Consider the following 72,089-nt stretch of genomic DNA (forward strand, 5'->3'; position numbering starts at 1 on the left):
TTTTTATACTTCTACCTATTCCATACTATAGTTGTTTGTAAAAGATTGCCCCAAGTGATAATACCGCTCATTGTATTTTTTTCTCTATTATTATGAAACTATATAAATGTATCCTAGCGTGTACAATAAAGAATATTAAATGAATAAATAAATAAAATCATTTTGTAGGCTATTTTAATGTGATAAAAACGTTCTATTTTTACCATTTTTACTCATGTTTTATTGTAAAATTAAAAATAAATTGGCACCATAGTACAAGACGTGTTTAAGTCTTTCGAGTGTCGAGTGAGTGAAACACATTAAATGATTCATTTTTAATGCTTTAATGTTTTATATATTGTAAATTAACATAAACATTTTAGAAGAACAACATGTAATTGTTATTTAAAAGTACAGTATACTGTAAAGGTGGGTTAATTACATTTAACAAAAATTATATCCATTTCTAGGCTAGCGCTGCTGTACCATCGGGAGCGTATCCGATAGATTAGTACGCCTCAGGGAAAGGGGATTAATTCTATTGTGAACAAGTTCTGTGGTGTCTTAGAAATATTTCGCTTCTCATGTAACAATCAAGTAGGTTTTTCTTTTCCAAAATATTTCGCAACCAAAAGGGCAGTTTTCATTTGTAACAATACGCATTTTACGGGCCGACGATTCTTTTTTAGCAACAGATAATCCCAAACCAACTTGCCAACCCATCTAATATAATATCCAAAGGCACAAAAGACACTGTCTACGAGAATAGATATACCTTATAGTAAAAAGGTTGACCAATCCTTTATAGACGAATTCCAATAACGTACGAATGTATAGAACCCAGTTCCATAGAGGTCCGGGGCCTATTCATGCCATTGTTGGTACACTCGGTACGATAATGCCTACGTTACGTTTCATCGGAGGTTTTTCATTAAATTTATTTAAGTCGGGTCCTGGACGTATCGAGCGACTCAAATATCCACAATGACGCATATGTGTAAGTTTTATTCGGTTACTTTATTATATTACATTGTTTTTATTAAACTAGTGAAAGTATTAAATTTTCTTACCAGCTGTATACAACAAAGCTACTTTTTGGTTTCTATGTCATCATCTTTATCATCATTTCAACAAATTTTTTTTAAGGCCTCCGTTTTAGGGACCTCTCGTTCCACCTCTATTTATGTGGAAACATGGATTTTATTTCCTATCAAATTTTTCACATTCTTTTACTGTACTGTACTGTTTCTGTTGAAGTGTTTGCTGTTAACCTTGCGGCTTTTACAGCTTCATCGATATGAGTTCACGGAACGGAAGGGTCCGTGAACTTTAAAACTTTACAAGTTTGGGTGTCGTGACTCGTATCAGGGACGGTGGTGAGACATATGGAGAGCGACGAAGATGATGCTCAGGAACACAGGAACAACCTAGGAACAACCTGGTCGGCCCCTCGAAGACACAGTCGGTCGCGGTGCATTCTTTTATTATTTTTATTCTCTTCGTCCATTCCTCAGAATATCTATCTTTCTGTCTCTTTCATTCCATAATTCATTCTATTTTTTTTTCTCTTCCGCTCTTTAAACCTTTCATTTATTCTCAATCATGCAGTTAGGTCTAATTACTATTTATAATATCACAGATTAAATTTTGATTTCCCTCTTATATATATATATATATATATACATATATATATATATATATATATATATCTCACAGTTCTTTAATTTATCGCTTACCATTTCAACCATTGGACATCCCACAGCTGGACAAGCCTTCCACATAAATTTCATAAAAAAAATTTATCCTCCTTGCCTTGATATCGTAGAGCATATAGTACAGTAGCAGTGTAGGTGTACCCACAATATAGGCGTATGACCATACTAATGTTGTCTGAAAACGTTGAATGCTGCTAACCGTCTTATTGGATATCTATGGAAAGTCTTATGTCCAGCCGTGGACATCCGACATCTGACATAACGATGATAGTGGAATTGTAATAGATTTTGTAATATTTAGTATATTTGATTAACAAATTCATGCACAACTGTTCAGACTGACAAGTACAGCGGAATGGTGTAGTGACGCGTGCACTGAAATCTCTTTTAGCAAGAGTGGGGGCCTTTGCGTTGCAGTGGCACGTAAACGAACTGTGCTGTATCGAGCTCCAATTTCAAAGATGCGCTCGCAGATAGGTAAATCCATTCCTCTGTATAACCCTCCCTTTATTGCGATTTGCAACTTTATACTTGCAGTATCCTGTGTACAGGTTGCATGAAAATTAGTTTAAAAACTTTATAGGAATGAATGTACAGATCATTTGCCGTGTCTTATTAATGTATGGTACATCCTATTTAAAATCAATTGTGTCTTTTTCTCTTTCTATATATAAGTATATTCTATATATAAGACCTCGCATTGTACTGTTTTATAACTATATCTTTTTATTTCTTCTACGTGTACAATAAAGTGCATTAATTGAAATCAAACCTTTTAGCACAACACACCACCAATCTTTCCCAAGAAGAATCTTAATTGTAAAAATACTTGTCAACCTCACAGTGAATTTTCGGAGCCTCAGTACAAGGATCATTCAAAAAGTCTTCAAAGTGAATTTGGATCAGTGTTTCTGTTTACATGCTGATTAGAAATAGGTGTAAAGCTTTAGTGGAATGAATGTATAGCAAAAAAAAAAACTTTAAAATTTGATATCAATTTTCAATCAACCTGTTTAAATTTATCACTTTGAAAAATTGAATTTCAATTATTTTTTTTTTTATAACAATGCGACTAGCCAATAAATTTTAGCAATACAAAATATGCTCTGAAAATAGTAAATAGTAAAATAATTATAATTTATTATTTGTTTATGTTTAGGTTTTATCTTTACGTTATTTGGTACTACCAACCTTACACACTAGAGTTACCCTTGAAGACGTACTAAGCATTTAGATTCTACGCTCCTAATCCGGGCAGCCCGAGTAGAAAAAATGTAACAATCTGCCGGCATCATTATTTCCAGAGAAATATAACCCAGGTCTTTTCAAGGTCAGAGTGAAGAGGTACTTACCGAGTCTGCGTTCTTCGACTTTGACCACAGTCTCTTTCCAACAGGCGAGTTAGAGGTCAAAGGCGGGTCTATTACGCAATAAAAAAAAATCTGTAACCATTAATTATTTTATGCAATGTGATATACATTTACGACTTAAAAGCTTAAAAGCAATTATCCTAAATACTTTGTCCAAATACAATTTTTAATTGTACAATACAAGGCAAGCTTATAAAGCATGTTTTACAATTACAAAAATATACAAAAAAAAAAAACAATTCAAAAATGTAAGTGAATAATTTGCTCGGATTTGGAATATATTCTGTCTAACAACCGCAAATTCGCAATCTGCCACGCGCAATACGTCATGGAGATTGACGTGGGATGTAAGAAAGCCTTTATTTGATAACCTTTATTTGGTTTCAGTCACAAAACGTCACAAGCACAAGTCACTGCTCCAATCAAGCCAAGAGCTTCGTGATCCGTATATTTTTATGCATAAATCACTGTCCTACAAAAGATTTCGGCACACGTTTAAAATTACCAAAGGTATATTGATTTCTACTCTCCCCTCTGCTGCAGTCTACGAGGGTCAGTACCGAGGGTTGCAATATGCTTCCCTATTAAGGGTGAGTTATATTGTTTGCTCGCTTATACCAGCGTCGCAATGGTGATCACTGCTTTATCTGATGAAGTCTTTGATGTGTACAAATTTATTTTCCGCTCGAAGGAACAGATACTTGTTTATATAAAAAAGTAAGGGTGTACACGTCTAATGAGGTTTAGGTTACGTGTTTTTATATACAATTTGTTTTGATAAGTCTTACACTTTTTTGCACAAGTTTGACTACAATTTTTCAAGCATCGGCAAGCAAATTTTATAACATAATATTAAATGTACTTCCAAGATAAATATATATAAATATATACTTTATAATTATAGAAACAGATAATATTGATCTCTTCTTAGTTTCAAGAAAAACTTTAATATGAGATCTGAAAATTATAAAACTAATATAATATTTTTTATTTTTTGCATTATTTCTATACATCAAATTTTTCACATAATTTTCGTAATAACATTTAAAATGGTTTTATTCACTTCATCAAGACAGAAAATATCATTTTTTAACTTCCAGACTGTCTTAAGATATTATTCGTAAATCCACACTATAAAATAATTTTTTTACAATTAGCTTAATTATAAGACATTTAATATACATGTAGAGATAGGCTAAAGAGCCTAGGTCACCGGCTTAACTCCAAGAATTGCTCGTCTGAAATAGCAGCGCCCAAAGGCGCAGTACAGGCAGGACACTCGTGCAACCAATGTCCGTTAGGGCCGTAAAGCTCTCGAGAGTTGATCATGAGACGGTAGACTCGGTGTGGTCTTTACACCACCACCACCAGGTGTAACGATGACATAGTTAATGTTTCGGGAAGTCGCCGTACCGTGGCAATCTTTATTGGAGGTTGGATTAATAAACTTCTCAAATTTACTACGTGATATTTTAAATATTACATTAAATCTTATTGTAATATCCTGTACAATTGAAAACAAAAGAGTTCACAAATAATTGCGTGAGATAATGATAATGTTATTGTAAATTATTAAAATGATAGATTCATATTCATCAAGTGCGAATCCTAAATATAAACATTCCATGATATAAAAATAAATACAATAGATAAATTCAATTCTTAAAATACACTTGTCCCAAACGCCCCCGGCCTAGCTCGGTTACGACTATTCTATTTGGAGGTATATTTTTGAATCAATTTCTCGGGCGACTTGGCGCGTTTGGTTCATGGAGTTTGCACTCGTGCGTGTGGCATCACAGCGCCGCAACAGGCCTCTTTTTGTAGCGGAAACAATTGATTTTATTAATTTGTTACTAGATATTTCGCTACGATAGTTTTATACTTTCCTATTCATGTATCTATTTAATCTGTATATATATATATATGTGTGTGTGAGTGTGTGTGTACATGTGTATATTTATATATATAAATATATTAATTACCGTTGTAAACTCTTTAAAGATGGGAATGTATAGCTTACTTGATATGCTTTAAACCTCTTAAATCTATATCCTATCATCTTTGTATAAAGTTAAACGAATACAGAGTGTTTATATGTAGGTGTAAAAGCTTCAGAGAAGTGAATATTTAGATCATTTATTAGCAAAGAGCTTGTTTTTTACCTATATCTAATCATTCTTTATAAAATGATCACACTAAAATATGTTAAATTATTTTTTTTTAAATGTGTGAATGGCCAATAACTTTTAGCAGTACAAAGTTTGCAAGGAGAGCCAGTAAGCAACGAATAAAATTTATTATGTAATGACCAGAATCGCGACAACGTTTTTTTTTTACAAGAAAAACGATATGAATTAAAATTAATATTTAAATTTAAATTAAAATAAAATTCATTATTTAATGATCCAAATTTACAACAATGTTTTTCTCACAAGAATTTGTATTATATTAATGATATTTGTACAGTAATATTATGATTACGTTATTCATTATACCTGAAATCATTAATTTTTGGAACGGATGCACCTTACATTAAAAGACAGTAAAAGAGCGAATTATTCTTTAAAAATTGATTTTACTGCTCCTTTGCCATGTGTTACAATATAAATAAAAAAAAATAACTCTTATTAGGTTTATAGAAATATTTGGTTTAGTTTTAAAAAATCTTTATGATAATAACAATTAATTTACATTTTCTTAGATTCGTGTAGTTTTTAATGAATTTTTACCACATTATTTAAAAACTGAACCCGTTTAAGATATATACATATCTGTTTTTTTTTTACCTAAATAAAAATAGTTTTTCCACGTATGTGTCGAGCTTGGTCTCCAGTCCAAAACCTTAAGGCACCAACAGCCATTTATTCTTCTATGTATCCTACACATTGCCTCTTTAATTATAATTAAGTTCAGTCATTCATGTCAACCGATAAATGTCTACTGCAAGGCATTGGGCCTTCCCCAAAGATCGCATCGATGATCGGTCGTGACTACGTCGTCGGTCTATGTAGTAGGTGGCCTACTCAAGCCGCGTCTAGTGGTCACATTTCGAGAATCTGACATGGTACAACATGAGAACTAAGATCCGTCTGAAGTGGCTGTGGACGCGGCATATCGCTTGCGCCACCGTATGCCATCAGGACCAAAACGTTCTCGAGTGCAAACAAAATTATCATGTGTAAATTAAAATGTATACATTACGCGTAAAAAAATTCTGAAATACAATATACCATATTCATTCTGGTCTCAGATGACTCCGCAATGATTAATAAAAAAGTTCATTATTTAATAACAATAGGGCCCACCCTCCAAACAAGCCATCAATTTCAATAAAAAGAAGATTGAAGACAAAAACGCAATCAATCATGCGAGTTGTCACTTTGACGGGCCTTTGGGGTGACCGCTTTGGTTGGTTGGTTGGTACTTTAAATTTATATTTTTTTAATATGTTGTTGACAATAACCCGATAATGACTTGTATTGAATGGTTCAAAAGCGGATGGACGCTTGATTTCTTATATGAGGTAAAAATACGCTACTGGATTTTATACTTGTAATAGATTTTCTGACTTTTCAGCCCATAAACGCCCGTTTTAAGTCAGACCTTCTCGAAATATAATTATAAATTTTAGATACTATACCACAATTGCCTCGTGTAGCAGGCGGACTGGCGATCATTTTTGACGATACAAACTTAAAATAATAATAAGACCTTTTATAGTTACATTTTTATTTAATTTATCTAATAACAAACTGTTTATCTTTTTTTTATGAAATTAAATATCAATTCACTGTTTATATCAACTTTTACTTTCAAAAGTTTCTGTTCATTTTTTCCATGAGAAACTTTTGTAATCTTTCTCAAGTTATAGCGTGATCAAAATTTAACGTGATTAAAATTACTGTTGTTCTCTTTACTGGTATTACCTCCCAGATTATTTCTTTTAGCGGAAAATGGAGTTGATGTGCAACCATACGAACTGGATGGATGTGACGTTTGCCCTGAAGAGGAACGTGCACTGGTATGTGAGGGCATATATTCGTCCGAGGAGATGGAGCACTCCCTTAGTAGGCGTCCTTACCCTGTGGAGGATATCTTGAAACACAGAAATGCCTGATAACTGGCAAATACCCTGGGCGATAAACAACATCTCGTTAGCCAAAGCTACGGTACAGATACAGGTTCAAAGACCCTTCCATTCCACGAGGCTCAGGAGCTAATGACCGATACAGTCATCATTGCTCGATCAACAGACTCTAAGATGTATAACATTATTCATCATACAAGCAATATTCGTCACACGAACTGAGACACCAAGTCCGTGAGCAAAGAATGTACGGAAAGAATAACTGTTATTGTAAAACAAAGGCATGCTGTCTATAGATTCAATAAGTTAAAAATTTAAATAATTGCATTAAAATTTGTAATTCCAATTGACCGCAAGCCTTTTTATCCCAAAGGGGCGGCTTGTATCACGGGATATTACAAGGGACGACTTAATTGACGTTTCCTCGAATTCGGCTGTAATTGGGTTACATAGACAAAACCACTTCCTGGAATTAAACTTAGCCCAAATGTTCTGCTCGAATTATGTTAGCAGTGATCTCTAATTTTAATATAAGAAAAGAGAAAGAGTACGTAGGTAAATTGCAAGATTACTCTATCTGAAGTCGTTGGAAGACGATGTGTGCAGGCCCGCCTTCAATTATTCCTATTTAAAAATTATAAGGGAGGTCTAGTGACTAGCCAATAGTAGAAATCAGTAGGATTTTACCTATGATTAAATTTTCAAAAGTTCATCAACGAAGACATTTCGTCATAATAGTTATTTGACTGTTTAATTGATAGCAACGACTTCAAATTTAAATTCGGTTAAGAAAATTAGTTATAATTTTAAATTAAAAAATACAACATTAATCTGTACATATAAAAATTAACGTGTGCCTGCCTGTCTGAACTCGATCAATTCCAACACCATACATCCAATCGCAGTGGATATTTGATAAAAATTTTAGGTATTTTCCTGAAAAGGATTTATATTTTTTTTAGGTTCTTTTTTCAGTTTATGTTTGCGTGAAAACTGCCTTCTTGTTCAGATATTTAATTACATGCCTAATACAGCAAAGCGTGACCGGGAGCTTAATATAAGCCTTATCCATCAGGAAGGCTGGTGGAAAATTATTATATTTTTCAATATACATATATTAATATATATATATATATATATATGTAAGTATGTATGTATGTATATTTAGCACCAATACGTAAAGGAAAAGTTTAAAATTACATATGTTAACTGGAAGAAAAAGAGAGCGAGAACAGACAAAAAGAGAGAAGCCGGGAGCATCTACAGAGGAGTGTTGTTATTGATATTCGAACCTCGAAACCCCGAAATTCGTTTTAATAGTTGTAGTAGTAATTGATTCTTCAAGAACTTAACAAAACCTTCATACTGAGTGTAAATACTCGTATATACAAAATGCCACATGTAAAAGAAAGTTACACAATATATTTTATACTTACTATTTTTACTTTTAAATCTAATATTAATTTGTATACTACCTGTGCCCCGCGACATTGTTTGCGTGGAATTCAACATAAATAATGTCATTAATTTTTTTTCTTTCCACTATTTACGTGAATTCTCATGTCACCCACAACTCGAAACGTCATTCGTTCGCTGTTTTCGTTTCAATTCAAATCAATATTATCAACTGTCACAGCAATACATGAAATTCATTACAACGACAGTTGCGCCATCTGTCGAAATTTGATCATACCAACTTAGAAATCTTCATGAGTTCATGCAAAACATCTTTGCTAAAGATTATCACATGATCAAATGCATTGTGTACAATTCTGTAAAGGACATACCGACAAACATTTAAGAGGGAGCAATAGAGAGGGCTATGCACGAAGTTTCATACTTCGAAATTGAAATGAAAATATATATATATATATACGGATCGAAAATACATTGCCAATACAATAATACTTCAACTTCTACTTGAAACTGAACATAATTCATCATAAAATAAATATTCAAGCAGCAATTTACAAACAAACAATAAAAGAAAATTTTCCAAGCCTTTACAATAATTACTCGACAGCATAGTTGGAAATAACTTTATAGTTAATACTGGTTACCCGTTACATCGAGTGTGCTCTGGTTGCCATGGCAACGCACTTGTAAGCACTCAGTCCGTCCTGACGCTCCGCGGCCGTCGTACGGCTTCCGCGAGTCACTAATGAATCCACCGACCTCAACTTTCAGCGAGATAAATTGCATACTACATTTATGTTATTACATAACTGTATTTAATATGCGTTGATATATTTATAATAACATAAAGTAAGAAAAGGACCGCCAGCCTGCTGATAGAGTCTGCATTTGGCACTAATCGGTGTAACATAACTCCTGAAGATGCCCCGTGGAGGGGTGAAACACGTGTTGAGTAATTTGGCGGTGACGGTTGTGCGATTCGCATTGTTTGCCGCATACGCATTTATCAGCAGGCTGGCGGGCGGTGCATTTCATTGCACGACTACCACTGCATATGCGGAAGTGGCTAAATATTGGTCCTTTTCTTACTTAAGATGGACTTCCGCGAGGTAACGCCTGATTCCATTTTATAATATAATAACATGTTAACAAAAACAGCAATTTTACAGTTTAAAAAGTATTTATGAAGACATTGGATTAACCAGAAGAACGAAAGTCACCGATGTAGCTCAAAAAATTGCTGGCATGGAGTTGCAGTGGGCGGGGCACATCAGTCGTGAAGTCAAGTCGCAGGAAATTGCTGGATGCCGGTAGAACAAGATCAGTCATTGTGGAAGGCCTGTGCACTGCAGTGGGCATCTATCTACTAACTTAAGTGAACTATATGTATATGTGCTCTACATTTATATTCTGTATAATCTTAATTATCCTTCTTAACTGATTCGCCACTTCTCTACTTTTATTTATGGCTAAAGAGGGAGGATTTTTAAAATGGCAATATTTTCGTAGTTGAACTCTTAACAAAGTTATGTAAGAAAAAGAGATTTTCGACGATCAAGGTACATTAAAAAAAAAACATTTATTGTTTACCACAAATCAATTGTTAAACTTTTTGCCGATTGCGTGTCAGCAATATTTGTTTAAAGATGGCAAATATAGATATTAATATTATTCGCCTTGCACAAATATGTTAACATTGCATTTAAAACTACAACCAACTAAGACAAAATTAGTGTAAAAATTGGTAGGTAAATTTTTTTAACGTATCTAATAGTGGCTTTGGGCAAGCCATAAAACTAGCTGAAGAGATAGCTGCTGGGGCGTTAAAATTCTGAAGAGTAAAACCACGGATCAATGAGGCGTTCACCCACAAGGTTGAATGTAGACCCCAAGTGCCATAGTAAGTCTGTGGGAGAAAGCTATATCTAGCAGTGGACTTCCTAGAACTGATTTACGATAAAGATGCCTACTGTCGGCAACTTTTGTTCGTCAACGGATCATCTTAATCCTGATTCGATCACGTAGATTGATCCTAAGCATAGCTTCTGCCTTTAAATGGTTCGTTTAACGATTTCGAGCTTACAATGAGGTTTGAAGTGAGAGACGACGTTACAGTACAATAACTTATCATTAATCGTACACAACCAATACGACATTTCAATTACGGATACTTAATGAATATAAATGAAAAAAGAAGGAAATAAATCTAAAAGTTGTGCGAAATTGTGCTACACGGGATTTGTACCAGAACTGAAAATATTATAAAGAATATTATAAACGTAAGATTCAGAACAAACTATGCGACAACATTACGCGGGGAGAAGAAAAAATATTAAAACGCATTTCAACATTTCCCCGTGAATAGTCGCGCTACGAGGCCACTTTGGTGCGGTAGAGTACAAACCGTAGTGCACCACTGCGACACCGCAATTTGAAACTGTAAACGAAATTCCAGATGCAGCACTCATTTTTTAGTCGTTTCAGTTTTGTTCAACTATACCTTTAGTTTTATTTTTCTGCACCATACCTACCTATACGGGCAAGCCGCTCAGAAGGTAAACCCGACGACCTTATAAAGGCTATAGGAAGACTTTGAATGCTGCTTCCAACTGATCCTGTTCAAAACCTCTAGGACAGTCCATCACTGGACATCCTATGACTAAAACGATAATGGTGATATCTATCTACATATATGAGATTTCTCACTTATCGTGATATCTTTAAACCAGATATATCTTATAACCAGCCTCTAAGACATTTGAAATTTGGCAAGAATATTTATTTTGTAGAAAGAAATCAGCTAAGAATAAGTTCTTTGAAATTCCATTTCCAAGAGGAGTTCACAAATTTTTTATACAGAGTGGGAGATAGCTAGTTTTACTTAAAATGACAACATGAATGGTGAGTTTCTGTACCCATTCAGCTGATAGAGATCCTCTGCAAGGTATAGGCTTAAGATTAAAAAAGAGCCAAAGATCGCTTTGACTGGTCTTGCGTTGCCTACAACCAGCGTCTTTGCGTGAACTTAATTATAGTGTCGTTCCAACTAGTGGAAGGCCTACCCACGTCGCGTGCGTTTACTTGATAATAGATGTTACTTCTATACAACAATACGACACTACCCTATCGTGCAAATAAAATCAATTAACAAAATAGGAGATAAACCGGTTTTAACATTAATGATCATACTACTCACCATTATCAAAGCATTTAATTCAACTACAAATATACAGAATGATTGGTTATGGTTATAAAAGATTTATAGGGGTAAATTTATAGCTCATTTTTCAGCTAAAAGCTTCACAAAGAATTTTTTAAATTGTTTATTTTTTATTTTATTTCAATATGACCCTCACGTGAAAACGTAAAGACATTTTAGTTAGCATGTTCGGAGGCCCAGAGCAGCTATTGTCCATCGACGATTTACTCTGCAGCATGGGACTCCCCTTTGTTTAAAGTATCACAAAAAATAGTTACATTTTTTTCCTATTGGAACGCGACAGGTCAATGACTTGACAGTACAAAGTCTGCAGAGACAGATAATGAATAATAATTAATTGTAATAATGACTTTTAAAAACGTAACTGATTTAATTAAAAATCCCTGAAACTACTGATTTTTGTATACGAGTATATACCCCTTTTAAACCTTGTACTTCTGCAACCAATCACCATGCATTTCAAGATCCTTTTAATTTCATTTTAGCGTGAATAAATCGTCAAGTATAGTTAAGTTAATGGAGTAAGAATCGCTATTTCAGGTGTAACAAAAACCAAATTACGGTGACCTATACGCGACAGTTTCTCGGAAACAGCCTGGGGGCTGCAATAAAATTCCAGCTTGCACTTGCACTCCCCGGGGGTCGCTAGTAACAATCAATCCCGGGTGGGGGCGTAATTTACTTTTCCCGCCTGGTAAATAACGATCAAACATAGAGGCCGGATCGGGTAACCCCCGGGGATGAAGCGAAATGAACAACTACAAGTCAAGGGTTCCCCGACTTGCATTTTAAGAAACTGCAAAAGTTGCATTCGCTGAACTTAACCGATTACCCATTTCAACTCGATTTAAAGTTTTAGAAATGTTTCGTAGTGTAAGAATGTTTTATATGTATGTTTTACATAACAATAGTATAACTTCTTTAACACACACTATATGTATATATATATATATATATATATATACATATAGTGTGTGTGTTTAGACAAAATTAGACTGATGAAAACACATATTGTTATTAGACTGCCGCGATTCGTAAGTAATTATTTTGTTAAAATCATCGGAAGACCCTTGATGTACCCGCTTATACGCACATATCTGTTCAATAGAACAGGCTGGACCTGTTCTATTGAACAGATACGTGAAGACATATCCAACAGCAAACGTTTTATGTCTGAATTGATGACGATGTTTATAATCATCATTGTGAAATAATCAAATCACAATACTGATTAATTTTGATAAACGTCATATGTTAGACGGCTCAGGACACATGCTTTAACTTTTAATATGTGGCTTATAATAAAATAAATCGTTTTCTAGAAAAACCTTTCACGTGCCATAATGAAAGTATTTAAAAAATATCCAAATCGAAAGAGTCTCGACCTTATAGCGTTACATGATATGTTATTAGAAGAACAATGTGTTTTCAATTTTCGAACGTATACACATTTTATTTCCCGCGTCCTAGAACTGACTGTCATTTCTTCATCGAAAAATTTGTCGTCTTTATTTCAATATATTATAATAATACCTCCTTATTGTGCCAAATCAACACTGTGAATAAAAAAAACACACACATAAATTTTTGAGATTCAATTAAATTTTAATTATATAATAATCTGTTTAGATCAACAACTTTCTTTTCATGTTATTCCTAAATTAGAACAGTATATATACGTATACGTTAGTTTTTGTTGTGACTAGCAACGTATTGTGTTTGCTATAAACTATAAAATAAAAAGGATACAGGTTATCGACCCCGAAGTCACTGCGAAACCTCCGGACCCGGAAAGTTTTTATCCAGCAGAGATGTTACTTTAAAGGCTTCGTTGCGCAGTAAAAAGGTTCCGAAGAAATTTCTCCCCGAGGGGCGCGACTAAAGTTCGAACCTATTTCTACCGGAGAAACCGAGCCAGTGTCGGTAATGACGCCCTTACTCTACGTCGAATGAAATGAAGATTAATTCGCTTCCTATAGCTTGTAGCGAGTATGCTTTTATTTGTCATTAAAGGATACATTTATATTTTATAATCAGCTGTCCCCTCTTCACGTGGTAAACTCGTCCTTTTTGGGTTTAAGATTCATTCTTGGTAATTTTTTACATTCCAAAAAATTCTTTGCTAACGTTTTTTAATCAAAAGAGCTATTGTTTTAAATTCGAATCGCATTTTTAAATGAATGCCTTCTCAACTACCCTAGTCGATTAAATTTAGTTAAAAATGTTCTTATGTACAAAACAAAAATTCTAAAATAAAGAAATATTTCTACCGAATTTAATGTCCCTATACCTCATGGTTCCAGAGATATCATGATGAGTCAGTACAAAGGCAGGAACCTCTTAAATATATCCTTTCTTTTTGTATTGAACAATTGTAGTGGACTTATATTGCATGTGAACTTTTGAACTATATTTTTACTGTACATATAGGCGGTCCAGTGTAATCGAAGAACAACAGAAGCTTAATTGTTAAAAAAAATGAACTATAATCAAAGATTACTAGTTCGATCTTATCATCACCATATTCTGTATGAATTATTTATATCACATCCTCACTCCTCTCAAATTGGTGAAGAAAAACATCGCAAGGATATCGGATACATATTAATTTTATTGCAGCCATTCATTTATTAGTTTGCATGTAAGTATATGAAATAAAAACAATTTATGACATTAATTGTATTTTAGGTCAAACAATGAAATTATTCTTTATTTACTTTTATATACAGGGTGTTTAACTAAGTTTACAAAATCTCTCAACACTCGCAGATAAACTCATCTCAGACATCTTTGAAATTAAAAAAGTAAGACAATTAACGGACGTTAATACAACTCGACTCGTATATTTTAGTTATTTTGATAACGTTCTTTTTTAGGGTATTTTATAAAGGGCCAGTGTTGCCGATATTAAGTATATATTTATTTTACAGAAAAAAACTTGTACTGGGCTATTTATAACTTAAAAGCCCAAAATTCGTTAAGATGCATTTTTTAAATAAATTGATTCTATGTAATAGTTGCTTCGCTATAGATTTTTAAAATTTGTTTATGCGCCATCATATGATAAATATAATAAATAAAAACAAACTCGTAATGCCTTAATTTCCTCTTCAAAAAGTTAATAAATCTTTCATCGGTCTGGGCATATGCATATGTAACAAAGTTCCATAAAATATCTTAGACCTTCCTATTCTTAGTTTAAAATATAAAAATAAAAATGCATTATTAAACAATACTTTTTGTGAATGTAAAATGTTTCATTTACATGATTGAAATTATAATGTATTAATTTAAATAAGTAACTGTTGAGTTTCTGGCCGGTTCTTCTCAACAGCTCAACATCCCGAGCCGATGGTAGCTTACAACTTATAATGTTAAAATAATCGACGAAACAAAAGCTCTTGTAAATGCCTACTTGAATAAAAATAACGGAAAAAATATCTATGACGTTTCTTTACTAATCTAAACTAAACTAAAATAACTAAAGTGTATTCAATGTATGTAAATATTTTACACAGTTAATATAGTTGTTGCGTGTAATAGTCCAAGTTATAAGTATATTAATAAACTCTGCCTTCCTAGTATACAAAGAGTACAAAATTCTAATGACTGCCCTGTAATGTAATGACTAAGCAATTACAAAATAAATAGCAGTAAATTGCGTCCCACTTCACTCCAATATACATTCTCGTAAAGCCAAAAAACTTGATAAAAATAATCCAAACTTGTACCCGCTCGGAACTTTCTGCTCCGCGTAAGTGAAAAGTTAGCAGCAAAATTGTGTTCCGTCAAAAAATACACGTTATATTTCGCCTTTGTTCGTGTTAAGAATAAAAGAGGCTTAAAATAACGATATCAGATTTTCGGCAAATGCGCCGAGAGTTTGCGGGGACCCCGCCCGGGAACTTTTTTCATTCGCGGCGATAGGAAAATAAAACTGTACGCGCCTTTCTGATACCGTTGCCTGTTTGAAGCGCACACAGCTGGGCTCAAGTTTTTTAAAACTTTATTTAAATACGAATAGTATTTGCATGTTCCTGTATTTTACATACAATATCTGGATTTGCCCGGAAAAGACCGGAGGCTTTCGAAGCATTAACATATTTTGTCGAACGAGTGAAATTATTTACATTTCCTTTATATTCAAACTAAATATTCGAAATGTTTTTGTACATGTATGTATTGTCTATTTACCATTCCATTAAGTAATCTTTGATAATATCGTTACATTACAAAAAATCTGTAATTACTAAATTAATAATCTTTTACTTCGTACCTCATTGTCAAATCCTCAGTATCAAGGTGGCCGTGGAGTTCTACGTTCAAATTTATGTATGAGATCGAATTAAGTAATCAATTAACCTACATTGATTTGCGAATTGACATAATTGAAATAAATCATTAATCCGCTGAGCATCATCAACATCAATCAAATCACGGCAAGGTAGGACATTCAACCACAAGGACAGATGTCTTTGGAAGACGCTTAAAGCAGGCCGCTTTTAACCGGTCCTAAAAATTTATTAAGCTGAATTACGCTGTATTGTATTTTTTTGAGAGATGTTTGTGCTTAAGGTGCCTTAAGGCTTTTACAGGTTCATCGGTCAAGAGTTCACGGAGCAAAAGGGTCCGTGAACTATACTAAAAAACTATCATGTGACAAACCTACTTGTGACACTTTAATATAAGTCAAAGCGGTGAAACCGAAGCTTACCTGATCGTGTCAATGTTAATTATAGCGAGTGTGGAGCGCGGATTGGAGGGCAACGAAGACCACTCAGTGGACCACTTGGCTATACTTATCCTACCTCGGATCGCCCACGCTGTTCATGGTGACGTACGTTGTTGATTTATAAGCTTTATTTAAAACAAATTGCAACAAGCGTAGTCACCAAAGGTCCCCTCAATATAATTTCCAGTTTATATTAATCTAGGTAAAGACTTTATTAATGTCCTATATGAGGTCACCACATGGGGCTCCATGCTCTCCTCAGGACTACTGATTTGACTGCTAATTCATTTTTACCTATTAGTTATCTATTTTAAAACACCTATGATTTACAATAAGTAATGTCCGCAAAAATACTTGAACGACTGTAATTCCGTAATTCCTTTTTTTCATTAATTTAATATTAGTATATAGCACAAAAAACTATCTGGAATTACAATTGTGCCTTAAGACTCGACATGGAATAAAAAAGATTAAATAAAATAATTAAAATTGAAGTTAATGGATATGTGTAAAGAGGAATCAGCGATTTAACACATTTTATTACATAAAAGACACCATACATGTGTATATTTATTCTGTAATACACCGAAAGATTACTAAAGTAATTTTGTCGCTGTAAACAAGACTACAATGCGTTGTATTACAAATTAATAACAATAATTGTTCGTCCGTAACAATTCAAGGATAATATTGAATTTATTTATAAACATACTTCACCGCATGCATACAAAAACAAAGTTATCTTTTGTTCTGATTGCGTATATTTACTATACTTATTTCTAGATACAAGCAATAACATCAGATGGTGAGTATTGGAGTAATTTTGTCGATACAAACGAGGCTGCATTGTGTTGTGTTACAAATTTATATAAATGATCCGTTCATCTATAACAAATTGTAGTGTCTTGTTTCAAACAACTCTCGGACTCCGTTTTAAGTAGGGTGACTATGCTAAAAAAGTTTTCAGGATAATATTTTCTTCAAACTATTTAATACTGTGAAATCAAAAGCGAAGTACTCTTTACTGTGTTTCCGTACACAGTACTTTTTGTTGACTACATAGCTGGTATAATAATTTTTTTTTTGTGATAACTAGGCATTTAAAAAATAAAACCAAAAACCATTTTTATGTATAATACATGGAATATTAATATTATTTTCCTCCGACAAGAGCCTTTGATTCTAAAACAGGAAATATTTTAAAAGTTATATATTATGCTCAAACATCATATATTCAAGTTTGAAAAATCACTTGACATTATCAGACTTGGTGCAGCTGTTTTCGGATATTGCATATTTTACAAACTTAATTCTCCATTAAACTGACAGACTTAAAGGTACATTAATTTAAATACTAACTCGTATTAATTTAGGGTTAGAATTTTGAGCCTACGGTCTTATTGAGCGTCAACTTAAAATCAGTATGGCCAAATTGACCAACTTCAAGACACTTAGACTTGTTAAGAGAGAAACGTATTTGCCTATTTTATAGTTAAGAAAATATTATTATTAAATGTCTTGTTAATACTGATCCAGTAGCTCACTATAATTTTTAACTCTTTTTAGCTCAACTAAAATTACACAATCTAGACTGCACTGAACTTATGTTTACGTATACATACGAGTTATTTAATGAGAAATTGTAATTATTCATGAAATTATATATTCCTTTAAAGACAACGATTATATTGTGTATATCTACAGTTCAGATATTTCTAGTATTATACAGCACCCATTTTCAAGGCTGAAATGGGGCATTAATATGTTAGTTACAAAAATTCTGAGGCTGAGACACCTTCAGACTGTTGTTGCAGATCCAACCTTGGCAAAATCAGCCTATCTTGAGGTCTTGCACTGTTATTATTAGTTTTAGTTCTCAAGTTGATGAGGGCACACTGCAGTAAATAGAGATCAAAAGAGAATGAATATGTGTTTTTTTAATTCTAGTAATCATGATAGCGATCTTTAGTAGTAATATATATTTTTCATAAATATTTCAGGTTTACTAAGTATAATGTAGAACAAAGTTCGAGCATACAAATTATTTTTAAACAGTCTCTTTAACACAATTTGGTATGGACACCCTAGCGCATAGGGACTTTGGTGTTCAATATTTAGAGGCGAAACTTTGGTAGGAGGAAATCGACAAAGTTCCGTCTCGTCCGCTTGGCGCGGCTGTCACAATGAGAGGATATTGCCGAAGTAGGATAAGCAACTTGCTTATAACCGGTCCTCTTGTTAAAAATGTATGAGAATTATCAAAATTCATAACGCGGACCAAATCGAAACGTCCGATGTACCCAATTTCAATACGATATTAAATAGTCAGACGTAGTCATGTTTATTTATAATTTTAAAACTTTATTGTACACATTCGATAATACATACACAGTTGCGTAATAAATAAGACAAAAAATATCAATGGAAGAATGCCCATTGATATTATTTATATTTCTATTTATATTCACTCCGCAGAACGGAAACAGAAAAAGAAAAAGTAGCGGGTAGTTAACGTGTACATACAAACATAAATTACATACAACAATATATTTGCATATATGTACATATATTTATTACAATCCTTTAATCGTTTAGGAATTTTTTGCAAAAAAAAAAAAAATTAGCAAGACTACTTTACTTCAGAGTGCTACAAGAATATTTTAAATGAAAGTTTTTAAAATTTTCTCCCTTTTTTATAATTAAATTTTTCTTCTATCGACTTATAGGTCGAAATAGTTTATTTCATATCGGGATAATAATAGTTTCTTGATTCTTAATAATTTATCTCTTAAAACAACTGTTAAAGTGATCACAAAATTATTTTATTTACAGTACGTATATACGTTATGATTATAGATGTAGTCTCAAAGCTTCAACATTTATTTGCAATCATTCTGTATAAAGTGATAAATAAATGCCACTGACCAATACCTTGATGTAAAGCCTGCAGGAGTAGATAATGAAGAATAATTATTTTTAATATGTAAAGCGAATTTTGAATACGCCATTTCTTACTGCATTCTCGTATAATTACGATTTTTGGATAGGCTGTACCGTACATTAATTGACAGTAAATAAGCAATACAGACGCCCGTATACCATATAATAAAAGATTCTTAGTAGACGAACAATTTATTATATTTTTTCCGGAATATGAAAATATTTCTGTTAAAAGAAAATACAAAATGTTTGTATCTAAAATCGTATAACAGCTGAGATAAGGATCTTATCCTTACGAAATAATGTATCAACAAGAAAGCCGCCACAAAGGTCCGTTGTGGATTAGAGTATAGAATATTTTATTTGAGCGTCGTAAAAACATTTGTTGTATAACTATATTATACCTATGAATGAGTATAACTTTTAAGCATTCCATGGATTCACTGTGCGGTTGTAGGGTCCATCGCATTATAAGATTCTTGGGGGCTGACGAGTCATGTATCAAGGTTTTTTTTTTTTGGCACCCGTTTTAAGGGTCCTTATGTACTATCCTATCAAAAGATTTCAAAGATTTTATTTACGTTCCCATATTTTGTCCTTCTCTTTCGTTCCTTTCCTATCAGATTACTACAGGATTACATTTTCTTCTGTTTAGATTTATTTTTATTAGTTTTTTATCCGTATCAAGATTTATGGATGTGCCCTTACAATGCAGCGGTGTTCACCTTTACTACCTTTCATGTTCAACTAAATTTTAGATGACCGGTCCTATTAAGATAGAGCTGGGAAGAAGATCAGACTTAAGTAAGCCTCTGGAGATCATATCCGATGGAAGATTTAGACCGCTCCTTTACTCGTTTTGCGAGTCTATAGCAGAAGACACAAAGAAGTGGAAGAGCATCAAGACTTACGTTCGTAGACGTGTGTTGGATTCCCGAGATATAAATATTACATAATTCACACTTTGTGCGTTAATTATATAGGTACAGAATAGCTTTGGGTGAGACCCATGCCTTGCAGTGGGCGTCTATGAGCTAAAACGACAAATTACATGCAAGTTTAAAGGTTACTGCTGATGAATGGTAGAGACATAAACAGGGGTGACTTAAAAAAACTATCCTTTTGAAATTCGATGGGAGCCTTCCATACGATGAGCCTTCTACGGTTGATGATGATAGTAAATAAAATTATAAATTCAAAGAAAGTTCAAAAGCGTAGTGCGCTACATTTAACAGTGAAAAAAGTAAAAAGTTCCAAATATGCATGGAAATATAACTCTATAACAGATAATTTTAGTAACGTAGCTGTTAGAACCATATTAAAAATAAAAAAATGCTTCGTATTTTCAGTTAAATATACAAAGTATGTATATAACAATGCATTTTAAATTCCTCTTCCGTTTTTTTATTCTATTAAAAAATATTTCGTGCTACTCACTTATGTGCGCCAGCTTGTCTAACTTTGAAGAACCTGAAATGAGAAATAAATAATTTTTAAAATAACTGATATTAACAATTTAGTAACACCAAGCTTGCATTATAATATTCAACAAAGTTATATCAAACCCCATTAAAAAATATTACCTGAAAAATTACAAAACTAAAAGCGAACTCTTTATATATTTAAAAACTCAGTAAGATGGTGGATATGGTTTAGGAGCAACGAAATGAAAAGAAACACGCCAGAAAGAGAAAGGAAACGGTGTGACATTAGTCCCGATATAGCAGTGAAAGATTAGCCAGCCAAAAACAGAGTCGTGGAAGAAGATCAAGAAATCTTTCACACAAACAATATTTACTAAAAGTTGCATACTAATCATAAGTTAGTTTTAATGAAAGCTCTAACAAATTTTCATTTTTTTTGTTTCCTGTTGATACAATCGATTGAACGACAATTATAAATTCTAACAGTATACAAGAAACAAACTACGGAAACAAAATCAAAATACATCAATCTTACGGACGTCGCACGAAATTATTATCGATTAAATATTAGATAAATCGTTTCGATGTATGCGAACAAATTATTCATTCCGATTCCACTACGATATCGTTTCATCAACATCGATCAGCTTTCACGCAATATCTCGCAATTATAGATAGTCACACAGTACATTGATGATGGATGCTCATCGAAATCGAATAATGAACGTAGCCGCACGAAACCGCAGGACTAGACGGAGGCTCTTTCGCCACCGCTAACGAGAAAAGTTGAATCGTGCTGATATGCTGGTTAACATTTCGCGCTTTCTAAGGCGGTCGGACTGTGATGCGAGAAGCGGTCAAAAAAAAGGTTTCATTTTTCTTTATTTATCAAGTATTAATTTATAGCACCTTTTAAAGAAATCTAAATTAAATATCAATGTTAATTATTTATTAACTATCCTAGATAAGAGTCCGTCAAATATTTTCATTTTTAAATAAATATCGTATCTTAAGAAAGTATTTTGCGAAACACAATCTTCATATGTACTTATATACATGTACATAGGTTGTCTGGTTGTAATTGTAAACGCTTAAAGTCACAACTCAAAGTGTGAAAGGTAATAAAATAGTTAAATTTATATCTTAAATATTTTTTTTTACCATTAAATCATTCCCGAAGTAGCATATCAAGCATAAGCCAACTCAGTCATTATTAGTCAAGATAAATAAAAGTCATCAAGTACGAATATAGATTGTTCTAATCAAGAATATGGAGATCTATAGATGGACAAAAGTATCAGATATAGCCTAGCATATTGGCAAGTTGAAGGTTGAAGATAGACCTCTTGGTGGGTAGAAATGAAGGCCGCTGAGTCTTCAAGATTCTAGAATAGAGGCCACGAACCGAAAAGCTCATCATAGGACATATACTCGTATCTACAATAAGCTTATCGTAAAACGTATATCTACAAGGTCGGAAAACACTAGATACAAGTCACTTCCAACCGGTAGTCTTAAATACAATCAGTTAGCCCTATGTCTAGAAGTAGACTTATTGCATCTGAAATAATGACAAAGATAGTTTATATAAAATAATTTTCTATATATATATATATATATATATATATTAGAGATGAAACACGACAATGTTATGAAACTTAATCTGATATATATTATAAGAGGCAGCATTAGGAAGAGTCCATTTCACGGTTTCAGTCGATAAAGTATTGAGGCTGCTGGCGAGAAGCCAGCGTTGTGGTTTGAATTTGTGCGAATGTCAAATCCTTATTAGAAATTCTCTTGTATAATAATAGTCTCTTTTAAAGCACTCGGAATTCTATCGTGGACTTAAAAGCAAGTTATGTATCCGAACTCTTCGCTGTACAAGCCAAGAATATTTTTATACATTGTTATGTAATAATCTACCCAAAAGTTGTAGATTCGCCTTTCTTATCATCGCCTTTCTGCTCTTCTTATTTTGTTAAGAAAGGCGAATCGAAAAGTTTTTGTGATAAATGTAGTGTGTAAATAGGAAACTTATATTAAAATTACAAAGTAATGTAAAAGAAAACTTAACAAAATGTAGACCTGTAGTATTCTGGTGAAAGGTGATAAAAGTGAGTTGATGAATGAAAGGTCTAGGAAAAAAATTTAAGAATCTTGTAGAATAAAAGATGAATAAATAAATGACATTAAGAAAAAAAAAATTAAGAATGCAAATAATGTATATATATATATAGTAAAAATAGTCCCCGTGTACCCAAAACAGGGGAAGAAATTAAACAAAAAACAAACATTTATTTTCATCAGCTACTTATTTTTTTAGTATTAATTATTTCTTAATGACCGATGGTTTCTTATTAAGAAGGCTCAAGATCACCCAGAGAGCAACGGAAAGGGATGTTGGAGCTTTATTGCAAGATCGATTTAGAATAATAAGGAGGTGATCCGAAGAATAACCGAAGTCACCGACGTAGCTCGAATAATTGCAAGTCTAAAATGGCATACCGATTATGCAACAGACGGCTATTAGAGCCTGAAGGTTCTCGTGTGCAAACCAAGAGTGTAGACGTGACGTAAGCCTACCCACTAGATGAAATGACGACATAGGTCACAGGATTTCTCTGGACGTAGGCAGCGCTAGAGCCATATGCTTTACAGCGGTTTATTATCTTAAAGTCAGTTACCTTATTCATATGGTTGAAATTATAAATATATTTATCGAATATTGTTTAGTTTAATTTAAAAAAAAACCATTTGTTGAGATTCGTGTTGGCAGTAGCCTACTTCTGTTAATGTAAAAATAATCAAGGATTAAAAACTGCGTCTAAATGCCTACTTGAATAATAAGTTTAAAAATAATTCGAATTTAAATATGTATCCAAATAATTTACAAAATAAAACAGAAATATTGGGAACGGTTCCCGCTTCGCTTCCCACACAATCCGTCCTATGTTCGCGGAGTGATTGCCGTACGCTAGTGTCAGCGTTTCTGATTCATTCCGGTTCATCTCTCGTTAGAACACAATTGCGGATGTAAATTAAAATCGTCACTTTATCCCCATCGAACGCTTTAAAACGGGAGTGTGATTTTGCGGTGCGAGCTCCGTAGCTTTTGCACCGTTTGAATATTTGACGCGATCTTTGAAATTTGGAACTGAAATTTCATTTAAATTTTAAATTTTAATTAAATGTTCGTAGAAATATATTCTTGGATCACGGAATCTAAAAATCAAAGATCATGTTACAAATGATCGAATGCTGATCTGAGCAGTGGTGGCTCAGACAGACTTACAACTGTAGATCGCGGGTTCAATTCCCGGGATTCCCGGACACTTGATCTTATTTAATTCATGCTTTATGCATTAACTACATGGGATTGCCACTACTTACAAACAAGTTTATAGAGGACGTGCAGCGGCGTCCTTTACGTATCTTAATTGCAATTGTCAACATGCTTGCTCAGCGTGGTGATTATAGTATATCCCCATATAAATATCTTGGGGGATAGAATATGCCTTGCAGTTGGTGTCTATTGACGGGGGATTATTAAGGACAACAATCTATTTTAGAAGATTTCACAATGATTTATAACATGTTTGTTAATAGATATTAGAATAACTATTTAATCGCTTTAAGATTTCATTTTTGTATTTGTTTATTTATTTTTCCAATAAACCATCGATAGTTATATGCATTTGTTAACTTTGCAACAAACTAGTGAGTCAAGCTGTTAGATAAAAATATTAAGGTCGTGAATGCTATAAATTAAAACGATAAGGAAGGTCTATGTCTTGCTAGTGCTGCCTAGTGGGAGTCTATGTACTGAAACCACGATGGCATTCATTCCCCCACACGCATGTAATAAGAAATATTAAACAATAACTTAAAACAAGTTTAATTTAATAAAATATATAAATTATACCATAATAAAAATATACTTTAAAACGTTACATTCACTTGGATATACAGGCTTGAAGCAATTGTTATGGAATTAGCATAAAGTTGCTGTCGAAAAAAATTACTACCTCCCCCTTGACCAAGGCGTCGCGATAACAAAACATAAACCAAACGACTGCCGACTGCGACGCCGTCTTCGTTAATAGCTCTTCGGCCTATACCGCTCACAATAGTCACAAAACGATTACATCTGTACTGAAAGAATCCACAAAAACGTAATACGTGCCCTGTATATACAAACCGCCGGTCCGCTCTTTGCGTTTAATTACAACGATTGTTCACGACCCCACAGACGGACCCGACAAAGCCTAAAATGTAATTGTACCTCCGTAAAGAAGTAAATGGATTTACTTTCGCTGGAAATCGGAATGGTATCTCTTTGTTCATTCTTGCCTCTTTCAACCACCACGTTATTTTTTTGGACGAATCACGGATTACTACTCGTTATTTTGACTAGTTGTTACAAGTTTGGAAGTCATTGACAAATAAGCTCAACATTCAACCTTATATAGCTTTAAACCTATCGCCAACTAGCAATGAAAAAGCAATCATCATAATAGAATAATATGCACAATTGAAAATAAAAATATACATGAAAGAAAGATTGAAAACATTGATGTGCATTTTAATAGACAGTGCAAGATAATAGGACTAACCCCCAGTCTGTTTTCAATACACGCTCTCGCAAGCGTCCGGTCTGAAAAGCTGAAGTGAAAACGCATTCATTCGAAATTCTATGACTCGTAATGGACGTAGTTCGTAGTCAAATATTGCGAATGGTGACAACCCTACTAATAACCCTTTTTTTCAATGTAAAGAAAAAAATCTTTCATACGAATCCAAGTGAAATGGGTATAGAAAAGATTGCATATATATTTAACTCATTTGCAAGTCACATAACGTTAGAAATTTAACAAACAGATAAATTAGAGATAGGTGTGAAAGCTATAAAGTGTATTTGTCATTAAAAATCTGTAATGCTTTTTTACCTATATCCAATGATTTTCTTGAAAAAATAAAGTGATTACTATAAAGGGTATCATTTTTATTTTTATTTGTAATAAAACAGGCCAGTAACTTCCTGCAGTAAAGTCTGCATGGACAGAGAGTAGAAAAAAATTATTTGTAGACTTCATCTTTTAAAAACGCTTTCTCCTACTATGTTATCATTTTGTAATTTAAGATTTCTAAAACTAAATATATTAATTGATAGAAAATAGGCTATACATCCACCCCTCCATTTATACCTATTATCAATCATCCTATATGTACTCAATCGAGAACCCCAGCGGAATAGCACTGAGACTTGCTATTGTATTTCACGGGTTAGATTCCCGGAATACTTTTTGTATAATTTACACTTTGTGCATTAATTTAAAAGAATTACCACTGTTCACACAAGTTTCCAGACTATGGGCAGTAGCAATCCACCTGCAAAGCGTGGTGATTATGGTATATCCCCACACAGATATCTTTGGAGATGGACTATACCTTGTAGAGAGCATCTAAGAGCTGAAACGACTATATGTACTTCTAAAGTGTGCGAAAGTGATACCATAGTGTGTTTCATAAGTATCAGACATAACACTTTCTTTGCGCCTACGTTTAATAATGAATAATCCAGAACTTCCTGATGAGAATAAAGATGAATCATGTTACTATATAATTGTTGCTTTAGATGTATTTATTTTTTCATATTAGCTGAATTAGAATGTGAATAAATTTTATAATTTTTATCATTAATAAATATGAACCGATGTAACTGTTAAATTACATATATGGATATATTCGATTGTTGATGCGCGCTGTTAGTCGTTTTGACTTTTACAGCTTCATCGAACTTAGGGTCTTGTGGATCTGCAAGTTAATAAACTTAATATATATATATATATATATATATATATATACATATATATATATATATATATATATATATATATATATATAAATATATATGTGTGTGTGTGAATATTTCTACAAAAATACATTTTAAAATTATCTTGTTAGATTAATCATATATTTTTTGATAATGCTTCAATGATTATTCAAGTAGGTATCAACTTAGTAATGACCGTGCAAAAGCTTTTTCAAGCGAGTGCTTTCCTGCTGAACGCTAAGCGGATTAAAGCCCCAATGAAAGTAAGTTACAAAATGCAAGAACATATGTATGCTATACATATACAAGAGACATCAGGCTTAAGCCCAAAATTCTCGATAGTAAGAGGATTAAAATTCGAAAATAGAAATGGACTACCATTGATCGTATTATAAGCATGATAAGGAAATTCTGTTCCAAATGGAATAAACGGCTTAAAATTCATTGATTACAGTAGGCTTAATTTTTTTTTTATTTTCTGTGTTAGGTGTTTGTGTTATGATGTAGTTTTAGCTAATATATCTACAGAATATATGGCCTGTGGTTCCTTAAGTGATCATCTAAAGTACATCTAGTCACTTGGTTGATAGACGACCTTGTTAAGGTCATTGAAAGACGATGAATACAGGCCGCTTCCTACCAATTTGTTGCAAAATTATGGGACGGCATATGTCCAACGCCCACTACTGGACATAGGTCCTACTGTTAAAATGATGATGACAATGATACTTTCTCTTGTTACGTTCTGTGTATTAATTATTTGCACTTAAAGAGTTAAAATATTGAATAAGGTATACAAAAAAGATGAAATTTAATAATCCTTTTACATATGGATCTTTATGTATAGTAAAATATATAGTCTTACCTCTTCCCGATGAAATATTAAACAATAGATTGTTGGACTAAATTATTAGAGTCACGGATACAGCAACAAAGTCGCGGACAATATTTTCGGACACTTAAAATTTCGGTCGATTAAAAGAAATGTCAAAAGATAACTACATAAATATATAAAACACACAACACAAAAAGATAACTAAAATTTTAGTCACATCTCTCGTACAATTTTCTCACAACTGAATGTCATATGGACGTCATATTAAACATCGCTACGTATTATGAAACAATTATTAAAGAGGTTCAATTGGAAAAAGTGTTTAAATGTCTTTTAGCTATATGTATAAAAACTTATATTCCTTTGACCATTAGGTAAGTTTGAAATAATAGTCTTGGAATATTTATCTAAGATTTTGTTTTCTTATCGTATCGATCTGATTATAATTATCAATTTCGAATGAATTCAAAGTAAGTCCATGTGACAATTCTATTAGATTATCTCTGCGAATGGCGAGTATTTCATATAGTAGCAAGAGAGTTCCGAAAGGGTGCATGTACGGATAGTGCGTACCTTTACCTGCCATACTCCACCTCTTAATTAACTAAATTATAAAGGATCCCACTATGCCCTCTTGTATTTGTTGCAGTAAGAATAGATTACCACTCTCTCTAAGCATAGAGAAGTAGGAAAACATCACTGATGAGTAAAGAGGATTGTCGCCAGAAAAACAATAAAAAAAAGTTATAAATAAAAGTTATAAATAAATAAGGAAGGAAGAACAAGAATAACGAAAGTAATAAACAAGAGTGACTAAATAGCTGTAACATTAGAAATGTGAATTAAGTGCGATACATAACGTATATATATATATATATATATATATATATGTATATATATATGTGTATATATATGTATGTAAATATATGTATATATATGTGTGTGTAAATAAACGTGTGAAATTGTAGAATGCTGTAAGGAAGGCGAAAGTAGTGCGGCGATTTATGGAAGGTAAGTATGGAAAGGAATGAAAGATATTGGGAAGAAAATTAAAGGAAATAATGAAAGACATTGAGAAAGACGAAAGATGAGTATGGAAATAAAGTGAAAGTAATTATAAAATTATAGCATAAATGAAGATCCTGTCCACTCACCAGAGGTTGAACGAGAGCCCCAACAACGGGACCATAAAGAAAAAACTACTGCTTTAGTAGCCTGTTTCGGAAATAATCTGTGGTTAGCTCTTTGACAAGTCTAAATAGCTCCTACCTCCACTGCTTACATATTCTCTACAAATAGATTCCTAGTTACTTCATTGGTTAAGTCGTAATAATTGGAAAGAACAAAATCTACGGAAATCAAATTGTTAATTGTATATCTTGTTGACTCATGTTTCACTACATCTTCAATATATTACGGACTATATCTTCACTTAAACTTATGATTAACAAGAGATCTTTGTCAACAAAAATTGTTTTCAATCCATCATTATGATGATAAGCCGTAACATGTCCAACCGTGGACATGTTACGGCTTAGCTTACATAGGCGTCACTCATAAATTTCCAATTGTATCAAATAGAAGCGCCACCTAACTAACACTGCAATTAATTTGATGACTCTTAGTCCCGAAATGAATGTTCTATTTTAATTTGGTAAAAAATTCTGATTAGTACCCGATGATTTGTACCATTCAGGAATCTATTTCTAGTTTGGTCAAATATAAATGTAAACATATTTGAAGTTTATCAGCATCATCATTGTTTTCAGCCGTAAGTCCACTACTGGACTTAAAATTCTCCATAGATTTACAATAGGTTGGATAGGTAAGTTGCATAGTCTCCCGTCGACCTAAACAGTATCTGACTTATGGTTTTAATGAATAATATGCTATATCTAATATATAAAATTCTCGTGTCACGGTGTTCGAACTTGAACTCCTCTGAAACGGCTTGACTGATTTTTACCAAATTTAATATGCGTATACAGTAGGTCTGAGAATCGGCCACTATCTATTTTCTATACCCCTAAGTGATAAAGGTTGTTCACACTTAAAAAAAAAAGTTTTTTAACGAAATTTTTTGTTTTTTTTTTTTATGATACAGCACACAAGAATACATACAACCATAAATTTTCACTCCTCTACGATCAACCCTTATTTTTTATTTGTAAATTAAAATATCAATTTTTTTTTGCAAAACAACGTTTGCGGGATCAGCTAGTATTATTATAATATTAACTTCCAAAAAAAAAGTTACGTTAAAGACGCTTTTAAAAGTTCAAACACGAACAAGAAGTTATTAATTGTATTTAGTCAAAGTCAAACCTTATTCGACGTTGTACGAACTCTATATATCTGACCTGATTGCATCGCAAATTGTTCATGAATAAATAATATTGCCAGAGAGCACTTAAGGCGAAGATTATGGTGGGAGATTGATAGCATCTAGGGATAATAAATTGATGCGTTTATTATTAAATGTATTAATGGAACGGATAGTTATTCTATTTACTATTCGCAAATTTTTTTTTTAAATGTAAAAGTTATAATGATAATTTAAATTAACTTGTATAGTTATAAAGTCAACAGTGATTTAACTGATTTCAGTTAGAAGTTAAAATAAGAATCTTCTGGACTTTTTTCGACGTATAAGTGGTCATTGTTATTAATCTATCCTATCTCGCGAATGTGCAGTTCTTATAAACAGAATATCTGAAGAATTACCCCCCATCGATATCTTTCACGGCGAGACTTAGAAACAATCTGAATATTTCACTGTATCCATAACTGATATTAATTTTAATTGAATATTTTTAAGCACACAGCCTTGAAGAAGATTGCGCTCCGGAGTAATTCCATGTAATTTCACTTTCAAATTAATAGCTCTTTTGGTGTGTAAAGTATATAAGTATAAGCACAGACTTAGGTTTGTCATCTCTTACGTGCGATGACATATTTTCAATCTTTTTTTAATAATTTTTTTTTCGATTTGATGTAGTCTAAAATTTCTGCATTGTTGTATTAATTAATAATAAACAGGAACACGTAACAGAACCGTTATTTTTGCGGTAACTTTTAATGTAATTTTAATTTATAAGCATTGCTGGCGTACCTAAATAAATAAATAAATAATCTGGCGTGGCTAACAATATGAATAATCAATACATAAACAAAACTCTACAGATGTATCTATCTTTTACATAATACCCTATGATGATCCGGTATGGGGTGTTTGGAGATAGGTATAAAAGCATTAGAGCTTATTCCGCTCTTAAGTAAGTTATATATCACCGAATTAAAACTTTTACGTTTATAATTATCACCCTGTATACATATAGTGATGTAAAAGAAACATTAAACTATCATAATATACCGATTGCAAGAAATGCTTAAAATCTTGTTTTATTTGAACTTTCCTCGATTTTTAGGCTGTAGTGCTGAGCCTTAATTTGAAACTCATTTAAGTCACTCCATGATTTTAATACACTTTCATAAGAAATTGATACGAAAAAAATATATTAGCTCAGGTAGGATGGGGAGCCGGCAAACGTGAGCGAAATGCCAAATCATCGTTTCAAAAGGAAAGTGCCGTAGGCACGTAGCTACGTTTTAAATTCGAAACAATACCCCCTAATGCTATCAATCCAAAACAATCTTCAACTTATCTTGAGCGTCTGGAAATTTTTGTAAATAAATAAAACTTTATTTTTTTTGCTTAAAATACCCCTTTATATTTATTTTGGCTTGAATAAGAAAAAATCCTAGTTATAGAAAAATTACATCACTGTTATCATATCATACGAAAGACATCCGCTGCAAGGAACAATCCTCTCCCAAAGATCGCGGTAAAGCCTATAAGCTGTGGACATCCTCTTCTTCTTCCTTCCCTTTTCCCTTTATTTGGGGTCGTTATCAATTTGCGCCAGGCCACTCTATCCTGGGTTGTCTCTGCATCAAGTTGAAGGGTTTCCAGTTCCTTTCTGATATTAGGCCACCACGTAGCTTTTGGACGCCCTCTCCCTCTTGGGAATTCTGGGAGGCTTAAGGCAGTTTTTACCACGTGGTCATCTGGTTTTCAAAAGCTGTGGATATCCTATGACCTATGATAATGATTTTATGATTCTGAGATGACATTTGTTAACTGATATATAGTTATTCTTATTACTTCGGTTGGCACCACCTAACCGTGCCAATATCCACGTATATTTTTTGTATAAAATAAATGAAGATTAAAAATTAAGAATCCAAAAAAAACACTACGTACTTTGAAAATGGCTTAAGATCAATATCACGAAAGGCTAAATTTTACTTACCTCCTATATACGTTTTGAAACGAGTTTATAAATAAAGTAAGATGTTAGTTTCCTTACGAAACAACACAACGGGCAAAGCTACAGGTAAAATCCATTATACAGTACAATCACACTGATCAAGAGGGAAAGAAACAATATATATGTCAGTTCGTATAGATGTAAGGGAGAATGTACACTGAGTTTTCGTTTCGAAATATAAACAATTAGATTTCTCAACATTATTATAATACTATTAATTTTTTGTAGAACGTCTACCTACAAGGTAGATAGATGAACTTGTTGAATCGTCTGAAAACGAATCTATTATAGATACAGAGCGCTTCCTACCGGGGTACGCCAATGTTCAAAGACGTAATTTTCATGTATAAATCCGATGTCTAATAGTTCATTTTAAACCAACTACTACGATAACATGTCTTGATAACATGTACAGATTAAACAAATAACTTTCAAACTGTATAAGTAAAACTTTATGTAAATTTTCAAATGTGAACAAATATCAAGCTTATGGGATTTAAGTTTAAATATAACATAGGACTACCTTAATTACTTTACCGAGCCTTGAGTAAACGCACGGTGAGACAGACGGGAGGAAATAGACACGAATAATTTTTTATTTTTTTGGATATATGACCAGAATATTCGGAAAATTCATTGACAGGCAATTGTATCAATAAGAGATCAGTCTTTTAATATTTATAATGTAGTAATACATATTTATATACATATGTTTATATACATAATGTTTTCGAGAACGCAAGTGAACTACTTACATCGGATAGAAATATCTGAAAACTTGTGAGCAATCGGGTTGTGTAAACAGTCTTTTATCCGCCCTACCGATCGGTCAATATAGGTTTTGTGTCGTTGCCGTATCCAAGTAACTGACCGCGAACTCATCAACAATTGACCGTTTTATATCGATCGGAGGCCAAACTTTAGAACCAATGCTGATATTGAATTATAAAAAGAATTTTAAATGAAGTACGTATTATGGCCTTATTTAGCTGTGACCTAAATATGTTTTCTATGGCAACATTTTATTTATAATTTGAATTAAGAATAGGTTATGTTTTTATTAATATTTGAAATAGAAAACACTGGCTAGACATATGTAAATCCTCAATACTCCATTTATTAACAACCTGCGTTAAAAAAGTAGTTCTTGTTGTACATTAGCGATCATTTTCTTCGACTTCTCTTTTTTTTAAGTTTTCTTGTCTGCTTTTGTCCACCAAATCGCCTGATGGAAAGCGACTGTGATATCGAAGATGAAGCATGCAGACTCAGTCCATACTCGAGTTGCATGTATCAGAAACCTTAAGTCTGAACATTTGATACCCCTCCAGGGAAACTTTACAGTGTGAGAGTTGTGGTGTGCCTACTTGCTACTAGTCGTATAGAGGAACAGATTGCTGAGATAAGGTCGTGTAGTTCCTCAACTCATTCCCTTTCGCGTAAATTCGGTTAAACCAAAGGTGTCTATGGGGGAAGACTATACTCTGCTGAAGGTGTAAATAGGCTGAAAAAACTAATTAAATAGACTAAGTGATAGATAAACCTGTAGTAAAATTCGATTTCGTCCGTTGATTTTAAAATATCTTCGTTAGTATACGTTTAGGTGTAAAATTGCTAATATTCTGTAACAGCAAACTTATTTTATGCCTGTCAACTTTAACGTTGTCACGTAAAGACTAACTTCATTAAACCATACAATGTTCTTATAACATCGTAAGGAACCGAAACTTAAAGCGTAGAATATTTCGCTTCGATAGAGTTGGAATAATAGATGTGCACCTCACTACAGAGTCTAGTTACTTTAAAATATACTTAGAGAAGCCAAGACATAATAATTTGAATATTAACAAAGCTTATCGAAAGGACACTTTTTATAAAGATTCATATAAATGAATCGCCAAATGTGTTGGTAGGTGCAAAACTTATGAACTGTTCGACAAAAATGGAAAGGATAAATAGGCTTCGCACATGTATAGCCTATTTATCCTTTCCATTTTGGAATTTTCATTTTTGGTTGGAAGCTGCTTCCATCATCGTCTCCCAACTACCCTCACAAAGTCCTCCGTCACTATTATAGGCAAACGTCCTACTGCTACTGTCCTCTGCTTTAACCGGTTCATAGAGTCCACTGCAGAACTAAAACGCCCCCGAAGCCATCTATTCGCGCTGTGTGCATACCGCCACGTCGACTTGCCTATCCACAGTTTTATAGTTCATCAACGGATCTGTTTGACTATCAGTTGTTTATCATAAAATTTGGTCTACCTACGTTATTTTATTAGAATAGCTTCTTTTGAAGAACATGTCTATAAATTTATTTTTAACGTTTTTAATACGAAACTTCCTAGTTCATAAAATAACTATAAAAAAAAATTTGAGTGATGTATGTGATTTGATGAATCAGAAAAACTACAATTCACAGCACAGTAAATACTTTTATCCACCACTCTCGATCATTTTACCGGAAGCTGTCACAAAAGAGTGACGGGGTCGAATGCTGTTGCCATTTAAGAAAAATAAAACTACCTTATATAAAATTATTACACTTAAAGTATTGGTTACAAAAATAAATTGAAAGTATAATTACCTATAATTTTTTTAAATGCACTAAAATATCAGATAATTTTCTTACCCATTGATTATCTGCAATCGATCGCAGATAATAAACAAATTATTGTAGTTCCTTGTCGTTTATCACGTTTAAGACACTACTCAGCAGGAGACACCTCAACCTTTATAATCTGTCACCAAGTTTTTGTTCATCATGTTTAAGCCGTTCAGTGTAGTGTGGTTGCTAAGTCGATTCAGGTGATTTTCATGTCGCTGTCTAAACATTTTACTCTTTCCAAACAGGTTAAAAAAGGAAAAAATGTAAAAATACAAATACTTTCATAAGTAGCAACAATTTTATTTCACTCATTCTCAGGGCGATTGAGTTTGTTGTATTTTGATTTCTTATTCACCCGGAATATTTCGAGATATATACATGTGTATAATATATTCGATAAGATATACTCGAGATATATATATATATATATATATATATATATATATATATATATATATATATATATATATATGTACTTATATTTTATCTCGAGTAATATATATACATATTGAAATAAAAATTTTGGAGTATTAAAGAATAATATTGAAACTGTTAATTAAGTTAATTTTATTTTGTTACTTTGCAGCATTAAATCGGTCACTTTACAGTTGCATGAGGGCCGGTCCAAATATATATAACAGAGGCCATTTGCCAAGTTATAAATCTGTTCCATTCATATATTTCTATTCACTTTCATACGAGACACTAAGTCAAAAGTCTTATCACTTTTCCTACGTTACTAATTTGACACTACGCGCAATATGACATTAGTCATTTAGATTAAATTTCTTCTTTTTTATCACAATCTATATTGCTGCTCAAATTTGATTTGCAGTTTACGATAAAAGGGAAAGATAGCGAAGTTGAGCCTGGACTCGAATTTCATTCTTTATTAGGCCATTGAGGTCTTAAATCGCGAAGCGAAACTCCAGAAAGTGACCCTGCGAGAGCCTATGAGAAGGGAGCTTGACTTTGACTGTGTATTATGTCAACCATTCTTACATCGTTATCGTAATTGCTGGAGGTCATTATTCCTTGGAAGAGAAATGACTCTTACCTACGAAGAAATTTTTACCTTTTATTTTGAATACTCTTTTAAATCAATGGAATTTTGCATACACTACGCTTGCGATCAACACATAAGATTCTGACATTTTTATGTTTATCAGCTTTACTGTTTGGCTAATATAACTTTAACTAATTCTCGGCTGATAAGAGGTTATCTTCTAATTCTCGAATCTTTGTATGATGTTACATATAATATTGTATCAAATTAATCGTTACCTACCTATTATTATACGTATTATGCACTGCTATAAGCATTATCACTTCTTCCACTTGTTTTCAACTGATGGACGCTCACTGCAAGGCCTAAGACTCACTCAAAGAAAGTCACGATGACCGATCCAGCGCTATCTGCATTATCACTTACCGGGAACGAATGCACCACTGTTGCCTAAGATATATTCGGATTTTTGGCCTGTTGTGCTTTTAGATAAAGGCAATTATAAAAACATATGTGGCGAATTAAAACCGCAATTCGCAAGCTTAAATCAGTCCTAAAATTATAGAATCTCATCTCAACCCGTTATGAATTGAACATGTATTATTCATTAAAAAAAATCAATCATATAAGTAGTTTTGGTCATGGCGAGTTTATATTGAACATCGAGGGAAAAGAAATAAATAATTTGTAAAAAAGAGCCTGTAAGTAAACTTAATGTGACTTGATATCTTCTTGTTTCCCAAGTCTTAACACGTTGTTGTACCTAATATTGTAACAACGTAAACCTTGTGTACATATTTTGACAAGTATTCTGGATTGTTATAAGCATCATTTCTTCTTCTTTTCAAATGATAGACTCCCAATACAAGGCATAGGCCTCCGCCAAAGATGGTCACCATGACCAGTATTCCGCTATCTCTGTCTAACAACTCCCCGTGACCTAAATTTTGTCGTCCTAGTAGAAGGCCTGCCCACGCCACGTAAACCGGCTCCTAATCCTCACACGAAAACCTTTCGATCCCAATCGCCAACTTCTACCACTTCACAGAAGCCATTCTTCTGCTTATATTGGTGACTTTGGTTCTACTACGGATTACCACGTATTTTTATTTATTTAATATTCTTTATTGTACACGTTAAGATACATTTAATAAGTTTTACAAAAATATACAAAAAAGTACAATGGACGGTCTTATCACACAAGACAATCTCTTACAGACAACCATAGTATGGAAAAGGTAAAAGTACTAATAATGGGTAGTTTACGTGTACAATAAATACATATTTACAAACAAACGAACACTTTGACATTTGACATTTGAAGTTTGACACATTGACACACATACATATGTATAATACATGTTATAAATATAATACAAAATTAAATAAAAACACCTAACTAACTCCGACTAGTACTAGTTCGATCGCACTTGCCTCAGAAAAGGAACAGAAGAAAAAAAAGAAATGAATTAACAGATAGATAATTATAGGTCTAGTAAATGTTTTTTAACCATTTTCTTGAAAATAGGTAGTATGTTAGTACGTCTTATATTCAGCAGTAAATCATTTCACAATCGAACGGCCTGCGTGGTAAAAGATTTGGCCATAAACGAGGAAGAATGCACAGGTATTTCTAATTACAGATCTCAAAGACCTCTCATGTGTATCCTGAAGAAATTGAAACCTTGATTTGAGATAAGAGGGAGTGAGTAGATTGAAAATAATGTTATAGAGTAGATAAAGTATGTGAGCATTCCGGCGAAGCCTTATGGGTAACCAGTAGAGCTTAGCGCGAAATTCCGAAACATGATCATATTTTCGAAGGCCAAATATGAAGCGAATACGTATTTTCGAACACGTAGAGAAACTCCGAGCATAGGCCTCTCTATTGCCCTCTGTGTGACCTTAAACCTTCTTGTGAGGTCCGTCCTAGGTGACCACGTGTCGATTCCGTATGTAAACTTACTAGAATTTTTAAAAACTTTGGCTCAAAATAAGTTTAATTTACATTTTCGTCTAGATGTTTTATTTAGTAAAAATAAACGATGGAAACTTCAGTGCTTTTAAACATTTATTCGAAGTTTGTCTATATTTATTGAAGATATTTGATAAATTAAATGTAATCAAAATTGAAAAGTCATTGTAGAATTTGCAATCTCGTCTTCTGTTAGAGTACAAAATTATACTTTGAGCAATTAAGCGAGCGCTTTCTAACTGAAACGAATTGTGATAATTGTTATAATTACGGCAAGTTCTCGAGTACAAGCGGTTCAAATTACTCCGTCAATCATTGCTAAAATATTTTTAGAGACAATTTATTTATTTATCAAAGAACAATAATTGTAACTGATTTACTTTACGGTCTGTTGAATCGTCGTTTCAGCTCATAGATGCCCAATACAAGGCTTAGATCTCCTTCAAAGATATTTATGGAGGGTTATGCCCTTATCATCACGCATGGCAGGCGAGTTAGCGATCGCAGTGTAGTATTATGGTACGCAGAGGATGCAGCTACCCATCCTCTGGAAACTTGTTTACAAGCAGTGGCAATGCTATATAAATAATGCACAAATTGATCGCAAATCGTAGTCCTTATTACTGGGTTACCACTGCTCACTGCTTAGTTGAATACAGTACAATAACAAAGGGAGTTTTTAATACAGGTAATCCGGTATTGTAAACACTGGCCACCATTAATTTTCTAACTATTTGCTAACTCATCATCATGGCATGCTAACCTAATATAAAAATACTTTAACAGATAACTATCAACATATAGAAACATGTTCATATGAATATAGCACATTCATATGCTCGGTGAAGGTAAGCGATTAGTTAATATAAATTTTAATTACCTTATACCATTTTGTGAACTCTATCATCATCTTTGTCATCATTCAATAGAACTGATACCTGTGACACATTAAAAATTGTAAACCAAATTGTGATACTAAAATAATGCGGCGGAAGAAAAGAAGCGATGTGATGATTGTAAATGAAAAAGGAGATTATACAAGAAAATACAAGAAATAAAAAATATAATAAAATGACTTGTAAAGAATGACAGGAGAGAACGTTTTGAAACAAAAGTCTCTGTAATAGATTTAAGATAAGAGAATTATAAAAAGAAATTATAGGAAACTGCGGGATACATCCGACTCTTCCGTAGATTTCCAATAGGACTGTTTAGACTTTGACAAAGTTGTTTGTCCTTCTTTTGGATGAACCCCCAACGAAATGCTTTTTTGTCCGAAGTCTTCACGCCAGAGCCTGATCCTACAACTTCAGCTCGCCAATTCACTGAATTTTGTCAGTTGCTATAGATATAGAGTAATTTAAACTACGATTTTGATAATGCTTAAATTGTTTGTGAATCGCAGACCTTTTGAAATATCACAGCACTAAATCTGTTACAACTTTCATATAGCGAAGCAGATTTAAGCCGTGGTCGTTTTTCGCCGACTTCGCATCTAATGTACTAACAAATAGTTGTACCAAACCGTACGGAATTAATTGCATTTAGAACGTTACTCTCAATTCTCTGACTGGGGTACACACCGCCCTGACTGCACTAATTGTTTTGGATTCGATCCAAAATACATACTTAACCGAATTTCACGGGTAACGCGAGGCATGCAAAATTGTTATGTACGTGTGAAATTAGTTTTCCGTTGCAAGCAAGTGTACGACTAACGACAGATTTCTACACGCGAGCATCCGCTATGGAAACTAGAAATAAACGAGGTAACTTAATTCATAAATAGATGTGCTCACAATCATCATTAAACTGAGATGTTATTATTCACTTTATCATCATCATTATTTTAGTTATTGATTGAATTATATTATATTTACACTAGATTATTAATAGTACTCACTTCTGTAGTCAAAAGAGATAGAAAGTTTAATTGAATCGAATCACTCTATGATCGTCATTTCAGTCGAAGGTTTTTTTAAAGTTTTCAGTCGAAGGTTGTCCAATATTGGATATAGGAGTCTTCTATTAATTTCCAAAAAGATCATCTGGAAGCGATCTGTACTTAGCATTTTTACAAGGTTAGATGTCCAATGCTGTGCTTGACGTTCTGTGGTCTTTGCTTAAGAAACTTGAGGCTAAAGCGGCTATCTTACACTTTAAGTTAAAATTCTGCTGAGCTTCGTCAGTAACGATATTTAATTTATTCGCTAGCTTTGAATTTATATCAAATATCTCCGTAAAGACATCGTGTTATACCTCATGTTTTTTTTTAATATGAACGTTAATGTTTAACTATAATTAATATTGAACTTCAAACAAACACATGATTTTTTGAATGAAATAGACATGCACGAAATATGAAATTTAATAAATAAAAGCTTTCTTTTATGTCAACAATATGTCATGCATCAATATAAGCGACTAATTAAAATCTATTGACTTAAAATACGAACGAAATTAACCAACATAGCGTAGCAGATTGCCAAATAATCTTTTTAAGCAACAGCGTTCACAATATCGCCTTGAATGCGTAACGATTCATGTTCAACCTAATAATTAAAAATAGAAACTTTTGTAAATATACAAAAAAAAAATAATTGTTAAGATAAATAATTACTTAAATTAATAATGATATATTTTAAATAAGATTGTAATTTTCTATTCATAAATACGATAAGGGAGAGCCGGAGGCCTCCAATGGAAGAGGACATTGAAAAAAATATGGAATACCTTTTGTATGTAAAAGTTTACGTATTGATAGAAAGAATTTAAAAATGTTTGTGTTAAGTTTAACGAATATACCCAATGCATAATTATTTTGTTTCGACGTAGCCTCATTAAGCGCTACGCCAACTGTCCAATAAGGGCCCTTTGATGCATTACCGACTGTTTTAACTTTCGTTAAAATTGTGTATGAAATTACACGAAGCGCTTTTGTGTTCGGCGATGCAAAACTCATTTAATTAGTCATACGATACTCTATTCGGTTGTTGTTTGTTAATTTGTTTTATCAGAGATTGAATTACTTGCAACTAATAAGGTGTGTGTTAAACTTTATTAGTCTGCCAACGCCGTCTATACGAAATGTACACTGTGAATCAATCAACGATGACTTTTTGACCGAATGTTTATACTCTAATTGTTCATTTATTCAAATTATTTTCAACTTTGCATCATTAATTTGAGTAGACAGGGAATCTGGATCATCATCAAGCGTGGAATATCCATTGATGGAAATAGAACTCCCTTATAGATTTTCTATGCAGTTCGAAATCGGTCTACTCATGTGTTTTCCTGTCTCGACCTTAACAAATTCGTCTTAGGCTTGGTGGTCCCAAGTCTCTGCTGGAATCTAATGGCCCTAGCGACCACCTGTTCTGAGCGCTTTGTGAACTGCCTACTGCCACTTACACTAGACAATCCGGTGGGCTATGTACTTTTTTGCATCTACAGTTATCTTCGTACTCTACCAGATCGATTTTCATGAGCATAAGAGAGAGTTCTCCGCGGTATAAAGTACAACCGTGTGTTTGAAAAGGAGAAGAAACAAAAACCTGTGTAAAAATTTTGTTCATCACTCTGTTATACGAAAATTTCGTTCACATTTTTAAAATCGTTTCCCATCATCATCTTCCCTCCATCATCATCATCCATTGCCTCCCCTTAAAAAGGACCGTTTGGAAGCGGCTGGTATCCAGCATCTTCTAATAACATATCTTATATGCAATTATAAACAAGTACAATTTTCGTTTGGTACCAAAGTTATTTTATATTTTCCAACCTAAAAATATTTACGTTTCGAACACAATACCGTCGTATGTAGAGGTCAGTTTAGACAATTAGACGGAATTAATTTCCATTCAAAATATTTCTCTAAAACTTCCGACCGACAAAGCTCGCTGCATTGACTGCACTAATTGTTTTGGAAGAGATCCAAAACACACAATTAACCGAATTTCACGGCCAACAGAATTTGGTGGAAATTATGAGGTAAGTGTTAAATTACTTCGGTATTGTCGCGATGATAAATTAAAAAGACATTTCAATTCATTTCCTGTTCCAAATATTTTTTCGCAACTATTTCAAAATGTATGTAGCTTTAAACCAGTCGTTTGGTCAAGTTTGGTAAGCTGCTCTGTGTGAACAGAAACTAGAAAATATTTCGATATTTTATTTAAAAAAAAATAACAGGAATATAGCATAACTAAGTTTTAAACACATACAGTGAATTTTCACTGTATTTATATATTTGTTATTGTTAAATTTATTTGTTATGTTAAAGTTATGTTTGTATATTTTTACTATTGTTAAAGAAAGAAAAAAAAAAGAAATAAATGAAAAGTGGTTCTTATTTTGACAGAGTTCAATTTATAACCGGTAATTTATTTATGCTCTCTAGTATTTACTTGAATTTCACCGAACTATTTTAACACCTAAAACATATTATTATATCATACATCTATAATATTATCCCAAAAATATTAAATAAATTATTTGGAGAAACCTGTGAATAAAACTAGGATATTCTAACATTTTGTATAGGTTATATTTAAGTCGCAGTTCTCGAATTTAAAAGAAAACAGTTGAAGAAACTCGTCATAATTAAAAAGCAAAGCTAAATAAAATTTTCTAATATTTACAAGGCCCGCATTGTGGGATATGACTCGTTCTTTCTAAGGCTTATCACAAAAGTAAAAACATTACAAAGCTAAAGGGTACTCGCGTAAGAAATCAGTGTCTTTAGTTCATAGCAAATAATAGTAGGCTAAGTATTAGTAAATGGCGTCAATAGTTAACGCCGTCGCAGGATTGCCAAGGACTAACCCAACTGCATTGGCTATAACAACCTTTGGTTCTCTTATTAAACAGAGTCGTCTTTTACCTTTTCGTAATAAAAAATAATACCAACATGGAAACAGTGGTAGACCAGCGGTAGAGGACTGAGACTTGAGATCTTAGTTCGCGGGTTTGATTCTAGAAATACAATTTTATTTAATTCACACTTTGGTCAATGATTATGTAGGATAGCCACTACTCATAAACAAGTTTCCGAACGGGATGGGCACCAACGTCTTCTGCGTGTCATAATACCACGATCCGTTTGCCTCCCAAGTGAATCAATTATAGTATACATTCCCCATAGATATCTTTAGTGCAGGCTTTTACCTTGCAATAGGCCCCTTAGGACTGTAACGGAGGTATTGGTAAAGGTGAAATAACTCACTTACGTTTTTATCGCAAATAAACTGTTGAATTTTTGACACATTACTTTATCATAAATAAGTACATACATTAGCTCTAATTGATAACAGTTTTCCTTAGAATATTTGGCCACAGGGAACCATAGATTCTAGAGTGGAATTCACAGATTAACAAACGCATCGTAGAAAATCCCACTGTTGTACAAATGATCTTGTAAAGGTCGTCGCTGAATGCTAGCTGCTTCTAACCGTTCCTATTAGAAATCTTCTAAGGAGGCTTATATTCAGCGGTGAAATGATGGTAATGGTAATGATGATTTTATTATCACATCATTACATTAAGAATTTTGATTTCAGTACAAACCTGTAAAAAAATAAGTTATGTTTGCTGCGTAATATTGAGTGGTGGACTGACACTTGTAATCGTAGATCGCAAGTTCGACTCTCGGTAAACAATAAATTATGTAGGATTGTCACTGCTGAAAAAAAAGTTTTCAGAAGATGGTCATCAGCATCCTCTACGTCTCTACCACATTACGAAAGCCAACCCGCCTGCCCAGCGCGGCAACTATTGTAAATGCCCCCTTAGATACCTTTGGGGACCCATGCCTTGTTAGGGCCGTCTATAGGGTGAAAAGATGTCAATTTGCCGCATCAAGGAAATTTAAATATTGATTTAGATTGTAGACGATATCGTTAGAAAATTCAAGTTTGATCAGACGTTATAAAACATAATATTTGTATAAAAATAAAGACGCAAAACCAAAATAAACAGCTCTCGGTTTATTTATCTTGTTTCACTGTTCGAAAAACATTTAGCATCAAAAAACTGTAATTGAAAACACTCGTACTATTTTTGTGCTTCTCATACTGAAGCAGTTAAGTGTACTTGACAATTAATTCGTGACTTTTGTATAATTTTTGCTTTAATAAAATGACAAAATAAATTTAATTTCTTAGTTAGGTTTTATAATTTTGTAGACAGAAAATTTAAAGTGAGATTTTTTTTATTTTAACCGTCTTATCTGCCAGAAATTGTTATAATAAATAAGATGATCGTGATTTCAGACGTAAGTATAATTATCCCGACAGCTGTTGACAGTTGAAGCCTTAGACAGCCTAATTAGCATAAATAAAATAATAATAAATGAATGAGGTATATCGATGTATTAAATACAAAAAATTTATACGTACAGACAAAACGCGGGCTAAAAATTATTTTGTATGATTGACGTCTCCGAAACATTTGTTGTTCGCAAATTTGCACGGTGACGGCAAAAACGCTCAGCATTGCGACTAAAATAATTGCAACCTCGGAGCTGCGCCCACGTCGCGCACACTTTATATCCTCCTGTGCAATCACCGAACAGTTTATTTCGGCAATATTTTTTTCAATTAAACGACTTTGTTTTTCAACCGCTAATACCGTCGTTTAAGCGTGGTAATGTATTGTCTTTCAACTAGTGCATTGTGCCGTGTGTTATATTTTAAAATGTAATCGTGTCATGTTGAAATGGTTTTTAGCTTTAACTATTCACATTAGTAAATACAAAATAAAACTGTGACGAATTTTTATTTTTATTTTTAAATATTTGGGTTTATTATACTTTAAAAGTTACTCACTTAAAAGTTCTCGAGAGAGGTTTTTAAAAAAATTGAGTTTAGTTACAGTTTCGATGTAAACCATTATCATTATGTCAGCCGGTAGATGCTCACTGTAAGGCTTACCCCGATGATGACCAAGATGATCGATCCTGCATTGTCCGTATCCAACGACATTTCACGACTTTGATTATATCGTCGGTCCATCTAGTAGAATGCCTTCCCACGCTACGTCTACCGGACCTTGCCACTCTTAGACCTTTCAGCCTAAATGGCAGCCAGTTGCACTCACAATACGCCCCGCCCACTACCAATTCAGACGAGAAAATTATTCGATCTACTGTGGTGATCATGGTTCCTCTGCAGATCTCTCTCGCAGCGAAGCTCCGTGCATAGCCATTTAGATTTCTCTCTAAAATGACCTTCAGCCAATGTACTTTTTTACACTAAATATAAAAATAAATTATACTATTAAGATTTACTCAAAATATTGTAACGACATTGTTAAGTCTGCTGAAAGTCATTGAATGCAGGCTACGTAAGGACGGTCATCGTGGCGATCTTATGGAATGACTATGCCTTGTAGAGGGCATATATCGGCTAATATGATGATAACAACCTTACTTACAGATTCAACAACTGAGTTTATTTAGGTAATATGTATTATTACATTATGTATTATTGTAAACATTGATATTTTTTGAGTTATTCTAAACATTTATTATATTTTTAAAACCTTTAGGGCACTCCTCACTGCCCCTATTTGTTATCTGTGGGAAGCCTGTGTTCAGCAGGAGATTTCATACGGCTGTAATGATGATTCGTCGTAGTCGTTTTAGCCTATAGATGCCCACTGCAAGGTATAGGCCTTCTTCAAAGGTATCTATAGGGAGATATGTCATAATCGCCACGCATGACAAACGTATTGATGGTCGCAGTGTGGTATTATGGTACGCAGAAAACGCTACTATCCATCCTCTGGAAGCTTGTTTGTGAGCTGTGACAATCCGATATAATGCACAAAGTGTTAATTAAATAAGATTGTATGCTAGTAATCGAACACCTGATCTATTATTGCGAATACCAGTTCCCTACCGTTGGGCAGCCACTGCTCATTAATGATGACTATGTTATTTTAACTTCATTTGTTTTAGTGCTCAATACAATACAAAAAAGAGAACAGTCAACTCGTATTTTTTATTTAAAGTGAAATCTCCGTAATGTTAATGAATGTGGCCTGTTTAAAATAAATAAATAGTTAACTTTACAAGCAAATTTTATCTGTTTAACGCAAGAAAAAATATTTACAACGCTATACTGCTGTTAGTATGAAATCGGCTTATTTTCTCAAATCCTTCAAAAATGATAAAGGTTTGCTTAAAAAGGGTTTGTTTACCAAACCAACAAATTGTTTTAAAGCATTAAAAACTGTTTGCTTTTATCAAAGAATGTTTGAATTTTGAAAATAAAAATTTTATTAGTCTTGCTTTAATCATATAAACAATTTCATTAATTATATTTTTGTAACCCGCTTAGGGGTGGACAGGCAATATTGTTAAGGTCATTGGAAGATACTGGATGCAGAACAATTTCCACCGATTCCCTTGTAAATCTATGTGGAAGCCCCATGTCAATCAGAGGATGTCTGCTAAAATGATGATCAAATCTAGACCTTTAAAAACACTTAATGTTAGCTTGATTAATATGATTAAAATTATTTTAGTAATTATTCTTCCATTGCAACGTGAATGAAAAGGACATTTGACTAATATGCATTTTGTAATTCCTAATAATTAATTACGAAATTTATCTAAAATTAGTGTTTAATTTTCATATTTCAATTGTAAATTGTGGTAAGTCCCCAAACAATATTTATTTACAAGTAGGTATTTTCACAAGGGGAGCTGGCAGGTGTAAATGCTTGGAAAATAAATTGAAGAAAAAACTTATAAAGTTAAAGAACTCTACTTAAACTTGGTGAAGATATATAAGCAAAAAGTAACCATCAATGACAAGAAACAAAAAATATATATGTATCGAACACTTTCGAAAGAGAGGAGTAAAAGTTTGTGTGGCGTTCACTGTACTCAAAAGTTATTCCAGCATTCCGTTCTATTATTGCACTCTTATATAATAAGTGTTGCTAAATCTGTCGGTATGCGTGTACGCTTTGCTTCTGTTTGCTAATACACTTGAATGAATCTTGGACGATGTGTAGAACATCTACCAATTAATTTTCTTTTAATTTACAAATTGACGCTTCTCCTTTAGCTGAACACGATCCTAATTTATTATTTAATATTAATAAATACGGACGTTGTTTTGATATTAGTGTATTGAAATAAATGTGAAAATGAATCAGATGCATTAAGATATTAGATTATCCAATTTTGGATTGGTTAGAATACAATTTTTACCGCGGGCTGCCTGCAGCCTTTGAAACATGTATATGCGGTCTGCCAAACATTTCTAAAATTGAATTTATGTTATCGACTTTCTATTATCAATATGTTATTATAAAATTATAATAAAATGGTAGTGCATGCTTAACCGAACTTTCACTACTATACTACTGCTCTACTACATTACTACTACCATTTCACTATATGCAATTGATTAATAATAAACACCGTTCAAAACAGGGTTCGTCAACGTTCAAACATTGAAGTGTATTTTCCATATTTACTTATTATAATGTTTATTGAAAATAAAATTTTATTAATAATTAATAAGTGATACATTATGTGCGGCCCGCAAAAAAAAATTTAAATTTAAATTGGCCCGTTGATTAAAAAGGTTGTGCGTCTCTGATCTAAGTGCAGAGTAATCGGCATTTGAAACATTTTAAATTTGTTAATTGTTATTCGTTATTTTATGATATTACCATCACAAGTGTAACTGATGGGCGTAAGAACCTAAAAGTTCATGAAAAGTCTTTCCTAGATAGACCGAAGACATAGTCCATGTCGCGGGAGCTTGTCGGATGTTAGGCCTATGCATTTCAATGAGCTATCGGCTGAAATAGATGACAAGAGACAAGAAGCCTACATCTATAAATTAGCAATTTTATAACACAGTAAATATCTATAGAGAAAAACAGTGACGACTTTAAGAATTCTTGACAAATTGAAACAAAAATATGAAGTTTTGTAAACGCAGCTTCGTGTGTCAGTTTCTCTACTATGTGGACCAACGACATATGCGAGGTCGCAGATAATTGCTGTATGCGTATAGAGCATGACCGGTCATAATGCCGATGTTAAGGGCTGGCATATGCCTTGAGGAGGCATCTATTGGCTACTTTTATGATTGAAAATATTCTGCGTCAATACAATAATTATATTACAGAGTTATTACCCTCACAAATGTAGGTGCGTTGTATGCCAATAAATCTAGAGAATAAATATATTTATTCCGAATCCAATACAATTTTGGTAATACATATTCAAGAATATTTGTTTTAATAAAATTCGGCGTGTCTCTTGGCCTTCTTCTGCTATCTCCACTGAGCTCTCTACTCTATCTTTACTATACCTCTACTATATCTCTTTCCTCTGTATACTCCGGACCGGTATAGCTATCTTTTCCCCGCTTTATTTTCTGACATTCTTTTCTTCTAATCTTCTCTCTTCAGTAACACAAGGTTACTTGTGTGCTCAATCGTGGAAAACATACTTCTTACCACGGTTTAATAAAGTTTGGAAAACAAAAATACATACGTATTCGTATAGTATAAACAAACATTTTGACTTTCTGCAAACCATCTTTTAAAAATCAATTTAATCCTTAATTTCATCTAATTATTATAATGAAATTCTATTTTTACTCTCATCATAAAACTTAACATATCCAAGTCATATCACAGTTTATATTAAAATTCTTTCGAGACATTTATGTTTATGTTGCAGAGTAAGCGATCGTCAGTTCTTTAAATTGAATCCTTTGAAGTTGTTCAAATATTGCTTGAATATGAAAGAAAATTATTTTCTTACTCATAGAATATAAATGTGAAATTGATTTCTTGCATTTGTAGATTCGATTTAATGTCGTAAAACCGTGCAACTATTAATGACATTAAAATTGTTATACGCATTTATCGGGAAGAGACCACCCGTGCACATATTTTGTTCTTTCTTCGATGGCGAGGAAAATGAAAGACATGATCAAAGAATATAAGCGGTATTTACAATCGTGTCCTATTTACAATACTGACCAGAACACGATGGCAGACTATCTCACTGCTGACATTCAAATTCAAATCTGCGTTCGAATTCAAATTCGAACGCGCAATAATAATTTAACTCAAAAAAGTATCGTGGCTGTAGTGGCCAGTAAAACGAAGCGTTCTCATGTAAACCCTGCGTATGAATATGTTTCGATAGATACTTTTATAAACTAAAAGTGTAGAACTATTATAGGAAACACTTCTGTAATAAATAATTGGATTTAAATGGGCGAGAGGTATAGATAGCTATACCTGTTTTCGCGAGTAAGATGACAAATTACATCGGCTTGTGCGCAGGTATAAACATTTATTATTAATCTATTAGTAAGTTATTGAAGAGGACTTTATAGATCTATAGCTTAAATAGATCGAAATACGTGTTTCCAAAACTTGTTTGTGCCATGCCCTACTAAACCTTTATAAAATTCTTACGCCCCGCTGTACATATTTTTATATAAATGCGAAAGGGTTAAAAGCGTGACTTCTCCTTTAGAATAACTCCTTTAACAATGAAATTGTCCAACTGTGAGACGTGGGCTTCACTTTGGAAAAATCTGCACAAACTCTGCACAGCTAAAAAAAAAATAACTTGGAAGAATTTATTTATGACAGATAGTGTCTTAAAACCCTGAGTAGGTTTATCAAGATATTTCGTTCTTAGAAAGTTGTAACTGCAATGGAATACACGCCAAAATTAAATGGTAATTAAAAACTGAGTCTAAGCGAGCGAACTTTCGGATAGTATAGTATAGGTGCAAAGATGCTCCAATCTACTCGAGTGTAACGATATATGTACATAATATACCTTGCTTTTACATATTAACTTAATGCTATATAAACACACATACGTATATTCTGTTAAATATTCTAGAAATGTAATTGAAGATTAGCCTGAGCAGCTTTTTGTTAGTTATGCTTCTGGTGCTGATTCAAGCAATCATTCCTAGAATAACATTATGTTATTACACTTACATACTTAGCGCTCGATCTCTCTCATTCGGGTCTCAGAGATATGTACTGTGATGATAACGAATTCTAGAAATAGCACAGTTGACATTTCCGTGATTGATATAAACTATTATATATATATATATATTATTATGTAGTAGCAAATAGCATATTTATATTATCTGATTCTCTTCCTTCTCATTTTTTCATTTCAATTTTATTTTCCTTCTTTATTCTATTTCTAGTATTTTATGATACTAGTTCTATACTATCGTTCTATTCTATACTAGTTCACCTACCTCATCAATTTATCTCTGCACCGCCCAAACGGCTAACTGGCAGACTATGCCGTCAGCATTAAGTTCGCCATTATACGAAAATGTATAAAAAGTTTTTGAATAATAAGTATTAATAATAAGCACACATTAAACTGACGCTTTCATTGACTAGAGGCATTATTTTAACCATGCTGCAGAAATAATATTTGCAGGCTTCGTTCGATACTTGTATGAAACTTTGTATGTAGTTTATAATATTCGTTAATGTTCCTAATATCAAGTGTGGGGGCGCCACTGTGAAATCGTGACGATAACAATACATGTAAAACAACTTTTAAGACCTTTAGTAATAGTTTTTTGGTGATTTGAATTATATGAATTGACTATCATGTCATGAAAAATATTTATTTTCAATCTTTAAAGAAATCGAGTGATTTTCTTTAATTATACATGATTATTGAGAGTGAACGTTGTTAGGATCGCCGGAAAACTCTAGATGCAAGCTGCCTTCAATTGATCCTATTGAAAATCTTTAAGAGAAGCCAATGTCCAGTTTTAAACTTCCATTGGCTGAAATGATGTTGATAATTAACCTTTAAGAGTTTAATTAATATGTGTTTAGCCTAGATATTATTTTAAATAAAATAATATTGCATCGCCATTAAACAATCTATGGAAAGAATTTATAATAAAAAAGGTATATAGGTCTAAACTTTTACTTAATAAAATTGCCATTTATATGGTTAATAATTTATATTAAAAAATTGTTAGAATATATTGTATTATATTGTTTCGAAAGACTGTGCTGTTAGCCCTAAGACTTTTGCAACTTCATCGTTCGAAAGTTCACGGAGCGAAAGGGTTCGTGAACTTTATTTCGTATGTACTTTTTATGTTATAAGAGACTAGCATTTAACTCTTTTAAATCATAAAAATTACATCCCTTTCTTCTTTGCAGCCTATAGATGCCTACTGCAATGCAGAAGAATTCCTCTAAAGATATTTATGGTGAAAAGGATATCTATGTAACACAATCGCCACTACTGGAAGGCGGGTTGGCGATTGCAGTGTGGTATTATAGTATTCAGAGGAGGCTTCTGCCCATCCTTTGGAAACTTGTTTGTATGTAGTTGCAATCGTATATAGTGAATGTAAAGAGTGTGAATTATATACGATTAAATCCCGGAAATCAAACCACGTCTCAGTCCCGTACCTCTGAGCTACCAGTGCTATTAGACCAGTGCTATAAATATATACCTTTCATGATACAAGATTAAAAATGTATAAAATCAAAAGTAGGCTCTTTGCAAGTTTTATAATAAATCTAAACTATTTACAATTGTTACATAACATTGCCGATGTCCCCTACACGATCAAGGAAAAGAGATATAGATAGCTCTGAAATGCATTGACCTGTGTATAGTGCGTTGATAACGGCAGGTCAGTCGGCTACGAACAGTAAAGGCTAGTTCACACACCTAAGTGAACCGAGAGATGGAATTAAAAATAATCTAATAGAAAAAGGTTCGGCCTTAAGTTTCCCTGGGTAAGAAGTTTGTTGAAATAAGAAACTGATCATTTTTATGGCAAGTTTTTTATTGTTTTGTGATAACAAGCTTTTAATATAATAAAAATTGTGTCATGAATTAGTTTTGTATAAAATTCACAGAACAGAAACGAAACTAAAAAAATAATAATTATACGGAACAAACAACTAAGTACATACATTTATAACAATTAAAATTATCAAATAAATTTTCTTTCATTATTTATCATGAAGCTTATAATTGTACATTGTGTTTTGCTGTAAAGATATGTTAACTCCAAAATCCGTTAAATTATTTAATACCCAAAAGAATGTTTAAAAATAAAAATCTTGAACAATTCCTTAAAAAAAAGGTGAAAACTATATGCATTTTAATAATTTGAATTTTAAATGTAAGTTTTATTCCATTTAGCGAAATCAAAAAATCAAATTTAAAATATAAATTCTAGAAGATGATAAAGAACTTGAGAGCATTTAATATTGATTAGTCAACGTATAAACTTGAATGTTTTAAATTTGAAAATAAAATAAAAGAATCTCAATTTTTCAATATTTTAGTCGCCATTAATATTTGATTTTTTTAACTCATTTAATATCCAATTAATGATTCTGTGTCTCTTTTGTGACGCTTACATTTTTTTTAAAAAAATTTTATACTACTAATGTGTACTCCTAAAAATCAAATGTGTTGCTAAAAGAAAAACTTGCGAACGATTTACTATATTTGGCTCAATTATTTTAGGCTTTGGCATATGGGCAGTCTGTATAAAGAAAAAACGAATTAATATACCAATTAGTATATAATTCCAATACGAGCTCTTGATAATTTGTAAACATCTTGCATTTATTATGTTTCACTTTAATCATATGTTTATACAAGTTAAATGCTTATATCGGTCAAGGTTTAAGCTGTACCTAAGTATATAACTTCTTTGATAAGCTATGTATATAAAAATGAATCCTTATTTTCTTTGATAAAAAGGCCATCCATTTCATTCGTCTTTTTCTTGATAGAAAGATTATGGAAAAAAGCGTCATATAAAAATTAAAATAAAAAAACAATAATTTTTTTGATTAGTAGTTCACTATAAACTTCGCGTCTTTGACAGTACAAGTGATATATGTACGTAATTAGATTAGATATATATATATGTAATTTAACAGTTGTTTTGGTCTGTATTTATCAATTAAAAAATAATATATACATATATTTATTTTTAAAATAATTTTTATTTATTATTGAAATCGCATATTATTCTGTCCAAGTAAACTATACTAATGTTAATGTGTAGAATCAAATATTATTGATGCTCATTCAGGAAACTTATTATTGTAACTGATTCATTGTAATACTATTATTTGGAAAAAGCAAGTGTGGAGTTTCTTGCCGGCTCTTCCCAGCAGAACTGCCTTTCGATCCGGTGGTTTTTTTTATGTAGAGTCGCCATAAACCTACCCTAAAATATCAAAGACCTTATATTACCTCGAAGTTATTTTCTTTCTTTATTTCCTATTTACTGTATTAACTCTAGCTCTTATGATTGTTTTATGTAGATTTTATTTTAATGTTTTAATTATGGATGCGTGTCATCTATTACAAAGAATTTAGCATGATGGTATAGCTTGTTTGTTTTCTTTTGTTTCACTTTTCTAAATCTAATTACGGTGATAGCATCCTGCAGGACAGACAATACTAACATTTTATATTGATTGATGATTCGAAAGTATTTGTAAAAGTCTATTTTAATTAATAATATTTTGCTATGAGTATGTTGAAATATGGTACCTCAAATTTGTTTTTGGAATGCGGTAGGTTACTAACTTATGGCGATACAAAATATGTCGAGACTAACAGTCTTGAAAGCAATGAAATGCTACAAACGTTAACTATACTTCATACGTAACTTCAAATAATAAATCTTATTAATATTCATATGCTTTTATTATATGTCTCACAGTTACAATGACCTAGTTTTATTATCATGTAATGCGTGAATACAAATCCCATCTCCTGCAGTCAAAGCGGTTAAATCTAAGGAGGCCGAAAACCTAGAAGAATTTGTAACAAATGGAAGGGACTTAAGATAAGTTCAAGAGGACTGAGATCTACAGTGTCGAGAATCAAGTTGGCTCTAATGATACTCAACCTCCAACAGAAGAAGGTACCACAAGAAAAAGAATAATTTTTTTTGATGATATTTATAACAAAATTTATTATTTAAAAAAAATAATCAAATTATAATTATGACTTTTGTATAATATTGCCATCTTTATACATTTCTATAAAAATAACATTGACAAAAACTAAAAAAATATTGTGATCGTTAGAGATGTAACATTTGCTTATGAAATCACAAAATCTAAATCAAATATCTATTGAAATATATTATTACAAGCATTTTCGAATTATCAGTCAAACTAAAATATCAGTATTGTCAGCTCACCGCTTGCTCCAGAAGAGCCGGCGAAATTAAACAGTTGCTCTTTTCAAATATAGTTTTACAATGAGTTCATGACAATAATTAGCTTCTTAAAGAAGCTTTAATTTTAATTCCAAACATTAACATCAGTATAGTATTCTTGAATAGAATAATATACTATTTTACTTATATGTTTTTCATATTGATTCTAAATTTCTCCAGCGGCAGATCTGAAATTATTTGTGGAATTTAATTGTACACATTCTGCGCAATAAATTATTTATTTAATTTTTGAAGCCGAAAAATAGGAGTAATAGGCATATTTATATTCCTTGCATTAACATAGTGTCTATCATGTTTTTTTTTAAATAATTTTGAATGTTTTTGCGCACAAACAACACATTATTATTGATATATTGTGACACTACAACAAAATAAGTGTTCTGTTAGTATAAGTAATCTGTAATTTATATTTACATCCCTGATCAACATCTGTCTCGCTTTATCTTTTCCTTATTAAACAAGTCCATCCAATTGTTGTTTGGAAATCACCGCTTGCTTTAAGATTACTTACGTGTTTAATTATTTGCATAATTCCTTTGATTTTTCTTTTTATTTCCTGATAATGTACAATAAACTGTAGATATAAAAATAAAACATAACATATTTTTTTCAATAACTTAAATTGCTACTAATAATTCACAAAATTGGTAATTTCAAGATCGTGTATAAATTTAGGTTGTTTTACATGTCATTAGCATCTAATGAATATTGTGATTTGTGTTCAACTGGACAAAAATTTTTATAAAAAAAAACTAAATAAAATCCAAACACACCGACGAAGACATAAAATACGTAACATATTTTTGTTCCCGTTTCTTTCTGGGATTGTACACTCTTATAGCTCAGTTTCAACGTAAAGATAATATCATCGCTCTTAAAATAAAATAATCACTTTTTTTTCTATTTTCATACACTTATCTATTGAGGAATCTCGATGCGACAATTTGTGCTGCTTTAAAATTTACTTTGTTGAGTGTTTATAAATATTTATATTGAGACAATTATAATCAAGTGTGTTATATAAAATGAACTTATATTTACCTAACTGTTGACGGCTATATAAATATTGACCCGACGTTTCTTTCTCTTATATATGATTAAAAAATGATGTTTTTTTATTTGAGATATACATAGGATATGTCGCATATGGTTATTAAGAGTGCGATGTTTTAAAAGTAGATTTTTTTGACATTCTTCTTCTCAACCAATAGACGCCAACTGCAAGGCATATACCGCGACCTTGACTATTCTATCGGTTCACCTAGTGGGGGGTAAGCCCCATGAGTAAGCCCACGCCACATCTACCGGCTTGTGGTCACCACTCCAGAATCTTTCAACCCCAACGGCCATTGGTTACACGGCCGATGTGGTCCGTCCAGTACCACTATAGACGAGAAATTATTCTAGCTATGTCAGTTATCTTCAGTTCTAATTCGATCTCGCAGCGTAACAGCCTTGCCCCATCCATTGGTCGATGCACCTTGAGCCTTCTTATGTGGCCCATCGTAAGTAACCACGTCTACGATCTGTCGTCACTGGCAACAAACATTGATCAAAGACCTTCGTCCTCGAATATTGTGATATTTTAGACTAGAAAAACTTTCGTAGCTTTCCTATAACTAAACTAATATTACTATTATAATAAAAGATCTCGTTTGAACGCATAAAAAAATAAGAGATAAAATATAGCGTTACGTAAAATATTGTACTATAAACTCTACAATCCTTTACATATTATAAAAGAAATATTCTTAGCTACGCTGCCTTGTTTGGGACCAAAATTTAAAGTTTTTTTTTTTTTTTTAATGAATTCTGGTTTAATTTGATAATGATTTTCGTCTGTGTAATTATTGTAGTTGTATATCTTCTTAGCTGTCTCTTCCATATTTTAATTAAATACCTCGGGCATTAAATTTACGTCTTTTTAAATAACTTTTTATCTTTAATAATGGAATTGTTATTTTTAATAGTAATTAACAATAGTTATATATATATTTTAGTCTATTGCTATTTATTTTTGGTATTGGTAGCAATGATGGAAGTGGATAACTAAAACAGATTATTCGTAAAACTTAAGCTTTACGTAAAAAAATGTAATATTTTTGCTGCTTGAAAATAGTGATATATCACAGGTAAATTTGGGAACATAACAGATGATATTTTAAAATACAAATGGGTAATTCTAAACATATCAAAAATGATGGCCGCTGGGACCTCAAGGTTCAGAAGTGGAGATTACGGTACGCAAAGTGTAGTCAAACATCCACAAACAAAATGAACCGACGATATATGTTTGTCGGAACACGCCGAATGCCGGTCGCCTTCAAACGGTCCTTTTGGATATCTATAGGGGAATCCTTTATCCAGCAAAGGCCCCCAACTGCTGAGTAGATGATGGTAACAGCGTAATGGTAACGCAGTGCACAATTCATGTAATCGATCATCTTCAAGATAAAATCTGTTTATTATATCCTTCTTCTTTCTGCCGATGGACGCCCACTGCAAGGCATAAGTCTCTTTCAAAAGTCGCCACCTTGACTGGTTTTTCGCTAAGTAAGAAAAGGACCAATATTTAGCCACTTCCGCACATGCAGTGGTAGTCGTACAACATCGTGCACCGCCCGCCAGCCCGATGATAAATGCGTATGCGGCAAACAATGCACAGAGTCTCTGTGTTTGGCACTAATTGGTGTAACTTAACTCCTGAAGATGCCCTGTGGAGGGGTGAAACACGTGTTGAGTAATTTGACGGTGGCAGTTGTGTAATTTGCATTGTTTGCCGCTTACACATTTATCAGCGAGCTGGCGGGCGGTGCATTTTGTTGCAAGTTGCAAGTGGCTAAATATTGGTCCTTTTCGTACTTAGGATGGACTTCCGCAAGGTAACGCCTGATTCCATTAAAGGTTTTTCGTTGCCCGCATCCAGCGACTTCCATCACTTCCACCATATCATCGGTCCACCTAGTATTGGGTCTACCCACACCGCGTCTACAGGCTGGTGATCGTCACTCGAGAACCTTATATCCTTAAATTATTATCTTATTCTATTATTTATTTATGTCGTAAAACGCAGACGCACACCCTTTCTAACTGGTTCTGTAGGAAAAATATAGTGGATTCGTATGTCCAACAGTGGATGTCCTTCAGCTAAAATTTGATAACGATTTTATGATTAAAATGTATGTAAATGTATTTAAAGTTAAAAACATCACATCAATGTAAATATATTAAAAACGTATATAAAACCTCTTTATGTTGTACTCATTACATGACATGCCTTATACATTCTTAAATATATATTGTCAAATATTAACAAACTGCCGCCTAAAATCTTAACAAAAACAAACAACAACAAAATAGTACTATTTATATAAATGCTGTACAAGTAAATAAATAATTTTATCACTGATGAAAATATAACTGGATGTAATGATAGGGAAAGAAAAGACCGTGGTTAATAATTGGAAAATTTTAAAGTTAGAAATTCAAATGTGTGTCCTAGTAACCCAATTGCTTGTCTTTACCCTTCTCTTAGAATTTTTGTGTTAGGCTCTTTGACGTACCAAACGTTTTGACTCAATATTTCCGATCCGCACAGCTCGAGTATGGAATGATCTGCCAGCTATTTTCCCGGGAATAATAACCCAGGTGTTCTCATGGTCTGTGTGAATAGGTACCTATAGAGTGTACCTTTGATCATGTCTTCGCTTTCCATCAGGCAAGTTGGTAGTCAAACACAGACAAGAAAGCATTAAAAAAATCTGTCCAGTACAACGAATTTCCATGTTAATTATTATGTACAAAGCTTTCATCGTAATATTCTAAATTGACTCCTTGAATGAATTGAAGAAACACAGGAAAAAATATCGCGATAGATTTCTGTCAAGCTTCATATATATTCGTATTTATGTTAAATGTTTTAATTTTATATTTATACTGTTTGTATTTTTTGTTAGCTTATAATTGACGGAGTTAATTATTTAAAATTATTGTTTATGCTTCCTATTATTATTATAAATAGTTGTTACAATCTGTAATAATAATAGAAAGCAGGGAGACCTAACTTAATAAATAAAGAAAAATATCTTAATATAATAAGGATTCAATAATAAATGAAGACGGGAAGGATACAAAGAGATAAAAAAACTTATTACAATTTTTTTAAAAACAGTATTTAAAAATATGAACATTTACGGCTCTAATTAAAGTTTTTATCAATTTTTATTACGATATTCGTTATTTATTTTAAATGTACAGTAGCAGTAATTTCTTAGGACCGAAGAGGATTCAAACCCGTGACATCTAAATAATCAATCTTGCTCCCAGAGCCATTAGAGCTATACGGTCCTGTTAAAATTGCTTCGCGATATTTTATTATGCGATATGTCACATAAAGTTTATTAAAAAATAATTTATTTATGAGAAAGTGCCCATAAAATTATTATTTATGTGAAATGTTATTAATTTATTATACTTACACTTCAATAAAATGATTTATAAATTCTTCCGGTCAAAGTATACGCCACACTAATTAAATTACACACGAATGAAGTCATACTCTTACCTACTTAAATCGAATAAAACCCTTAACATCCCACATAAACGCACACAATCACAACAGGAATATGTAAACACACACAGACACACACCGGAGCCGGATATACTTCGCGGATACGCAAAATCGTTCTCGAAACTTTCGACGAATAACCACGTGTTGCGCGGAAAGCCGTCGGGATGAGAAAATATAATTTTATGAACTCCAGTGGACGCGAGCCACGCGCCACTCTTTCCCACAAGTAACTGACAACTGCCCGCTCGTTAGATATACATTGCCGTGCACCTATACAATTTATTTTCATATGCCGTGAACGCAACAAAGCAACGCAGTGATCGATATAATGTGAACTATTAAAAACGGCAACCTTCTTAATGTTTCGTATATTTTTTATCTTATTACAAATATTATCACAGCTATTTGATATCCTGCCAATTGTCGCATCAGTGACTGCAATTTAATGAATGAATATTTCATCGCTTGTACAGTTTGATGCTTAAATATAATTTTACAACAAGCATTATAAATATGCTACTGTACATATGTCGAATTTATTTTAATTGATATTATATTAACACATGCAACCACTAACAAAAACACAACATGACAACTAAACGATATCTAAAAATATTCATTAAAGATCGTTACAAAATCGTTTTATGAAGGAAGCTATAAAAGTTAACAAATCTAAAATTATATTTTGGCAGTAGATGACGCATTTAATTCTATCAATAACTCTTTCAAACATGGCTTCGAGGAAGTTATTTCTTCACTTTTAAGCTTCATGGTTTATACATAACTTTTTTTTATTTCCATCAATAAATGTTTTAATAAGTACAGCAATAAGTACTTTTTTAAAACTTAAACCACAGTGAAAAAATTTACAAGCATGGTTATATATTTTTTGTGTTAAAAAAGTTTATAATGTAAATATAAAAGAAATTCTATCACACGTTACAGTTAAGCCAAATTCAAAAATAGCTATTTAAACATTATACGTTGTTTCAGCCCATAGATGCCCAATTTAAAGCATAGGTCTTCCGCAAACATATCTAAAGGAGGACATATCATTATCGACATGTTTGGCAGGCAAAGTGGTTATCGTAGTGTGGTATTATGGCATACAGAGGATGCTTTTGTCCATCTGGAAACTTGTGTGTGAGCAGTGGCATATAATTAATGCACAGGGTTAATTATATAAGACTGCTCGTGGTAATCGAACCCGCAATCTGCATTCGCAAATCTCAGTGCTCCACAGTTGAGCTATCACTGTTTATTCGCTATTAAAACAATATAAAAATAGCTAAACAGTCGTTTACGAAGAGTAGGAAAAATTTACAAAAACAAATCAAAAGTTATAATTTCTCATGTTTACATAACATCGACCGAATCTAACCAAAGCGCGGCACGTCTCAAGTCTAACCAATAGTAAGGGACAGTTGAAAGCAAGTGACCAAAATCGATACAGGGGGTTTTAATAATTGATTCAACCAGCCGATGTCCGGCGCCAATGTCGATTATCCGTGGCAAACGGTTGTTCGCGTTACAACTTCGATCGATACACTTCGTATTCTTAGACTTCGTCGGTCTAATCAAATGAGATATCGATTTTGTTGTAAAGACGAATTCATATGTATCATCATCACGTGGGCAGTGGGACATACTCTGATGAATAGATCTCTCCCGAAGATATACAGCATTTTCCGAATACCATAACAAGATCACCTTGTTAATAGACGTCGCACGCGCTAGTCGATCTGTGGCTTCCACTCCAGAACCTTCTCTGACGTATCTTCTTAGCGTTTCATAGATTCAACATACTGGTGCTGGGACCATCGCGTTGAAGATCCGGGTGCAGTTCTAGGGGCTGATGATTCTAGTATTAGGTTTAATAATGCCCCCTTACAATTCATTGTCGGTAACCTTCATCGACCAGACTCCTCTCCATAGCTGCCTTGGAACTCCGTTCCAAATATGACCTAATATTTTTTCAAGACATATCTAAACACTTTAGTAAGTTATAGGGAGATTTCATTTTTATATTTCTTCATCGCATACAATTTCACTACGAATTTATTCCTAGTTATTTCGATAAACCTTTAGTATTTGTTTAGCTCAGTTGTGTGGTGTTTAAGTGTATTTATTTTTTTAAAAACAGTAAGTTTTTTTAGCACAACATGTTTCAAGGATCTTGAAAATGCGAATAAGTCTGGACTAGAAGACGTCACCGCGATATCCTTTGTATATACTATAATAGAAATATATACGATAAATAGGTGATAAGTGAAAGTTATGCTAGGTATCTTATACCAACCGTGGGACCTTCACTTACTGTGATAATAAATTAGGGTGAAATCATCATTAAAAACCTGGGAATTAGAAAGGCAGATAATTTTTATTTCTTTGATTGGTAGGACTATCCAGAACATATCATTCCATAATCACCGTATTCTCATTCATTCACCTGATTTGGCTCCGTGTGACTTCTGGCTATTCATCAAATTCAAAAAACCAATGCGGGAACGCCATTTTGACATCATTGAGGAGATAAAAGCCGATTTACAGATCTTGAAGGCTATACCGAAAAATGACTATTTTGAATGTTTCGAGGAATGAAAAAAGCTTCGGCAAAATTGCATTTTATCGAACCGGGATTACTTTGATGAAATTTATTTGGAATAATAAATAAAAAAAATTATATTTTATATACAAATTCACATAACGTTTTGATCACGGTATTCTTAAACACTTGTTTTGAAATACATTTTTATGTATTAAATGACTTGTAACGAATGTATTGTACGTACACTTAATTTTAAGTGATATAATTCATAACCTAAAAAATTATGTAATTTTCTGATAACTTATGACATATTTTATAAATATTAATACTTGCAGAATTACGTCAAGTTTCAAATACATCTTTAATACTTTGTGCCTTATCTTCCATAAGATTGTTGGTCACAGCTGCCAATTTTAATTTAAAGGCACGGAACGTATGTACGTAGATTTTGTGTTAATATTATACCACTCCCGAAGATATGAGTACTTTAACCAACATGGTCAAAGTGGACCGCTTCCGTTAAAATATTTTTTTATCAAATCATGTGTGTACAAAAAGCGTAAAGAAGTACATAATTATAATAAAGTATTTACATTTTAATCATTTTATTACTATTTCGTATTAAACGCACAATAAAAAAGTTTACTTAGTAATATTATGCCTACATTTCTCGTAAAAAATAATAGTATGTTTCTTTTCAATAGATCGCCAAGGCTGTATGTAGCGGTTGCATTTAACAGGTTTCTCACATAGAACAGAGATTATTATATCAACACAGCATAAATAGCTAGTAATTATATCAAGTACATTTTATCGTCTTTTTATTATTATTATTATCAGGATCTAAGTTTCACAGATATTAGTTTCCGGGCCTTTTTTTAAATTTATGTATAATATTTCCAAAAAAAATTTTTGTTCACGATTTTACATGTTACAGTGTTTACTAAGTCTATAACAATGTCCAGTTTTTTAAATTACGATTAGTGCGTCTTCTTCCTTATTTCTACCTCATAGTGCCTTCCTCAGGTTGTACGCCAAAATTTTTGCGGTGATCGCCGTATCGATGAATCTTGCGATCGCATCTTGAGTCTCGTTTTTTCTTTCGTCTCTACTTTTTAATATCAATGTAAATATCTATTTATTTATTATCATCTTATTTTTATTATATCATCATTTCAGCCATAAAAAGTTTACTGCTCTACCTACCTACCTAGCACAAAGTTACAATAAGATCAGCTTAAGTAATTCGTAACCAACATCCCAACGATCTCCACGACCTTGTCCACATGATCGTCTGTTCGTTCTATGCTGTTCTTACCTATTTGTGGGTCTGTTTTAGGCTCTATAAGCTTCGCACACTGCGTCTCCATTTTTACAATGTCCTTAATTCCTACCCCGCTGAGATTTCGGTTAGTTTCGTATATCTACGTATCTTCTAAATCCTGACTTTTATCAATTGTAACACGTGTATATAAATAAAGTTTTACCGATTTGTAAAAGTTATATTTATGGTAAACATTGATTATTTGAAAAGAAAATATAACTAACCGGAACCATTATATTCATGTTTAGATGATGGTGATTTGTAAAATGTTATCGGACATTTGATTTATTGCCAACGCCGTTGTCACAACACATGCGATACTTTCACTTATTTATATTCTAAATTTAAATAAATTGTTCAACAGTTGTTACTCACTGTCGCGTAGTGTAAACAGTATTAATTTACATTAGTTTTCCACCAGCAATTTTTACTAAACACACACAATTTTTTCATAAAGCATCGAATATAAATATTAGCATGTTTATACAAGTTGTTTATATTAGTTTCAAATAAAATTTGTAATTTACACGCACACATAAATACACACATTTAAAATCATAAAATACCTGATGATTTGTCACACATAGGTGTAAAAGCTTTGAAGGAATTGAGCTATAATTCATTTGCTGTCGATTAATGTATTCAACTACACGCTTTTCAAAAATCGATGGCTTAAAAAATGACCTAATTATAATATTATAAGAAAAATCGTTTTTTAAATTTGAATTATTATATACTAAAATAAATATTGTTTTCTATCTGTCCCGAAACTTGAAACTGTGCTTCCAGATATTATCATCCGGTCACATTTAAACAGAAAAAAATAATTGATGTAATGTTTCAGACTTTTCTACGTGAAGATTGTAAGAAGTTAAATAATAAGACTTTAAAGTTTAATTGAAAAATGAGGTATGCATTCATTTCTTTAAAGTTTTAATACGTAGAACCAATTAACTTGTATAAACACTTTTTAACCTTTGTAGTGTTTTGATTTTAAAGTGTACTACAAACTTCGAATACAAAACAATTCCTGTATTATTTCTGATGAAGTTTATGATGTTAGTCCCAAAACTTTTACAGCTTCATCTGACATGAGTCCACGGACCAGAGGAATCCCCTAACTATATCAGTACTCTAGAGCTTAGTAGTGTTTTATTTTTAAAAAGTACCACATACTTCTGATCTAACACAGTTGCTGAGAACCTTCTTATATTTGATGAACAGAATAACAATGCCTTGAGGGATACCAATGCTCTGATGGTTCGAGCAATAACTCTGTATGTAACTAGTGATTAAGATGACTGACACGCCCTCAGTTGCTCTATGAGATCAATCAGCAATGAGGACATCCATAGCAAAACAAAATTAACCGACTTCGCTTAGAGAATTGAAAAATTGAAGTGGTAATGGGTAAGCCACATAGCACACAGAAGCGTAGAACTTTCGCCCATCGACATTAACATCTTAATAATAAATCAGACGATTAAAAATAACAGAAAAAAGAAACTCCTTCTTGATACAAACTGCAAAAAAATGTATGAAAAACTAGCAAAATTAGATTAATTTGGATTAAATAATTATTGCATAGATTGTGTTCAGATGTCAGTAGGAGAGTATGTCCGGATGGAATCCAACGGAATTCATGACCGAACCGACGTCTGTAGTTACAAACCGTAGACATGAAACTACAGCGTACATCAATTGTATTTGGTAAATCAAGTAATTCACTATCATCAGCTGGCAATACTAAATATGTCTGGCAAACTATTTACCAGTCGGTTATTCTGGCACATCGCCAGATCGACGTCTCGGCACGGTCACTTTATTGCAGGCATCTATCTCTTGTCGACTGTCGAAACGATCATTGTGCTGTTATGGAATACGAGCTAGACGTAAAACGTATATCCTGTTAACACCTTTGTGAATGTATTGCGGTCGAAAGAGCCGAGAGATCTTGTACATTTTTACGAAGCAATTTGTTACAGTTCGTCTTTTATTATATCCGTATCCATGAAATGAGAATCTATTTCGATTTATATGATGATTTATTTCGTTTTGATTACTATAATAACGAACTTTAATAAGTTAAATGAAGTGAAATTTTAGCTTTATGCAGTCGGCATGTAATTAAGTCGTTCTGATCGGCATTTCTGGCATTCTTTTCTTGACTTGTAAAATGATCATCAAAATCATAAAATTGATAAATTACATTATCGAAAAGAGTAAAATAAAGTGAATAAATTATTAAACACGGAATTACGCGAACTCAGGTGTAAACAATGACATAGAATTTAAATTTCTAGAATATTCGAACCTCTAGGTTTGTTAACATTAGACTGAGATAATTTAAAACTTATGAAGAATCATTTCGTACAATAATTTTCTTTTTTGGGTACGTAAAGTATACGCAACAGTATTATTTTAAAATTTTATGTATTTAATTATGATGAAACGTTTAATTTTGATCCACAATGAATTATTCTATTCAGATTAATGTTTTATTGCATATTTTATTATGTTTAGCAGTGAACATCATACGACTGAAATAATGAATGAACATAAACGTCATCTGAGCCATAAAATGTCCACAGCTGGACATGGGCATCCCCCATAGATTTCAATAGGACAGGTTGAAACCACACTGAGAGCGTCTTTAGACGTCCGCTTAACTAGCTTGTCCATCCTTCTTGAGAGATTGATTAATTTAAAATTCAAGTAAGCATCTACATCAACTTTTGAATTATCAATTATTTTAAGATTAAAAGTAGTAAATTACCATCTTCTTGCAATACAGATTTGAAACACAACATATGCTCTTTTCAATTAACCTTTAACTTTGTAATATCTATCACACTAATAATAAGAATTAAAAGTGGTCATTTGCTTAAAACTATGTGCATATCAGCATGTGCAAATTTATTGAAGCATACATTTAGATCTGTGGTAGAATAATTCGCAGGAACAGACAGTCCGCCCTGGCCAATTGCCAATACCCTAGGTTATTTTTTTACAAATAGATGACGATTTTCTCACACATCTCTTGAGTGTGTTATTACAAATTATATTGATACAGTTTTTAATAAATACATTATTAACAATATATTACTTTTTAGACTCGATGTTTGGCGCTGGATGGTGTAACATTACTCTCGAGGATGCCCCGTGGAGGGGTGAAACACGTGTTGAGTGAATTAACGGTGGTAGTTGTGTAATTCACATTGTTTGCCACATGCGCGTTTATCAGTGGGCTAGCGGGCGGTGCACTTCATTGCACGATTTCTGCTGCATAGCGGAAGTAGCTATATATTAGTATTTTAGGTTGACGGATGCCAATATAGGGCTACTCAAAGCGATTCTGGTTTCTATCGAATTTTACTTTTTATTTTTCATGTCAACATACACAAATTATGAAAGTTGGGAAAATGATACAAACAAATAAACATATAAATTTTATTAAATCATAAAACTTTCTATCCATTAGATTTTTATCTGCAATTATATTTTATATCAACGTCTTCACCCACCTTAAGCTCTTTTTTTTTTCTCCTGAGTAATGTTGTTAATTACTTTAAATACCGACTCAGAAGCGACGAGGGAAGTATAAAAGTGCCCAAGCTATTTCGCAGACTTCACAAGGGTATAATTGTTTGTTGGAATGGCAACAATTCTATAAATGCAGCAATTGTGGCTTTTAGCAGCACGATAAGCGCAGGTAAATTCATTTCGGTTTAATTATGTTACTGAGATACAGATTTTTTTAATACATTTGTACTAAACGAAATTTTGAAGGAAATTGTTTCTCTAATACTGATAATAGTTAAGTTAATTAATGTCATAAATAAAAAAAATAAAAGTAACCGTAATAGCCTAGTGGTATGACAAGTTGGTCTGGTGGTGGGCAAGTCACATAGCACGTAGATCAGATGACTGCTAGCCCCTGAAGGTTCTGGAATAGAGACCATAGACCAGTAGACGAAGCGTAGAACAAGTTTTCTCACTTACTGTGATATCTTTGTTCAAACAGAGATAATGCTGTTATTAAAAATACACTATACTTAATTTATTACTTGGTAAGTATCGTTCACTAGATATGTAAAGTAAGTCAGTATGGAGATCGAATCAGAAATGGGAAAATACATAGACGAACGAATGTAACCGACATAATCCAGCTGATTGGTAGGGCACGAAACAGATTGATACTGGAGTCTTAATTTTCTGGAGTGGAGACCACAGAGTGGCAAATGCAGTATAGAAATCTCATGGTGACATCCTACGCTATGGTTATTTTTTTAAAGCCCTCGTTATTGTGTGGCTTCTCTTTCCCTACCGTATTTGAGACAGGGTCTTTACTTAGAAATAACTTTATTATTTTCACTAATTTATTTTCGTTCTTCTATCTCATCCTTCAAAATTTCTTTTTTTCTCATCTTTTCATTTAAAATTCTTACACGTATCGCCTCCCTTTCTTCGCCACATTCTTTGACTATACGCTTATTAAACAAACTTAAAAAGATCATCGAATGACACTGGATGCAAGCCGCTTGCAATTGGTCTCATTAGAAATCATCAGTGGATCTTCAGCGTCCCACGTTCTACGACTGAAATAGTAATGCTGACGATGATAAATAAACAATTGACAATTTTAAAAATCAATAAATTGTCTTCTTTTTATAACGTTTTCGTACTCTGTTTCAAAATGTACTCATAAAATGCTCACGAGCTTGATTCTCTTGGACGAAATGGGGCAAAACCATAAACAACCAACATCCTGTTGGCGAAATGCCAGCCTTTTCTAGTTCGAATGTCCCGTTACCTGAAATCATAATGGACGATCATTTTTGTTGCTAACATCACACGGTTTTTTGTATATTATTATATAGTCTATGTCATAAAATGTAAAGTAATTATTTTATAAATAATCTAGTGACTTTATAGTACAAACCGACGAAATATTGATCTAATTATAGCTGAGTCATCCTACCCGTAACAAAATTAGATTTTTATAGTTTTATACAAAAGTTCTATACGATCTTTGACAAGCAAGTAACGCCTCGATATCTTTAAAGAAAATAACATAGAACCCCTGAGGATACGGCAGTTACATCTTCTAGACCATATTTATTCCTGGCACTAAGAGAACTTCGTGAAACATATAACACACAAATAGGGTGAACAATTCTTTTTCTTTCTGTAGAGCTACAACCCTTTATGAATCTTGGCCTCCTTCACGATCCTCTTCAATCTCGCTATATCCTTCGCTATTGTTTGCCAAAATATCTTCTTTTGGATACTCCCGAGAACTTTTAAATATTCCAGCCGCCTGGGTCTTCCTCTGGCTCTTTTTTGTTGCGGGTTCCACTTGAAGATGATGTTAACTGCCTTGGTGTAGTTGATTCTTAAAAGTGACTGTATAACAACGTAATCGATGAAGTAATTAGAAAAATGGATGTAGAAGCGAGATGTAAAACGGCGAAACTCTCTTACGAACACCAGCTTATTTCTAGAACGGTTTTCAAAAGTAGCATGACCGTTCTTGTTGGAATAAAAAAATTCTATTAGTAGGGCGAGGCGAGTACTTAGCCTCTAGTATAGTAACCGGCTTTTCTCACTATAAAACTATGAAGCCATGACTCGCAGAGTGAAGCTACACTGAGAAATTACTTTTCTAAATTAGTAGAGACCTAAACACAACAACTATATTTTTATTATCTACATATCTGCAAGAGTCCTGAAGAAAATAATTTTTCCTGCGTTCTTGTCTTTGAGAATTATTATAAGAATAAATTTACTCAACTTAAACACGATTTCAGTTAATTTTTATTTAAACTGTTAATATTTTGCAGGTGTAAAAGCTTTTAAATTTATACAACCGCTTCAAATCATTCTAAATAAAGTGATCAGTCTGAAATAATTTACATTAATTATTTTTTTTCTTTAAGAATACGTCAGTCAAATAGCTTCTGGCATTACAAAGTCTGCAGTGACAGATAATAAACAATATCAAATTTTAATATGTAGTAATTCGAATTTTGAAAATGCTTTTTACGCATTACGTTATTTATCATATGTTTATTATACATTGAATGAAGACAAATGTATGCAATCACCTCTTAAGAGCTTTTGCACCTAATGTAGTTTCTGTCCATTAATGCCCGCTGCACGGAATAGGCCTCTCCTAAAGATATCTAGGGGGGATATACTGTAATCTTTTTTTTCTATGGCCCCCGCTATTGGGGGCTTCTCGTACCCCTAACTTTTTGGGATCAGGGACTCTATAATAATTTTTTTTTTCAATCTTTTCTTTATTTATCACTCTCATTCATGCGTCACAATATCTTTCATTCTTTACTTTTGTCCTTCACAATATCTTTCGTTTTGCTCTTTTATACCTTCTTTCTTTCCTCGCCTTTCTTCCATCATCTTCTTATTCTAAGATGGCTAGGTACATTTTATTTATTTATTTATTTTTTTTATCTTACATTTATTTTATCTTTATTTACACATTTATTTTACTTTCTTAATTCTTTATTAATCATTTCTTTTTCTATTTCTTATTATTAGTTAACAATTTATTTTGTGCAGAGTTTATTAAGTACCTTATTCTATACAGTTTTATTTCTTTCAACCGTATCACTCGCCACCCCACGAGCGAAAGATAGGAATGATGGGCGAAGGTTGTCGTCGCCCATCATAACGGCGATGCTCTTTATGTCTATCTTTAGCTTTGTTTCAGTCTCTATTCGCATTCGTGCATGTGCGGGACAGTAGGCCACAAGGTGGGCCACGGTCTGGTCCTCGCCCGGTTCGCAGTAGCACGAGGGGTCCTCCTTGAGCTTGAAGATATACTGATATCTGTAAGGCACGATTGGCAGGCGGGCTGGTGATGACCGTGTGGTATTATGGTACGCTGAGGTCGCTGCTGCCCATTCTCTGGTAACTTGTTTATGAGCCTTGGCAGTCCTATTTAATTAACACGCAAAGTGTAAATTAAATAAGATTGTATCCTGGTAATCGAACCCGCAATCTGCAATCGCAAATCTCAGTGCTTTACCGCGGGGCTACAACTGCTCACCACAACAGCCACACTCTCTACTAGTATTTAGTAATCAACAAGTATTCAGTGATACTTAATTTTCCAAAAACTTTTTAAAAAATGTCAATGAAAATTTTTATTTTATTTTATTTTATATTCTTTATTATACTCATGAAACATATAAATAGTTACTTAATTATAAACTTTAAATAACAATAAGCGATCTTATCACGCAAGGCAATTTCCTTTAGACAACCGCAGTATGGAAACAGTAGAAGTATATAAATATAAAGGGTAGTTAACGTTAATAAAATATACATATATACAAACGTACGTACATAAACCTACATACATATGTATATAGAATATAACTCATAATAAAAAGAAATAATATTTATTACGGTAAAATATCAATGAAAATATTATTTTCGTGCCTAGAGTCGAGCTTCTAATTTTTTTGCCATAATTTTTATTCTGCTTCGCATTTTAATTTATTTTAAAATTATAATGCAGAGATTTTATTCACAGAATCTTACACGTTGCCGCTTTTGCATTCGTTTCTTTGAGATATAAGATACGATTGAAATCTTAGTAGTCCATAAGACTCACTAAATACGGCTCCGAATAAACAAGAGCGGTTTCGGGTAGGTAAAGCGCTTCTGTACACAATATACTTTGTTGTGTAACAAATTCTTGTATGGCCGTACTTCGTACTTTTGTGGGATATCGAGGTATATTACGGAACATATCGATGTTTTTCGATACTGTATCTAGTATCCTCCTGAGAGAAGACCTCTTCTACTGGAACTCTAGCTGTAATAAAACATACCATTACCACTTTATGTTCCATTCACCATGGGTTTACTTTGGTGGGCGATGAAGTGCCCCGCCTCCAATACCCTAGAAACAGCTTCTAATTCTGATTTATTAATCAATCCTAGGAAGGAGTTAAGTCATTTTGCATATAACTAGAGATTAAAAGGTTCCTAATGTTATAACACCACCACTATGTCGTTTCTCTTCCTAAAGTAAACCATCAGTAGTGATATGACAAACAAATCTTCTAATATATTACTATTGTATTGTTATCTAGATTGGCCAATAACTTGCAATTGGACAGTAACCTTCTTTAATTGATATAAATTATACAATACATCCACTTTTTCTGGTAAAGCTATCATCACCTGAGACTAATGTGAGGGGAAAGAAAAAATCTTCCTGACATTTTCTTAGACCATAGTAATAAATCTCTTAAGGTTTCTTTGTAAAAAAATGGAAAACAAATAATTCACACTCTGTGCATTAAGTATATAGGAGCGCCACTGCTCACCAATAAGTTTCAGGAGGACAGGCGGCAGTGTATTTTTCTAAATACCTACTGCGTTCGCTAAACCGACTACCAAGCGTGGCGATTATAGTATATCCCCACATAGGTATGTTTGGGGGAGGACTACACGTTGCAGTGAGCGTCTATGGGCTAAAATTATGATAGTATATATAGATGCCGGTAATATATACGATAACCCACCGTTAATTTATAGTCCACGGTCCTCCTGTTTCCTTTGACTGAATTTCGAGAAAGCTGCACAAAGCCTAAATTGACTAACAACACAAATTAAAACACATCAAATGCAAACAGGTCTAAATAAGATGGTAACGGAACCACAAAGTGGAGAAGACGGAACATCAAGCGCAACTAAGAACGTCTGCTCACGAAGAGTAAAGACGACCTTTTTTAATCTCTCTGGATGCAGGCCGCTTCTTGCTGATTCTATGCATGGGAGTAGTCCATGTCCAGCCGTGGACGTACCATGATCAATAAACTAAAATTAATATTGTAAAATAATTAAGTGCAAGCGCGCAAGTATATATATTATAAATGTAAGTAAAAACGGAATAGCAACAAAATTACGAGTAAACGGATTACGACTCCATTATGTGATATTATTGAATGTATCATTATTTTTATTAACTTTCATCAACCATTCCGCTTTATAGTATTTTGGTTTTATTGTTAGTGTATTAAAAACAGAGGTACTTACAGCACTCGATCCGGTGAAATATAGTGCATCGGTTATTAATTTTAAGACAAAGTGAACTGAAACAGTTGTTTGGCGGCGTGCAGGCCCCATCTTTATAGTCCATCTGAAACATAAATTCATTGTAACACTGATAGTACAGCCACCCGCCGTCTTTCGAAAATGGTCTTTAACGTCGACCGAGCTTTGCGTAAATAATGTTCCTAAAATTTATCGTCGTAATAAATGTAAGGTCCACTCTTTGTATGAAAATTTACCGAAGCAAGGGTTGAAATTTACATATTCCTTTTTATTAGAGAAACTTACTGGTGTAGTTTTTCATGATTAACTACCTTTATGTATATAAAACTTTACCGATTTTATTCAACTTTTTTATAAGTTTCGAAGTACTCTAAGCCGGTTTTTATTGAAAAATAAAATTAGAAAAGTGCTCAACAACTTGAAAGTTTTAATAAAATTTAACAGTACAAATTCTGTTTCTATTATTATATAATTGCCAAGTCTCACACTTTTCGATTCAATGAAAAAAAAAATCAAATAAATTAAAAGTTGATTTTTTTATATCAAAAATAAGTTTTTGTGAAAATAACCCGTTTCATTAGTGTATTTACACGTTTTGGTTACCTAATAATAAGTAAAGGTGGTAATAGGTATAGGTAATATAATGAATTCTAATATCATCGATATTTTCAAAATCTCATGCGGAAAAAAATTAGCTTTATTCTCACAAAAGAAAAAACACAAATATAAGATAAGAAAAATAATTAAAAAAATTGTACTACTTGGATAGATACAGAAAATAATACATATAA

The sequence above is a fragment of the Battus philenor genome, unplaced genomic scaffold (genome assembly GCF_028537555.1).
Source record: "Battus philenor isolate CCGP_79_NKW_IND1 unplaced genomic scaffold, ilBatPhil1.0.hap1 SCAF_12, whole genome shotgun sequence".
NCBI lineage: Eukaryota > Metazoa > Arthropoda > Insecta > Lepidoptera > Papilionidae > Battus > Battus philenor.